Genomic DNA, 70135 nt, shown 5'->3' with positions numbered 1-70135 from the left:
CTTCCTCCCTCTCTCCTCACCTCACCCTTCCTCCCTCTCTCCTCACCTCACCCTCCCTCCTTCTATCCTCACCTCTCCCTTCCTCCCTCTCTCCTCACCTCACCCTTCCTCCCTCTCTCCTCACCTCACCCTTCCTCCCTCTCTCCTCTCCTCACCTCACCCTTCCTCCCTCTCTCCTCACCTCTCCCTTCCTCCCTCTCTCCTCACCTCACCCTTCCTCCCTCTCTCCTCACCTCACCCTTCCTCCCTCTCTCCTCACCTCTCCCTTCCTCCCTCTCTCCTCACCTCACCCTTCCTCCCTCTCTCCTCACCTCACCCTTCCTCCCTCTCTCCTCACCTCACCCTTCCTCCCTCTCTCCTCTCCTCACCTCACCCTTCCTCCCTCTCTCCTCACCTCTCCCTTCCTCCCTCTCTCCTCACCTCACCCTTCCTCCCTCTCTCCTCACCTCACCCTTCCTCCCTCTCTCCTCACCTCACCTTTCCTCCCTCTATCCTCACCTCTCCCTTCCTCCCTCTCTCCTCACCTCACCCTTCCTCCCTCTCTCCTCACCTCACCCTTCCTCCCTCTCTCCTCACCTCACCCTTCCTCCCTCTCTCCTCGCCTCTCCCTTCCTCCCTCTCTCCTCACCTCACCCTTCCTCCCTCTCTCCTCACCTCACCCTTCCTCCCTCTCTCCTCACCTCACCCTTCCTCCCTCTATCCTCACCTCTCCCTTCCTCCCTCTCTCCTCACCTCACCCTTCCTCCCTCTCTCCTCACCTCACCCTTCCTCCCTCTCTCCTCACCTCACCCTTCCTCCCTCTCTCCTCGCCTCTCCCTTCCTCCCTCTCTCCTCACCTCACCCTTCCTCCCTCTCTCCTCACCTCACCCTTCCTCCCTCTCTCCTCACCTCACCCTTCCTCCCTCTATCCTCACCTCTCCCTTCCTCCCTCTCTCCTCACCTCACCCTTCCTCCCTCTCTCCTCACCTCACCCTTCCTCCCTCTCTCCTCACCTCACCCTTCCTCCCTCTCTCCTCACCTCACCCTTCCTCCTTCTATCCTCACCTCTCCATTCCTCCCTCTCTCCTCACCTCACCCTTCCTCCCTCTCTCCTCACCTCACCCTTCCTCCCTCTCTCCTCACCTCACCCTTCCTCCCTCTATCCTCACCTCTCCCTTCCTCCCTCTCTCCTCACCTCACCCTTCCTCCCTCTCTCCTCACCTCACCCTTCCTCCCTCTCTCCTCGCCTCTCCCTTCCTCCCTCTCTCCTCACCTCACCCTTCCTCCCTCTCTCCTCACCTCACCCTTCCTCCCTCTCTCCTCACCTCACCCTTCCTCCCTCTATCCTCACCTCTCCCTTCCTCCCTCTCTCCTCACCTCACCCTTCCTCCCTCTCTCCTCACCTCACCCTTCCTCCCTCTCTCCTCACCTCACCCTTCCTCCCTCTCTCCTCACCTCACCCTTCCTCCCTCTATCCTCACCTCTCCCTTCCTCCCTCTCTCCTCACCTCACCCTTCCTCCCTCTCTCCTCACCTCACCCTTCCTCCCTCTATCCTCACCTCTCCCTTCCTCCCTCTCTCCTCACCTCACCCTTCCTCACCTCACCCTTCCTCCCTCTATCCTCAACTCTCCCTTCCTCCCTCTCTCCTCACCTCACCCTTCCTCCCTCTCTCCTCACCTCACCCTTCCTCCCTCTATCCTCACCTCTCCCTTCCTCCCTCTCTCCTCACCTCACCCTTCCTCCCTCTCTCCTCACCTCACCCTTCCTCCCTCTCTCCTCACCTCCCCCTTCCTCCCTCTCTCCTCACCTCACCCTTCCTCCCTCTCTCCTCACCTCACCCTTCCTCCCTCTCTCCTCACCTCACCCTTCCTCCATCTATCCTCACCTCACCCTTCCTCCCTCTCTCCTCACCTCACCCTTCCTCCCTCTCTCCTCACCTCACCCTCCCTCCTTCTATCCTCACCTCTCCCTTCCTCCCTCTCTCCTCACCTCACCCTTCCTCCCTCTCTCCTCACCTCACCCTTCCTCCCTCTCTCCTCTCCTCACCTCACCCTTCCTCCCTCTCTCCTCACCTCTCCCTTCCTCCCTCTCTCCTCACCTCACCCTTCCTCCCTCTCTCCTCACCTCACCCTTCCTCCCTCTCTCCTCACCTCACCTTTCCTCCCTCTATCCTCACCTCTCCCTTCCTCCCTCTCTCCTCACCTCACCCTTCCTCCCTCTCTCCTCACCTCACCCTTCCTCCCTCTCTCCTCACCTCACCCTTCCTCCCTCTCTCCTCGCCTCTCCCTTCCTCCCTCTCTCCTCACCTCACCCTTCCTCCCTCTCTCCTCACCTCACCCTTCCTCCCTCTCTCCTCACCTCACCCTTCCTCCCTCTATCCTCACCTCTCCCTTCCTCCCTCTCTCCTCACCTCACCCTTCCTCCCTCTCTCCTCACCTCACCCTTCCTCCCTCTCTCCTCACCTCACCCTTCCTCCCTCTCTCCTCACCTCACCCTTCCTCCTTCTATCCTCACCTCTCCATTCCTCCCTCTCTCCTCACCTCACCCTTCCTCCCTCTCTCCTCACCTCACCCTTCCTCCCTCTCTCCTCACCTCACCCTTCCTCCCTCTATCCTCACCTCTCCCTTCCTCCCTCTCTCCTCACCTCACCCTTCCTCCCTCTCTCCTCACCTCACCCTTCCTCCCTCTATCCTCACCTCTCCCTTCCTCCCTCTCTCCTCACCTCACCCTTCCTCACCTCACCCTTCCTCCCTCTATCCTCAACTCTCCCTTCCTCCCTCTCTCCTCACCTCACCCTTCCTCCCTATCTCCTCACCTCACCCTTCCTCCCTCTCTCCTCACCTCACCCTTCCTCCCTCTCTCCTCACCTCACCCTTCCTCCCTCTCTCCTCACCTCACCCCTCCTCCCTCTCTCCTCACCTCACCCTTCCTCCCTCTCTCCTCACCTCACCCTTCCTCCCTCTCTCCTCACCTCACCCTTCCTCCCTCTCTCCTCACCTCTTTTTTTTGCATTCATATGAGTGCAAATACAGTTTTTTTGAACTTCATGTGATATTGTTTTCATGTTTTAGTCAAAATAAGATGATTGGTGGGCCTATCATTTAGAAACTATCTTTAGTTTTATAATGTTTTTTAGCCTTCCTCAATTCTGACTTGTGTGCCGAGTCCGACACCTATGTCACATAACCAGAAAGCAGGTTGTGACATGATGTTGTAGCAACATTGCCAGTAGGTTGCTGCAACATTGTGAATCAACGCGTAACTTACCTGGTTATGTTGCATAACCTGCTTTCTGGAATACCCCCTGGACCTATGTGTCGGTGCTGCAGTGGCTCATTGGCAAGCTCAGAAGAGCGCTGACATGGAATTCTGAATGCATATAGGTTTGGGGTTTTGGTTAAACACTTTTACAAGCGTTGATTGGAATACTGCATACATTTTCTAAATGAATGCACTGACCTCTCTCCTCACCTCTCTCATTAGCTCTCCCTTCTTTCTGTTTCACCTCAGCCTGGCCATGACCCCTTTCCCAACTCTTAGCTCTTCTTTTTGGGTTGATCACATTTTTTTTTTTCATTTGTCACTCATTACTATTTTATCATACTCAATCACTTAACAGAGCCAATGTTTAGGTGTAAATTGTCTTAACATATCACATATAATATCAAAATGTATTTATAGAAATGTATAGAAACTATTGAGACTTTCCTTCACTCCGGTAGCCTACTATTGGCCTTGAGAAGCAAGACATTTTGAGTTTGTTCAGAAATGCAATATACGCTGTGTAGCCCAGAGCACTGTCGTGTAATCTCTCAAAACAAATACAAACTTCGAGGAAGATAGTGTTGTCTGGCTAATAATCTATAGTAGCGGGGTCGTGCTTCACGTTCAAATGCGTCCTTTCAAATGAAACATTCACCTGGGTTGCGTAAACAAAGGCAATTAAAATACAAGACCCTCCCCTCCGCTGCGGAGGTGCTCATTAGAATACATATACAGAAGGCGCTTAAAACGCGGGTTATGGTTCTTGGACACAGCATAAGCTCTGCGACCGCCCTCTGAACAACTTTACATACGAAGATTTGTTGTACTTGCTGTTGCTGTTCCCTTGGTATCTAGAGACTGTGGACTGGACTGTGTTCAATTATTCCTGCAATCCAGCACATTTCCACACCGATGGAGAAGGAAGCGAGACAGTCGTGGGATAACCCCATGCAGTTTATTCTGGCATGTGTGTCCTATGCCGTTGGACTTGGAAATGTGTGGCGTTTTCCATACCTGTGTCAAATGCACGGAGGAGGTAAGGAAGGGCTTCGTTTATTTTTCTCACAAAGAGCAGGTGCGGTGCGTGCTTCACTTGCGGCAAGTTGAGTGGCAGATCTGCCACTTAAACATTGGCCTACTTTATTTGGTGGAAAGAAGCCTACTTTATTTACTGACATTAAGTCATTTGTCTACACTACAGTTTAACCGTGTTAATAAGGGGATACAACATCACACAGGTCTGTAGGTTACTCCGCACCAATTACACGGATGCGATCCATATTCCCGTTATCATACATTGACTATAACGGAACCACAGACAGCACGTAGTTAAACATTTCTGAAATGAGCTGTTGGGAATAGGTGTGTTGAGGTGTTTTCTAAGTCTCTTAAATCCGATTTCCCACTGGTGTGTGCGTCCTTACGCACGGTTTGGTTTGCTGCGGCAGTTTCTTGTCAGGTTGTTACATGTGTCTCACCTTGTGAGACAGATTTGTATGCAACTCTTCGAATAAAGTTGGATTGCTTGTTGGAAGTCAGTCAAACATGAGTCGAAACATGATGAAACAGCACTAAAACACTATTACTGTAAGTATCTTACATAATGTTGGCAAAGGTAGGCAGAGTAAACTTCCACTGGTACATTTCCACTGGCTAACTTCTAAATGTGCAGCTGTAATTGTTTTCTTGCCCCTTGTGCTGCCCCTTGTTTAACTACATTAGGAATATACAATTTGGAATTAACTAACAGCTATGTTCCGTCAATACTTACAACTATTCCGTCTAATCCTTAACTGATGGAAATCAATTTTTTTCTCAGAATAGTTTATGGAGCACTTGCCATATTTACCTACTTGTTTAAGCTTGGGGGGAGAGAGAGAGAGAGAGAGAGAGAGAGAGAGAGGGAGAGAGAGAGAGAGAGAGAGAGAGAGAGAGAGAGGAGAGAGAGAGAGAGAGAGAGAGAGGAGAGAGAGAGAGAGAGAGAGAGAGAGAGAGAGAGAGAGAGAGAGAAAGGGAGGGGTTGGGGTCTGGGAGAGAAAGAGGGGGAGAGAGAGAAGGAGAGAGAGGGAGAGAGAGAGAGGGGTTAGGGTCTGGGAGAGAGAGAAGGAGAGAGAGGGAGAAGGAGAGAGAGGGGTTGGGGTCTAGGAGAGAGAGAGAGAGAGAGAGAGAGAGAGAGAGAGAGAGAGAGAGAGAGAGAGGGTTCTGGGAGAGAGAGAGAGAGAGAGAGGGAGAGAGAGAAGGAGAGAGAGGGAGAGAGAGAGGGGTTGGGGTCTGGGAGAGAGGGAGAGGGGTTGGGGTCTGGGATAGAGAGAGAGGTCTGTCTGGGTCACCAAGCAATAAGCTTGTCCAATGCTCCCATCTTCACTGTCATTAATGTGTTTGTTACTTAACCTTCATTGATTCAATCGGAACTGAACATAAATGTCGATTCTGGCCTGAACTGAGACAAAATACACAGTATTACAGTTAGAAGGAGATGAGAAATAAAGCAGGAGGGAAAGAGACAATTAGGACAGCAGAGACAACTGTCATGGACTGCACCTCCACAGGAGGGACACATCCTGTTCTACATTTACATTAGTCATTTAGCAGACGCTCTTATCCAGAGTGACTTACAGTAAGTACAGGGACATTCCCCGAGGCAAGTAGGGTGAAGTGCCTTGCCCAAGTTCACGACGTCATTCGGCACGGCGGGGAATCAATCCCGCAATCTTCTGATTACTAGCCCAACTCCCTCACCGCTCAGCCATCTGACTCCCTGTTCTGGATGAGCAAACATGAGGCAGCACTCGTGGAAACTCAGTGTGAGACAGAAACCACATCAAAGATGAGAAGTCAATGTTTTTTCTGACAAAACATGGTGACATCACCAAGAATTATTTCGGCTACAGTAACTTCCTTTAACAGTATCTTTATTTGGTGGTGCAAGAATGTACAGAATGTACAGGACAACCTGACACGCTGACAGGACAACCACATCTTCTGACATCCTGACTGTCCCTGCTTGATCCCTTTAGTTAGTGCTGAAGGAGCTTATTGAAGCGCACTCACACAGGAAACACAACACACACAGTCCTGTCTGTGTGAGCAAGCCTGCAGAAAGAGAGAGAGAGAGAGAGAGAGAGAGAGAGAGAGAGAGAGAGAGAGAGAGAGAGAGAGAGTTGTATTGTTGTAACAAATGTATCATCATTTTGATAGGTTCAATCTTCTATGGCTTTGCAGAGAGGCAAGCAGAGAGTCGTTATGATCAGTGACCTATGCACTTTGTGAAGCTCTCTTGGAAGTCGCTTTGGATAAAAGCGTCTGCTAAATGAATAAATGTAAATGTAAATGTAAAGAGAGGGAGGAGGAGATACAGTAATAAAGACTGTCAGAGAGGGAACGATGCAGGTAGAGAGAAAAGTAGTTAAAGAAAGACTCAGAGCAAGCTAGGAGAGATGCAGGCAGAGAAAGATAGAGACAGACACACCTGTTGAACTGCTGAACTCCACTGAACTTATGGTTGGCCAAGTCCACGTTAGGAATCAGCCAATGAGACAAAGCCTGCACTGACACACCAGCTCCCACAACCCCTGGCGTTTACATTTTTGTGTCTGATGATGACTTCCTGTGTGTGATGACAATTTCCTGTCTCACAGGTGGGTTCCTCATCCCGTACCTCATCATGCTGGTCCTGGAGGGGGTTCCTCTGTTCTACATGGAGCTGGCCATTGGCCAGAAGATGCGGTTGGGGAGCATCGGAGCATGGAGCGCAATCAACCCCTACCTGGGGGGAGTGGGTGAGTCCATTAGCTCCTAACTGAGGGGAGTGGGTGAGTCCATTAGCTCCTAACTGAGGGGAGTGGGTGAGTCCATTAGCTCCTAACTGAGGGGAGTGGGTGAGTCCATTAGCTCCTACCTGAGGGGAGTGGGTGAGTCCATTAGCTCCTACCTGAGGGGAGTGGGTGAGTCCATTAGCTCCTAACTGAGGGGAGTGGGTGAGTCCATTAGCTCCTACCTGAGGGGAGTGGGTGAGTCCATTAGCTCCTACCTGAGGGGAGTGGGTGAGTCCATTAGCTCCTACCTGAGGGGAGTGGGTGAGAATTGTCATTGCTGTCGTTTGATTGATTTCTTGCTGTCAGTTCAAGTTCAAGTCTTTTATTGTCAGATGCACAGAACAACACAGGGTCAAACTGGGTACTGAAATTCTTAGGACAAGACAACACAAAGCAACCTGGCATAACATAACATATAGTACACAAAACATAGAAACATCTACAATAATCTTAAATATAGTAAACCTCCTTATATACAAATAGTCATGCCGTCAACATCACTTATTTTTGTTAATGACCTGAGAATAGACAAACTGACAGTTATACAGTTGAAAGGAGACATTATATATAAAAGGATTACAATAGAAACAAGACAACAGTAGAGATGAGAAGAGCATGAATACACACATGGTGCTCATGAGCACCCACAGTCAAGGGTAGTGTCTCTCTAGCACGTCCACCTGACTGATCCACAGGCTGCAGGCTCCAAACCCCCTTCCTTTAAATAAGTTAGAAAAGGACAAAGGACATGTGCTATTAAGCTGTCAATAAACTTGTTTCTGCAGGTCTTGCCAGTGTCATGACGTCACTGTACCTCTGCCTTTACTACAATGTCATCAACGCCTGGAGCTTCTGGTACCTCTTCCATTCATTCCAGGTATGTGAGGTCAGAGCCTCCAGGCCTGTTCTAGTGATCAACAATGACTGTACTGGGGGTGACGTACATTTGAACATTGTCAGGCAGTCATCATCAAAATCACAATAACTGGAATGTTCTCAAATTCTTCCCCTCCCTCCGTCCCTCAGTCCACGCTCCCCTGGGCTGACTGCCCCCTGAACAGCAACCTAACCGGTCCCTTGGAGGAATGCGAGCGAGGCACGCCCACCGAGTACTTCTTCTTCAGGGAGACGCTTGACATCTCGTCCTCCATCGAGGAAAACGGGGGCGTGCACACAGGCCAGGCGCTCTGCCTTGTGCTGGCCTGGATGATTGTCTACCTGTTCATCGTCAGGGGCGTCAAGTCCACCGGCAAGGTGAGAGCGTCCGACCGGAGACACGCCGTTGCGGCTACGCTCCTCTGATCCTGTATGTCCCGCTGCACTTCCTGCATAAACACATTCGCTCAAGTCAAAGGTTTTCAACACTGGTCCTCAGGGTCCCCCGGCCCTGCATGTTCTAGATGTTTCCCTGCTCCAACACACCTGATTCAGGTCATTGATCGGGTCGTTATCAGGCTTCTGCTGAGCTTGATAACGACCCATTCATTTGAATCAGAAGTGTTGGAGCAGGGAAACATCTAGAACATGCAGGACAGGGGGGCACGGGGACCAGGGTTGAGAAGCACTGCGCTAAATAAACAAACTGTAAAATGTGTGTGTGTTGGAGGGAGGGAGTTTCAGCAGCAGTAGAAGCAGCAGTAGAAGCAGCAGTAGAAGCAGCAGTAGAAGCAGCAGTAGAAGCAGCAGTAGAATTTGCGCTTCACCTGTCAGTAAACCCAGCAGTGGCTAACGGGAGTGCAGGCCCATGCAGTGCTGTGTTTACTAACAGGCTCCTCCACTCGTACGCACAACCCTGCACAGCGTGTCAGGCAGCACTGACTGTGTCAGCTCTCGATAAAGGATCCTAACATTAACTTGACCTTTGCCCCCTGTGGTGTGGAGGTGGTGTATTTCACAGCTACCTTCCCCTACCTGGTCCTTTTCATCTACCTGGTGCGGGGAGTCACCCTGCACGGAGCCGTGAACGGGGTCAAGTACATGTTCACCCCCAAGGTACGCTGGGATGGGGGAGGGCAACAGGAACACAGAGGTTGTTGTTGTAGTTGATCCTGTTGTATCTAGTCTTCAGGGTACTGCAGAGAACCCAAGGGTTCAGGTTGGTTTCGGTGCAGTTCCAGGGGTGTATGTGAAGCCCTCTGTGACATTGCTTGTAAAAAGGGCTGTACACGTAACAATGTGATCTGAGAGATAAACAATAAGATATGTTGTTGCTGCTGTGTGCAGTCTTCAGGGTACTTTGAGGAACATTGTGTCAGAACTGAACCTGGCTCCTACTCTGTAGGCATTGATGCCAACACTGTTGTCATGCAAACCATCGCCTGCAGCTAGTTAGCTGTCTCTGTGTCTCCCTGGTGCCTGGTGATGTTAATGAACCGCACTATTGTGTCATGCACGTGCAGACGTTTGTGAACCAAGCTGCAGAGGTTAGCCACAGCTGTGCAGCTGCAGTCAGCATTGTTGTTGAGTACAGCGCATGTGTGGGATGGGGTTAGTTCTGTGTGGCTTACTAAAAGTCCTTCTTTGTGTGTGTGCACGTGTGTGTGTGTTTGTGGGCCTCTGTGTTTCTGCATGTGTGTGTGTATATGCGTGTGTGTGTATGTGTGTGCACCTGTGTGTGTGTGTCCTGGCTAACAGCTGGAGCAGCTTGCTAACCCGACCACCTGGATCAACGCCGCCACTCAGATCTTCTTCTCTCTGGGCCTGGGCTTCGGCTCGCTCATCGCCTTCGCCAGCTACAACCAGTACAACAACAACTTCCAGCAGCAGGCCATCGTGGTGTCCATGATCAACAGCGGCACCTCTGTGTTCGCCAGCATCGTCACCTTCTCCATCTACGGCTTCAAGGCCACCTTCAACTACGAGAGCTGTCTGGAGAGGTAGGCAGAGCCTTCAACTACGAGAGCTGTCTGGAGAGGTAGGCAGAGCCTTCAACTACGAGAGCTGTCTGGAGAGGTAGGCAGAGCCTTCAACTACGAGAGCTGTCTGGAGAGGTAGGCAGAGCCTGCAACTAGGAGAGCTGTCTGGAGAGGTAGGCAGAGCCTGCAACTACGAGAGCTGTCTGGAGAGGTAGGCAGAGCCTGCAACTAGGAGAGCTGTCTGGAGAGGTAGGCAGAGCCTTCAACTAGGAGAGCTGTCTGGAGAGGTAGGCAGAGCCTTCAACTAGGAGAGCTGGAGAGGTAGGCAGAGCCTTCAACTAGGAGAGCTGGAGAGGTAGGCAGAGCCTTCAACTAGGAGAGCTGGAGAGGTAGGCAGAGCCTTCAACTAGGAGAGCTGGAGAGGTAGGCAGAGCCTTCAACTAGGAGAGCTGTCTGGAGACGTAGGCAGAGCCTGCAACTAGGAGAGCTGTCTGGAGAGGTAGGCAGAGCCTGCAACTAGGAGAGCTGTCTGGAGAGGTAGGCAGAGCCTGCAACTAGGAGAGCTGTCTGGAGAGGTAGGCAGAGCCTGCAACTAGGAGAGCTGTCTGGAGAGGTAGGCAGAGCCTGCAACTAGGAGAGCTGTCTGGAGAGGTAGGCAGAGCCTGCAACTAGGAGAGCTGTCTGGAGAGGTAGGCAGAGCCTTTAACTAGGAGAGCTGGAGAGGTAGGCAGGTAGGCAAAGGGCCGCAGGGTGTGTGTGTGGGTGAGTGTTATACCAGGTGCTTAGTCATGTTGTTTATTTAGACACAGCTACTTCATGACACACCTGATGTTGTAATAGTTTCCTGGACCAAAGTCCACGTATCTAACACGTCTCATGAGTTTAGTGTCGGTGTTCCAAGGTTGCTCTTCCTGGTCGTAATCATAAATTGATCTAATAATAGTCTTACAATAAGACAAACCCAGAGTGTTAGAATGTGACAAGCCCTGATAAGACTCAGCTGGGCGATCTTTAAACAGAGATGACAGACCTGTCTTTGATCTTTAAACAGAGATGACAGACCTGTCTCTGATCTTTAAACAGAGATGACAGACCAGTCTCTGATCTTTAAACAGAGATGACAGACCAGTCTCTGATCTTTAAACAGAGATGACAGACCAGTCTCTGATCTTTAAACAGAGATGACAGACCAGTCTCTGATCTTTAAACAGAGATGACAGACCAGTCTCTGATCTTTAAACAGAGATGACAGACCAGTCTCTGATCTTTAAACAGAGATGACAGACCAGTCTCTGATCTTTAAACAGAGATGACAGACCAGTCTCTGATCTTTAAACAGAGATGACAGACCAGTCTCTGATCTTTAAACAGAGATGACAGACCAGTCTCTGATCTTTAAACAGAGATGACAGACCAGTCTATGATCTTTAAACAGAGATGACAGACCAGTCTTTGATCTTTAAACAGAGATGACAGACCAGTCTCTGATCTTTAAACAGAGATGACAGACCAGTCTTTGATCTTTAAACAGAGATGACAGACCAGTCTCTGATCTTTAAACAGAGATGACAGACCAGTCTCTGATCTTTAAACAGAGATGACAGACCAGTCTCTGATCTTTAAACAGAGATGACAGACCAGTCTCTGATCTTTAAACAGAGATGACAGACCAGTCTCTGATCTTTAAACAGAGATGACAGACCAGTCTCTGATCTTTAAACAGAGATGACAGACCAGTCTCTGATCTTTAAACAGAGATGACAGACCAGTCTCTGATCTTTAAACAGAGATGACAGACCAGTCTATGATCTTTAAACAGAGATGACAGACCAGTCTCTGATCTTTAAACAGAGATGACAGACCAGTCTCTGATCTTTAAACAGAGATGACAGACCAGTCTTTGATCTTTAAACAGAGATGACAGACCAGTCTCTGATCTTTAAACAGAGATGACAGACCAGTCTCTGATCTTTAAACAGAGATGACAGACCAGTCTCTGATCTTTAAACAGAGATGACAGACCAGTCTCTGATCTTTAAACAGAGATGACAGACCAGTCTCTGATCTTTAAACAGAGATGACAGACCAGTCTCTGATCTTTAAACAGAGATGACAGACCAGTCTCTGATCTTTAAACAGAGATGACAGACCAGTCTATGATCTTTAAACAGAGATGACAGACCAGTCTATGATCTTTAAACAGAGATGACAGACCAGTCTCTGATCTTTAAACAGAGATGACAGACCAGTCTCTGATCTTTAAACAGAGATGACAGACCAGTCTCTGATCTTTAAACAGAGATGACAGACCAGTCTCTGATCTTTAAACAGAGATGACAGACCAGTCTATGATCTTTAAACAGAGATGACAGACCAGTCTCTGATCTTTAAACAGAGATGACAGACCAGTCTATGATCTTTAAACAGAGATGACAGACCAGTCTTTGATCTTTAAACAGAGATGACAGACCAGTCTCTGATCTTTAAACAGAGATGACAGACCAGTCTTTGATCTTTAAACAGAGATGACAGACCAGTCTCTGATCTTTAAACAGAGATGACAGACCAGTCTCTGATCTTTAAACAGAGATGACAGACCAGTCTCTGATCTTTAAACAGAGATGACAGACCAGTCTCTGATCTTTAAACAGAGATGACAGACCAGTCTTTGATCTTTAAACAGAGATGACAGACCAGTCTCTGATCTTTAAACAGAGATGACAGACCAGTCTTTGATCTTTAAACAGAGATGACAGACCAGTCTCTGATCTTTAAACAGAGATGACAGACCAGTCTCTGATCTTTAAACAGAGATGACAGACCAGTCTCTGATCTTTAAACAGAGATGACAGACCAGTCTCTGATCTTTAAACAGAGATGACAGACCAGTCTCTGATCTTTAAACAGAGATGACAGACCAGTCTCTGATCTTTAAACAGAGATGACAGACCAGTCTTTGATCTTTAAACAGAGATGACAGACCAGTCTCTGATCTTTAAACAGAGATGACAGACCAGTCTTTGATCTTTAAACAGAGATGACAGACCAGTCTCTGATCTTTAAACAGAGATGACAGACCAGTCTATGATCTTTAAACAGAGATGACAGACCGGTCTTTCATCTTTAAACAGAGATGACAGACCAGTCTCTGATCTTTAAACAGAGATGACAGACCAGTCTATGATCTTTAAACAGAGATGACAGACCAGTCTCTGATCTTTAAACAGAGATGACAGACCAGTCTCTGATCTTTAAACAGAGATGACAGACCAGTCTCTGATCTTTAAACAGAGATGACAGACCAGTCTCTGATCTTTAAACAGAGATGACAGACCAGTCTTTGATCTTTAAACAGAGATGACAGACCAGTCTCTGATCTTTAAACAGAGATGACAGACCAGTCTTTGATCTTTAAACAGAGATGACAGACCAGTCTCTGATCTTTAAACAGAGATGACAGACCAGTCTATGATCTTTAAACAGAGATGACAGACCGGTCTTTCATCTTTAAACAGAGATGACAGACCAGTCTCTGATCTTTAAACAGAGATGACAGACCAGTCTATGATCTTTAAACAGAGATGACAGACCAGTCTCTGATCTTTAAACAGAGATGACAGACCAGTCTCTGATCTTTAAACAGAGATGACAGACCAGTCTCTGATCTTTAAACAGAGATGACAGACCAGTCTCTGATCTTTAAACAGAGATGACAGACCAGTCTCTGATCTTTAAACAGAGATGACAGACCAGTCTCTGATCTTTAAACAGAGATGACAGACCAGTCTTTGATCTTTAAACAGAGATGACAGACCAGTCTCTGATCTTTAAACAGAGATGACAGACCAGTCTCTGATCTTTAAACAGAGATGACAGACCAGTCTCTGATCTTTAAACAGAGATGACAGACCAGTCTCTGATCTTTAAACAGAGATGACAGACCAGTCTCTGATCTTTAAACAGAGATGACAGACCAGTCTCTGATCTTTAAACAGAGATGACAGACCAGTCTTTGATCTTTAAACAGAGATGACAGACCAGTCTCTGATCTTTAAACAGAGATGACAGACCAGTCTTTGATCTTTAAACAGAGATGACAGACCAGTCTCTGATCTTTAAACAGAGATGACAGACCAGTCTATGATCTTTAAACAGAGATGACAGACCAGTCTCTGATCTTTAAACAGAGATGACAGACCAGTCTATGATCTTTAAACAGAGATGACAGACCAGTCTCTGATCTTTAAACAGAGATGACAGACCAGTCTCTGATCTTTAAACAGAGATGACAGACCAGTCTCTGATCTTTAAACAGAGATGACAGACCAGTCTCTGATCTTTAAACAGAGATGACAGACCAGTCTCTGATCTTTAAACAGAGATGACAGACCAGTCTCTGATCTTTAAACAGAGATGACAGACCAGTCTCTGATCTTTAAACAGAGATGACAGACCAGTCTTTGATCTTTAAACAGAGATGACAGACCAGTCTATGATCTTTAAACAGAGATGACAGACCAGTCTTTGATCTTTAAACAGAGATGACAGACCAGTCTTTGATCTTTAAGCAGAGATGACAGACCAGTCTTTGATCTTTAAACAGAGATGACAGACCAGTCTATGATCTTTAAACAGAGATGACAGACCAGTCTTTGATTTTTAAACAGAGATGACAGACCGGTCTTTCATCTTTAAACAGAGATGACAGACCTGTCTTTGATCTTCTGTATCGTCAGTGATTGCCGGCACGTGTAAACACACAAACACACATGTTGTGTATAGCTGTCGTTGTGGGGACTCTGAGTCCTGTTTTACTACCATCCCCCTAAGCCCTACTAGAACCTGTCTCCACAAGGTCAGTCAACACAGTAGACTGACACACACACTGGTGTAGGTGTACACGGCTGGCAGAGAGCCACAGGTCAGAGGTCAGCTTGGTGGTCACGTGACATGCGCCTCCCTCCCTCCAGGACGCGTGTGCTGTTTCTGAACACCTTTGATCTGGCAGAGGACTCCATCACCATGGAGACCGTCGACCACTGGGCCTTGCAGCTGAACCAGACTCAGCCAGACCTGTTTGCCAGCATTGCAAGCAAGCTGGAGAGCTGCAACTTGGAGGCCGAACTGGACACGGTAAGCTGACGGTCTGGGTGGGGGGGGAGAGGGGGTGATGGTCTGGGTGAGGGGGGGGTAGAGGGGGTGACGGTCTGGGTGGGGGGGGAGAGGGGGTGATGGTCTGGGTGGGGGGGGGGGGGTGATGGTCTGGGTGGGGGGGGTAGATTGCGGATAAGGACATTGAGAACATTTAGGTAGCTAGGATAGCTCGATAGGATAGTTATGATAGCTATGACAGCTGTCCTCACACAACCTGGTAATTTTGTGATGATTCAGCACTCATCTGCATGTCTGATGGAGGGCAGGTGAACTTGACCAGAGCTGTTGTGTTTGTGGTAATCAGTAATGACTGTTTCAGGCTGGGCCAAGCTGTTGATGTGTACAAAGGTTCCCAGTGGTGAACCTATTGCTGTAAACGAGCCACACAACCCAACTCTGTCATAGCATTCAAGTAGAACATTTTAAACGAATGAAGATGTGTCATTAGTCAAAAAACCTGAATGAACAGCAGTCTACTTTGAGTCAGTCAGGTTATTTCTGGAAAGGCTTGCTAATTAATGTAGATTTTAAAAATCCACCCCCTCCCTCCCTCCCTCCCTCCCTCCCTCCCTCCCTCCCTCCCTCCCTCCCTCACTCACTCACTCACTCACTCACTCACTCCCTCTCCAGGCGGTGGAGGGCACAGGCCTGGCCTTCATCGTGTACAGCGAGGCCATAAAGAACATGCCGTTACCTCAGCTGTGGTCGGTGCTGTACTTCCTGATGTTGCTGCTGCTGGGAATGGGCAGCATGCTGGGCAACGTGACGGCCATCATCACCCCCCTGAGGGACTTCAAGGTGATCTCCCGCAACATCAGCAACGAGACCTTTAATGGTGAGAGGGGGGTGGGAGGAGGGAGAGGGAGGGAGGGAGGGAGGGAGGGGGAGGGGGAGGGAGGGAGGGAGGGAGGGAGGGAGGGAGGGAGGGAGGGAGGGAGGGAGGGAGGGAGGGGGAGGGAGGGAGGGAGAGGGAGGGAGGGAGGGAGGGAGGGAGGGAGGGAGGGAGGGAGGGAGGGAGGGAGGGAGGGAGGGAGGGAGGGAGGGAGGGAGGGAGGGAGGGAGGGAGGGAGGGAGGGAGGGAGGGAGGGAGGGAGGGGGAGAGGGAGGGAGGGAGGGAGGGGATGGGGAGTGGGGTTCCTGTCAGGAACGTGTTTGAGTGTGTGCACTCTTTGACCCCTTCAAGCTTGACCACATGATTCACCCAACACAGTTAAGGCCAGACATCTTTTATGGCCTCTCCAGTAAGAGAGAGTGGTCAGCCCAGGTCACCTTGTTTACGTATGCCTCGTGTTACCCAAAGTTCAGATTTGGGGATAGGGCTCTCTCTAGTCACAAGGAATGCTGAACACAATCATTCTTATACAGGTTAAATGTGTTACATCTTCAATTTTTCCAACAGTTCCCATGTCTAATTTATAAACAACTTGCCAGTAAATAGGTTTCGAATGAGCCCCTATCCTTGTGCCAGCCTGTCTAGAGATGTTTCCCCTGTGGTGTGTGTGTGGTGTGTGTGGTGTGTGTGTTTGTGTGGTGTGTGTGTTTGTGTGGTGCAGGCTTGGTGTGTGTGGTGTGTCTGCTGCTGGGTCTAGGGTTCACCACGCGGTCGGGGAACTACTGGTTCACCATGTTCAACGACTACGGAGCCACCTTCTCCCTGCTCTTCATTGTCCTGGTGGAGGTCATCACTGTCAGCTACATCTACGGCATTAAGAGGTCTGTGTGTGTGTGTGTGTGTGTGTGTGTGTGTGTATTTACATCTCTGGCATTAAGAGGTGTGTGTGTGTGTGTGTGTATTTACATCTACAGCATTAAGAAGTCTGTGTGTGTGTGTGTGTGTATTTACATCTACGGCATTAAGAAGTCTGTGTGTGTGTGTGTGTGTGTGTATTTACATCTCTGGCATTAAGAGGTGTGTGTGTGTTTTACAGTGTGTGTCTACCACAGAGTAAATTGCCTTTTAAATTGTCTGCCATTGTAACAGTGTTTAGATTCTTGTAATTTATTACAATGCATCTTTTCAAGATTGATACACTGTACTTGTAGTTTAACACAGGCACAGGTTGTGCCACAGATTCAAGCAGAGCATGTGGCCTGAAGTGTTGTCTGCCTGAACAGGTTACCATGCATAACTGCCGAGCATAAAAGCTGTCTAAAAAGTTCAAGATTTATTGGGAAGTTTGAAAGTTAAGTGTAGTTGGAAAGGCAGAGAGAGAGAGAGAAAGAGAGAGAAAGAGAGAGAGGGAGAGAGGAGGAAAGAACGAGGGGGGGGGGGGGAGAGAGAGAGAGAGAAGACATGCAACAGGGACCAGGCCGGATTCAAACCCTGGCTTCTGCAGTACGACTTCAGACTACATGGTTGTCTAATGTGATGAGCTGTAAAACACCAGACCCTTCCTGTCTTGTCCTCGTCAGGTTTGAGAAGGACATTGAGGACATGCTGGGCCACCGTCCTAACTGGTACTGGAAGATCATGTGGGTGTTTGTGAGCCCCCTGCTCCTTGTGGCTCTCTTCATCTTCTACATCATCAACTACATCCAGGGAGGTACCCCTACCTACCAGGCCTGGAACAAAGACCTGGTACGGCCCCCCTTCTCCCCTCTCCTCACCTCCCCTCTCACCTCTCTCCTCTCCTCACCTCTCCTCACCTCTCCTCACCTCCCCTCTCTCTCTCCTCACCTCCCCCCTCTCTCTCCTCACCTCCCCTCACCTCTCTCGTCTCCTCACCTCCCCTCTCTCTCTCCTCACCTCCCCCCTCTCTCTCCTCACCTCCCCTCTCACCTCTCTCCTCACCTCTCCTCACCTCCCCTCTCTCTCTCCTCACCTCCCCCCTCTCTCTCCTCACCTCCCCTCACCTCTCTCGTCTCCTCACCTCCCCTCTCTCTATCCTCACCTCCCCTCTCTCTCTCTCTCTCTCTCTCTCTCTCTCTCTCTCTCTCTCTCTCTCTCTCTCTCTCTCTCTCTCCTCACCTCTCTCTCCTCACCTCTCCTCTCTGTTCCCTCACCTCCCCTCTCTCTCCTCACCTCTCTGTCTCCTCTCCTCACCTCCCCTCTCTCTCTCCTTACCTCCCACCTCTCTCTCCTCACCTCCCCTCTCTCTCTCCTCACCTCCCCCCTCTCTCTCCTCACCTCCCGTCTCTCCTCACCTCCCCCCTCTCTCTCCTCACCTCCCCTCTCTCTTTCCTCACCTCCTCTCTCTCTCTCCTTACCTCCTCTCTCTCTCTCTCTCTCTCTCTCTCTCTCTCTCCTCACCTCCCCCCTCTCTCACCTCTCCTCTCTCTCTCCTCACCTCCCCCCTCTCTCTCTCTCTCCTCACCTCCCCTCTCTCTCTCTCCTCACCTCCCCCCTCTCTCTCCTCACCTCCCCCCTCTCTCTACTCACCTCCCCTCTCTTTCACCTCACCTCCTCTCTCTCCTCACCTCCCCTCTCTCTCTCCTCACCTCACCTCCCCTCTCTCTCTCTCCTCACCTCCTCTCTCTCTCTCCTCACCTCCTCTCTCTCTCGTCACCTCCCCTCTCTCTCTCTCTCTCTCTCCTCACCTCCCCCCTCTCTCCTCACCTCTCCTCTCTCTCTCCTCACCTCCCCCCTCTCTCTCCTCACCTCCCCTCTCTCTCTCTCTCTCCTCACCTCCCCTCTCTCTCTCTCCTCACCTCCCCCCTCTCTCTCCTCACCTCCCCCCTCTCTCTACTCACCTCCCCTCTCTTTCACCTCACCTCCTCTCTCTCCTCACCTCCCCTCTCTCTCTCCTCACCTCACCTCCTCTCTCTCTCTCCTCACCTCCTCTCTCTCTCTCCTCACCTCCTCTCTCTCTCGTCACTTCCCCTCTCTCTCTCTCTCTCTCTCCTCACCTCCTCTCTCTCTCTCCTCACCTCCCCTCTCTCTCTCTCTCTCTCTCTCCTCACCTCCCCCCTCTCTCTCCTCACCTCTCCTCTCTGTTCCCTCACCTCCCCTCTCTCTCACCTCACCTCCCCCCTCTCTCTCCTCACCTCTCCTCTCTCTCTCTCCTCACCTCCTCTCTCTCTCTCCTTACCTCCCCCCTCTCTCTCCTCACCTCTCCTCTCTGTCCCCTCTCCTCCAGGGCAAGTCGGTGGTGCTGGAGTACCCCCCCTACGCCCAGGCCTTCATCGGCCTGCTGCTGGTGTCCTCTGTCAGCTGCATCCCCCTCTCGCACTCTACACCTACTGCCGGAGGAGACAGAGGGGCCCCCGGGCCCCGGAGCACCCCATGAGCCTGGTGCCCCTCCCGACCGCTTAGGAGGCGGAGGGGTGGCAGAGGGGAGGGGGGTGGAAGAGAGGGGGGAGGAGAAGAGGAGGAGGTGCAGAGGGGGAAGAGGGTGCGGGGAAGAGGAGGAGGTGGAGAGGGGGAAGAGGAGGAGGTGGAGAGGGAGGTTTGTGAGGGGGGAGGTGCAGCAGTGTACCCCCCCGCCCCCTCCGGCTGTTTCCAGCTGGTTGTTCCAAAGCACTGTGCCTGGTCTGCATGGTGGGCCTACCCACAATCCCCTGAGTGGTATAATTTACTACTATTGTTTACTAAGACAGTACACTAAGGATTACAGTTGTAAAACACCTTAATATCTGATGTCTTTCTGACCAAACGATTTAGTGATTTTTGTTTTTTGGTACTGTCTCTAATTGTATCCACAGAAGCACAATAATATGGAGACATTATGTCCAAACATTTGGAGGTTTGTGAACTTCCTGCTTGTGTGTGAAGTGACATGTCTTTGTCACTATCGAGCTTTCGATGCGTTACTCTTCTGTGTGGAAGAAAGGACACTTTAGTCCCAAAGGACTTTTTAAAAATCCTTGTAAAGCAGTCTTAAACTTCCTCTCAGCCATTTCCTGTAACTCCCCCCCACATGTGACGCTACGTACCCTGGAACCAAGGTTCTGTATATATCTGTTACTAGTGTTGCTTGTGTTTGGCCACTCCTTTTAACATGATGCACACCTGGACAGCTATCGTTGCCTGGTGACAAACTTGTTTCCATACTTTTATTACAGTAATGTTGAGGCTATCGTAACCATTCATTAACAATTAACAATAATTCTGGAAATCTGTAAATATGTTGTGTTTTATGTTGGTTTGTACTCTGAACAGGATCCTGTAAAATATCTTATTTTACACTCCAGGAGTTACAAGCGCTATATGGTGTTAACGCTGGTTTCGATTCACACTGGTACTTGTTGGAAAGAAGTCATTTAGAAAGAGTTTATAACATCTAAAATTACCTGGTGCCAAATGTTGCGTAGACATGCTTAGTTTAGTATATTATCACAACAGAAGGAATACAAACAGCATGTAAAAACCTCCTCAAGCTCCTGCCAATGAACTCCAGAGCAAGCCAAAGGATTGCTTTGAGATTGTACAGTAATAATCCTTTATAAAGTAAATAATTCTTCTGCCATTCCACAGGAAAACTCTGAGGTTAATACCTGGTACATAATGGAATGTAAAGTGAAATCACCAAATCATGTATTTGAACTATTTTTAAGCGCGCCAATGTCTTTGTGTGTTCTCTGGTGCTGTGAACAAACAGAAGGGTGTATCTTCACTGGACCCTGGGACAGAAACCCAGCTACAGGTTTCCCAGCTCCGCATTTGCAAAACAAATATTTCTATTTTCAGACAGTGTGACTTCTTGAGCTATTTTGAAGTTGTTTGAGTCCCAGGCACCTCTGGGTGGCACGGCGGGCCTGTATTCCAGCCAGGTGACATCTGACTGGGAGAGGTTGCTGGACGAGCTTCATACAGTCACATTTAAACCACGTCACTGACTTTGCGAGGGCTGGCTGATGACTGATACTGTATTTAATACTGCTAGGTCTGTGAAGCTGTGAGCACTTAGTGTTGTTCTTTTAGAATTGCTTTGTCAGCGACATCAGAATGTAGTCTTTGTTTTTTCCGTCCAGTCATCCTGGACCAGAGAGAGCAGGAAGGGTTAGGATCCAAACTGTTTCTTGGAAAATAATATGGTGTTCAGTTTCCAATAGAATAAACAAACAAATAATATTCTTACTTTAGTTGGATCTTTAGCTCTCTTTCTCCATGCAGATGTGTGATTAATCATGTCGAGATTAGAGGAAGTAGCCATGTATATTTTTGATATGTCTGTTTTCTGATCTGTAAAGAAATAAAATGGTTTAGTATTATCTGTACATGACTGGTCCCTTCTCTGTTCCACCTCAGCCTCACTATACAGGCCCCCCAAAACAAACCAGAAAAGCTCTTTTTGCACTTGGCGGCCAATCATACGATCCCATTTTGAAAAGTGTTCATGTTCAAGCCCAGCAGAAGGCTGGCAGTGTCCCGTTGTCCCGTTCATCTGCATCAGGTGTGTTGGAGCAGGGAAACATCTAGAACATGAAGGGCAGGGGGGGCTGGTTTGAAGACCACCGGCTTAGATTGTAGTGTGACATTGAGCTGAATGAATTGTCCTTCTCACAGACATTGACAACAACTTAGAAGAATGTATTTATTATAGGCTACACAGTATAGATTTACTAGATACCTACACAACACCTAACTGTATCAGTGTGAAGCACAATCCTGCCCAGCCAACATGTCTCAGTGCATGTTAGGGGAAGATCAGCTTATTCTGCTGTTACCCCAACATGAAGGCTAAAGTTAGTTACCCCAGACTCACTGCTACCCCAACATGAAGGCTGAAGTTAGTTACCCCAGACTCACTGTTACCCCACCATGAAGGCTGAAGTTAGTTACCCCAGACTCACTGCTACCCCACCATGAAGGCTGAAGTTAGTTACCCCAGACTCACTGCTACCCCAACATGAAGGCTAAAGTTAGTTACCCCAGACTCACTGCTACCCCAACATGAAGGCTAAAGTTAGTTACCCCAGACTCACTGCTACCCCAACATGAAGGCTAAAGTTAGTTACCCCAGACTCACTGCTACCCCAACATGAAGGCTAAAGTGAGTTACCCCAGACTCACTGCTACCCCAACATGAAGGCTAAAGTTAGTTACCCCAGACTCACTGCTACCCCACCATGAAGGCTAAAGTTAGTTACCCCAGACTCACTGCTACCCCACCATGAAGGCTAAAGTTAGTTACCCCAGACTCACTGTTACCCCAACATGAAGGCTAAAGTTAGTTACCCCAGACTCACTGCTACCCCAACATGAAGGCTAAAGTTAGTTACCCCAGACTCACTGCTACCCCACCATGAAGGCTAAAGTTAGTTACCCCAGACTCACTGCTACCCCACCATGAAGGCTAAAGTTAGTTACCCCAGACTCACTGCTACCCCAACATGAAGGCTAAAGTTAGTTACCCCAGACTCACTGTTACCCCAACATGAAGGCTAAAGTTAGTTACCCCAGACTCACTGCTACCCCAACATGAAGGCTAAAGTTAGTTACCCCAGACTCACTGCTACCCCAACATGAAGGCTGAAGTTAGTTACCCCAGACTCACTGCTACCCCACCATGAAGGCTAAAGTTAGTTACCCCAGACTCACTGTTACCCCAACATGAAGGCTAAAGTTAGTTACCCCAGACTCACTGTTACCCCAACATGAAGGCTAAAGTTAGTTACCCCAGACTCACTGCTACCCCAACATGAAGGCTAAAGTTAGTTACCCCAGACTCACTGCTACCCCAACATGAAGGCTAAAGTTAGTTACCCCAGACTCACTGCTACCCCAACATGAAGGCTAAAGTTAGTTACCCCAGACTCACTGCTACCCCAACATGAAGGCTAAAGTTAGTTACCCCAGACTCACTGCTACCCCAACATGAAGGCTAAAGTTAGTTACCCCAGACTCACTGCTACCCCAACATGAAGGCTAAAGTTAGTTACCCCAGACTCACTGCTACCCCAACATGAAGGCTAAAGTTAGTTACCCCAGACTCACTGCTACCCCACCATGAAGGCTAAAGTTAGTTACCCCAGACTCACTGCTACCCCACCATGAAGGCTAAAGTTAGTTACCCCAGACTCACTGCTACCCCAACATGAAGGCTGAAGTTAGTTACCCCAGACTCACTGCTACCCCACCATGAAGGCTAAAGTTAGTTACCCCAGACTCACTGCTACCCCACCATGAAGGCTAAAGTTAGTTACCCCAGACTCACTGCTACCCCACCATGAAGGCTAAAGTTAGTTACCCCAGACTCACTGCTACCCCAACATGAAGGCTAAAGTTAGTTACCCCAGACTCACTGCTACCCCAACATGAAGGCTAAAGTTAGTTACCCCAGACTCACTGCTACCCCAACATGAAGGCTAAAGTTAGTTACCCCAGACTCACTGCTACCCCAACATGAAGGCTGAAGTTAGTTACCCCAGACTCACTGCTACCCCAACATGAAGGCTAAAGTTAGTTACCCCAGACTCACTGCTACCCCACCATGAAGGCTAAAGTTAGTTACCCCAGACTCACTGCTACCCCAACATGAAGGCTAAAGTTAGTTACCCCAGACTCACTGCTACCCCAACATGAAGGCTAAAGTTAGTTACCCCAGACTCACTGCTACCCCAACATGAAGGCTAAAGTTAGTTACCCCAGACTCACTGCTACCCCACCATGAAGGCTAAAGTTAGTTACCCCAGACTCACTGCTACCCCAACATGAAGGCTGAAGTTAGTTACCCCAGACTCACTGCTACCCCAACATGAAGGCTAAAGTTAGTTACCCCAGACTCACTGCTACCCCAACATGAAGGCTAAAGTTAGTTACCCCAGACTCACTGCTACCCCACCATGAAGGCTAAAGTTAGTTACCCCAGACTCACTGCTACCCCACCATGAAGGCTGAAGTTAGTTACCCCAGACTCACTGCTACCCCACCATGAAGGCTGAAGTTAGTTGCCCCAGACTCACTGTTACCCCACCCAGAGGGCTGAAGTTAGTTACCCCAGACTCACTGTTACCCCACCCAGAGGGCTGAAGTTAGTTACCCCAGACTCACTGTGTAGGGAAAACCTTCCCGAGGGCAGTGAACGATGACGTGAGGTTCTCCGTTCTGTCTGGTCGTCTCAGAAGGGCCAGGTTCAATATTGATTCTTCACACCGTTGTAGCAAACAAACCAAGATGGGACATTCTTCAGCAACTGTCGACGGCGCATTCTGCTGGGAGCTCTCCAGTCAGGACAGAACACACACACCTCTGTCTCCTTTGGTCACGTGCAGCAGACGGGCAGTACTCAGAGCATCTTCATGCAGTGAACTGGACCGCTTACAGTAATAGCATCTTGGATTCCTGCATCGACTATACCAGTGGTACTATAGTATTCTCTGTTATTTATAGCATGTTGACCTCATGCAGAACACTGTATGTATGCAGGGTATGTTGTATGTAAGCAGTAAACACTGTACTTAGTCTGTCTGTCTATCCTCTACGATATCTTTCTTTACACTTTCCAATCTAGAACCAGAGGAATACCTGGTGCATGGGGATAATCTTGAAACTAGAGAGCAACATGAATAATTAGAAACATGTTTTTATTTCAGAACAATATAGCATGTAACCCCCACAATGCCCTTTGTTAAACCCTGGACAGAGTACACTTCCTAATCGGCCCACATTCCGTTTGTGTTAATCCTCATAGTATTTACACAGAACGCAACCTTTTACTAATTGGCTGAAGTCTCTCCCCTGTCTCTCGCTCCCCCCTTTTGTCTCTCTGTTCCCCCTCATTATCTACCCCCTCTCCCCTCTCACTTTCCATCTCTCCCTCCCTCTCTCTCCACCTTTCTCCCTCCATCTATCCCTCTCCTTCCCCACCTTTCTCCCTCCCTCCCTCCCTCTCCCTCCCCACCTTTCTCCCTCCATCTCTCCCTCCCTCTCTCCATGTTTCCCTCTGACTCTCTCCCTTCATCTCTTCCTCCATCTCTCTCCATACTCCCACCCGAGTCTAATCGTAGGTGGCATGTTAAGCCTGCTTCCTCCCCTGGCTTGACCCTCCAAGTTACAGCCAAAGCCAGCTCAAGTTATGTAAATCCGTGTCAGGAACTGCAAATGAGATACTCAACTTCAACAGACAAGTTTCACAAATGGAGGTGGCTAATGTAACTCTTCAACACCAATGCTCAGCAGTCAACTAGCTCCTCATTACCCTGTTCCCCAGATCCGACCTGCTCAGCACATGCCCTGGTCGGCACCACTAAACTGGGTTTGGTGATATGTACATGTGCAGTAATAGCCCAGATAAAGCTAAAAGGCTGCGTCTAAATGTAGTTGTTTATTGGCCCCCGTGTGCCAACTCTGACCAGTTGTCAACTCTTATTGTTCTAATAAAGGATATGGCCTCTAGAATGATATGGGTACAAATGAACATGAAACCCAGCGTCCCTTATCTCAGAGGACAGAATGATAACCCTCCTGATACCTCTGTGGAAAATATCTGAATGAGGGCCCTTTACCTAACACAATGATAAGACTACAGTCAAATATACAGCACCAGTCAAAAGGTTGGACACATTTTCCCACTCAACTGGTACTGTATATCAGTATATAAGAATACCTGTTATCAGAATCTTATTAATGACCGCATGTGTCCATAAAGATAACAACACGCTTCCTTTAGTGCTCCATTCCTGTTCTGGATTCTTCAAATGAGTGTGATGTTGACTGTTAAACATGATTAGACTGTGAACGTGTGGTTCCCCAGGGCAGTCTGTCTGAGGACTTCAAGACAGTGTTTCTAGAGAGTTCCTCCTTGCTTTCTTTGAAAGTTAAAGTTGGCCCTGTCTGAAAACCTAAGGTGCCTTGAGGACCAAACCCAGGAGCCTGGTTCTAGGTGCTGATCTGAGGTTATGTGTGGCGTCGCAGGAGGGAATGCAGGGGGGCTGGATGAGGTCATGTGGCTCATGGGGTCAAACTCCAGGTGATTCGAATGTGTCAGGTCGGTCTCTGATTCATCTCTGATAAAAGCACAGGAGCGGTTTCAGTATATAAGCAGAACAGAACCAGCAGAGTCGTTCATGATCATCAGTCATCGTCTGCCAGTTTAATGTTGGACCATCGAACTGTAAGTCTGCCCATTGCAGCTGAGGAGCCAAGACACGTGAGGCAGAGATCATCCATCTGATTACAACTAGATCACATATTCTTTCTACTTTCTTTAAATGCCATTCAGATGAGCAGGAGTGATCTGGGCAGGTAGTACGTACAGGAGATGAATCATCCCCCCCCTCTGGTTTGAGTAGTTATTTACATGGAGGCTGGGTTCAGTTTGGCTGCCGTTCTCCAGTCCAGATGCAGGCTAGGCTAGGCGGGTAGCTGCGCTAGCTACGCAACAGAAATCAGCCGCAGTGACTGCCGGTAACCAGAACTGTGTGAAAACCTAACCCTCTTCTCTCTCATTGGACAGTTAATTCAGGGAGGCCAAAGCCTTGGCAAATCCCAGGGCTACCTTTAACCTAAGACACTGCAGGTCGGTCAATACGGACCAATCAAGTGCAAGGGCACAAATACCTAGCATGGCAACAGTACAGGGAGGTGACATGATGTTGGCAACATTTAACAAACAACCAAAAGAAAAGGCAAAAATGATCAAAACGGAAAAAACACAGAACACAGTTCCCTTGGTGCCCTGCTGTGCACGAAGCAGCAGGAAGATTTGTTCCCATGTCTGTAGCTATGGGTTCCACAGTTCAATGTGGAACGGGGTGTTCCGGTGGGTTCTCTGGACAGGGTAGAGGCCGTCCTGCCAGGGCCGTGTCTGTGCGGAGAGCAGCAGGCCAGTGATGGGTCTCTGGGTCGCCCAGCATCGTTCAACACGTGACCTTGATCTCGCCCCGCCCTCTCCTCCTCATCCAGCACCTCCTCCTCCTCCTCCTCCTCCTCCTCCTGCAGGGTCAGTACAGGCTCCAGGCCCGCTGATGATGGGGGTAGAGTGATGACGAGGAGGAGGATGATGATGAAGAGATGTGGGCGGGGCCCAGCTGCTTTCCACACACACACATTCAGTCCATCTTCTCCTTCTGCACCAGCTTGGGCGCGTCCACAAAGTCGCGTCCGTTGAAGAGGATGACCCCCCCGGTCACTACGCTGGCTGAGCCCCAGAATAGCACGTAGGCCAGTGTCTCTGTCCAGGTGTCACCTGGGGGAGGAGGGGGCACCGTCACTCTACTGGGTCTGGAACACTTCTACTTTACAATTCTAGTTCAATATTGTCTTCATATACGTGTGTGGTGTGGTGATTGTGTGTGTGTGTGTGTGTGTGGGGGTGACAGTGTGTGTGTGTGTGTGTGTGTGTGTGTGGGGGGTGACAGTGTGTGTGTGTGTGTGTGGGGGGTGACAGTGTGTGTGTGTGTGTGTGTGTGTGTGTGTGTGTGTGTGTGGGGGTGACAGTGTGTGTGTGTGTGTGTGTGTGTGTGGGGGGTGACAGTGTGTGTGTGTGTGTGTGTGTGTGGGGGGTGACAGTGTGTGTGTGTGTGGGGGTGACAGTGTGTGTGTGTGTGTGTGTGTGTGTGGGGGGGGTGACAGTGTGTGTGTGTGTGTGTGTGTGTGGGGGGTGACAGTGTGTGTGTGTGTGTGTGGGGGGTGACAGTGTGGGGGGGTGTGTGTGTGTGTGTGGGGGGGTGACAGTGTGGCCCTGCATTTGTATGAAGTCAGGTGATCTTACCAGCCATCAGCAGGCAGATGATACACATGGAAAACGCTACCACCATGATGATGGGCAACTGGAGGAGAGGAGGAGGAAGAGAAGGTGGAGGAGGAGAGAAGGTGGAGGAGGAAGAGAAGGTGGAGGAGGAGAGAAGGTGGAGGAGGAAGAGAAGGTGGAGGAGGAGAGAAGGTGGAGGAGGAAGAGAAGGTGGAGGAGGAGAGAAGGTGGAGGAGGAAGAGAAGGTGGAGGAGGGAGAGAAGGTGGAGGAGGAGAGAAGGTGGAGGAGGAAGAGAAGGTGGAGAGAAGGTGGAGGAGGAAGAGAAGGTGGAGGAGGAAGAGAAGGTGGAGGAGGAAGAGAAGGTGGAGGAGGAGAGAAGGTGGAGGAGGAAGAGAAGGTGGAGGAGGAAGAGAAGGTGGAGGAGGAGAGAAGGTGGAGGAGGAAGAGAAGGTGGAGGAGGAGAGAAGGTGGAGGAGGAAGAGAAGGTGGAGGAGGGAGAGAAGGTGGAGGAGGAGAGAAGGTGGAGGAAGAGAAGGTGGAGGAGGAAGAGAAGGTGGAGGAGGAAGAGAAGGTGGAGGAGGAAGAGAAGGTGGAGGAGGAAGAGAAGGTGGAGAGAAGGTGGAGGAGGAAGAGAAGGTGGAGGAGGAAGAGAAGGTGGAGGAGGAAGAGAAGGTGGAGGAGGAGAGAAGGTGGAGGAGGAAGAGAAGGTGGAGGAGGGAGAGAAGGTGGAGAGAAGGTGGAGGAGGAGAGAAGGTGGAGGAGGAAGAGAAGGTGGAGGAGGAAGAGAAGATGGAGGAGGAAGAGAAGGTGGAGGAGGAGAGAAGGTGGAGGAGGAAGAGAAGGTGGAGGAGGAAGAGAAGGTGGAGGAAGAAGAGACTGGTTAGCCACAGTTGTTAACCTGACACTGCTTCAGATCAACCTGACACTGCTCCCTTAAGCAACATGACAACCAATCAGATCTCACCGTCAGGAACTTCCAGTCTTTGGGTTCGTGGAGGGGCGTGGTCATGTCTGCCTCGTCTACAGCGTAGTTGCCTAGGAACAGGTCGATAGAGTCCTGCCAGGGAGAGGAGGGGCTTGATGAAGCTCATAGGACACACTGACAACACACACACACACAAGGACACGGAAGGACACACAAGTTCACGCACAAAGGGACACACACACACACACACACACACACACGCAGGTACACGCACCTGTCTGAAACCATCTGAGAAGTTGTTTTTGTAGTATCTGATCATTGAGTTCCAGCCGTCCATCACCAGCCCCCATTGAGTTCTCTTCCCTGTCCTGGAGCGCGTGCGCGCGCACACACACACACACACACACACGTTATCTTCCCTGTCCTGGAGACGAGCACAGGACTAGCAGTCAACCCACACACACTCACTAATAATCTCACACTAATACACACACACTCAGACCTGTAACTAACACACACGCTCACCTGGTGAAGTCTGTTTTCAAAGCGCCCGTTCCTGCGTACTGTTTGGCACACGCGTTAGCATTATCTGCCCAAGCTGCAGAGAGAGAGAGAGAGGGGATGAGAGGGAGAGAGGGAGAGAGAGAATGAGAGGGAGGGGAGGAGAGGGAGGGAGAGGGGGAGAGGATGAGGGAGAATGAGAGGGAGGGGAGGAGAGGGAGGGGATGAGGGAGGGAGGGAGAGGGGGAGAGGATGAGGGAGGGAGGGAGAGGGGGAGAGGATGAGGGAGAGGGGAGGAGAGGGAGGGAGAGGGGAGGAGAGGGAGGGAGAGGGGGAGAGGATGAGGGAGGGAGGGAGAGAGGATGAGGGAGGGAGAGGATGAGGGAGGGAGGGAGAGGGGGAGAGGATGAGGGAGAGGGGAGGAGAGGGAGGGAGAGGATGAGGGAGGGAGGGTGAGGGGGAGAGGATGAGGGAGAGGGGAGGAGAGGGAGGGAGAGGGGGAGAGGATGAGGGAGGGAGGGAGAGGGGGAGAGGATGAGGGAGAGGGGAGGAGAGGGAGGGAGAGGATGAGAGGATGAGGGAGAGGGAGGGAGAGGGGGAGAGGATGAGGGAGAGGGGGAGAGGATGAGGGAGAGGGGGAGAGGATGAGGGAGAGGGGTAGAGGATGAGGGGGAGAGGATGAGGGAGAGGGGTAGAGGATGAGGGAGAGGATGAGGGAGAGGGGTAGAGGATGAGGGAGAGGATGAGGGGAGAGGATGAGGGAGAGGATGAGGGAGAGGATGAGGGAGATGTATAAAATCAGGAGGAGGTGAGAAGAACAGGAGAGGATAGAGCCAATGATCAGCCAGCTCTCTACTGAAGCTCACCGTTCTTGTAAATCTTCTCAAAGTCTGCCTGCTCCTCGACCCTCTGACCACCGTACAGTACCCCCAGCCTCTGGAGACAGGAAACACACAGGTCACAGGTCACAGGGGCACAGGGTCACAGGTCACAGGGTCACAGGGTCACAGGTCAAGCCATGGAGGTCTTTCAGGTAGCACATGGAGTTAGGCCTACTACACACGGTTGCGGTTGAACAATTTATCGGCCACTTTTACCCAAAGCAACTTTTGAAGGTATGTTTGTCTGGAATAGAAGAAGACACAGTGCAACCCTTTCATCTGTACTGGAGCAGTCTGACAGGATGTGACATCAGTGTAGGGCTGGGCAATTTGGGTAAAAAATTATCACAATATATATATATCTCCATTTGATAATGATAATTAAGACGATACACCACAGATCCGTAGTAGTAGCAAAATCCTCCTCCTCAACTTTTTCCCTAAACTCGGCATAAAGTTTAGGCAGAGCAGTGTGAGAGAAATGTTTGCGGCCAGGGAGCACGTACCTGGGGTCAAGTAACTTAAGCTTTTTAAAACCTTGCTTTTTATTAATACCTTGGCCCAAACGCACACTTTCTGCATGTTCCAACGAGATTTTGCTTCAGGTGGTAGAACAGGTTTGTCGTTACCAGACTTGGTAGCCACCTGTTTACGACACAATTTCCACCAAACATTGCTCTGCTCTTCCACTTCCACAGAACTGGAAACGACAAACCCTTTTTATCATGAATTTCTTCATTGGAAGTTGCTCCTTCGCCATGGCTATCGCTGACACTGTTTTCGTCAATAGGACTCTGTATGACTCGCCGGTGATACATCACACATCAATCAAATCTAAACGGTCCTGGTTGTACTGTCTGGTAAACACTGACCGTTTATAGCTTCTTTCCAGAGAAATCCTGTTCAAACTGTGCACTTCTGATCTTTGATTTCCTGCTTTACCTTCCACATGCACTATCTGCATGTGGCGTCGGATAACAGCGTCAGCTAAATAAGCTGTAAATGTTTATTTCTCTCTTCAACTTTCCTTCCTCGTTAACCCAAGATGGGTGTTGACAAACAAGTGGATCCCGTGTTGACCTTTGACCTCTGTTATCACTGTGGGTCAAACAGCCAGGCCCCCCACCTCGGGAGCGGGATGACTGGAGTGTTTACAGTCTCTGCAGACAGGCAGTAAAACCCTGCTTGCTGCAGGTACCAGTAACACACTTTTTTTTCACGCAATTCCCCTGCCCAGATACAGACTGCACATATTCAAAGTCCACTATTGTAGACACACACTGAGAATCATTCACTCCTGGTGAGGGGGAGGAGGGGCTGGTGGAGGAGGAGGGGGTGGGGGAGGAGGAGGGGCTGGGAGAGGAGGGGCTGGGGGAGGAGGAGGGGCTGGGGGAGGAGGGGCTGGGGGAGGAGGAGGGGCTGGAGGAGGAGGGGCTGGAGGAGGAGGAGGGGCTGGGAGAGGAGGGGCTGGGGGAGGAGGAGGGGCTGGGGGAGGAGGAGGGGCTGGAGGAGGAGGAGGGGCTGGGGGAGGAGGAGGGGCTGGGGGAGGAGGAGGGGCTGGGGGAGGAGGAGGGGCTGGAGGAGGAGGGGCTGGGGGAGGAGGGGCTGGAGGAGGAGGAGGGGCTGGAGGAGGAGGAGGGGCTGGAGGAGGAGGAGGGGCTGGAGGAGGAGGAGGGGCTGGGAGAGGAGGAGGGGCTGGGAGAGGAGGGGCTGGGGGAGGAGGAGGGGTTGGAGGAGGAGGGGCTGGGGGAGGAGGAGGGGCTGGAGGAGGAGGGGCTGGGGGAGGAGGGGCTGGAGGAGGAGGTGGGGGTGGGAGAGGAGGGGCTGGGGGAGGAGGAGGGGCTGGAGGAGGAGGAGGGGCTGGGAGAGGAGGGGCTGGGGGAGGAGGAGGGGCTGGAGGAGGAGGGGCTGGGGGAGGAGGAGGGGCTGGAGGAGGAGGAGGGGCTGGGGGAGGAGGAGGGGCTGGAGGAGGAGGAGGGGCTGGGAGAGGAGGGGCTGGGGGAGGAGGAGGGGCTGGAGGAGGAGGGGCTGGGGGAGGAGGGGCTGGAGGAGGAGGTGGGGCTGGAGGAGGAGGAGGGGCTGGAGGAGGAGGAGGGGCTGGTGGAGGAGGAGGGGGTGGGGGAGGAGGAGGGGCTGGGGGAGGAGGTGGGGCTGGAGGAGGAGGAGGGGCTGGAGGAGGAGGTGGGGCTGGAGGAGGAGGGGCTGGAGGAGGGGGGGCTGGAGGAGGGGGGGCTGGAGGAGGAGGGGCAGATGACACACAACTATATATATCCACTGAACCCAACGATGCAACAGCCATGAATTCCATTACCAACTGCTTGTCAGCAATAAACACATGGATAACTTTCTTGTATTAAATGAAGACAAAACTGAAGTCCTACTATGTGGCCCTAAATCCAAAAGTGAGATGCTCTTAAACCAGAGGTGACAAGTCTCGGTGTAATCCTGGACTCAGATTTGAATTTCAACGATCACATTAATCAAGAGACCAAAACAGCTTTCTTTTACCTGAAGAATATAGCGAAGGTACAACCATTCAAAAACCAAAATGATGCAGAGAAGTTCATTCATGCTTTTATATCCAGCCGGCTGGAGTGACATCACTGTAACGCACTTTTCACTGGTCTTCCCAAGAAAACCATTGACAGACTACAGCTCATTCAAAATCCTGCAGCTAGATTATTAACCAGAACTTAAAGGAAATAACACATTAGTCCTGTCCTAGCTAGTTTACACTGGCTCCCTGTCACTTTCAGAATTGACTTTAAGGTCCTATTCCTCACATACAAAGCTCTAAACGGACAACGACCTAGCTCCATTGCTCATTCCCTTATAAACTACACACCAGCTAGAACACTGCGATCATCAAATGCAGGCCTATTAGAGGTCACCAGAAGCAGTCATAAGAAGATTGGTGATGCGGCCTTTGTCAATTACGCGCCAAAACTATGGAACAAATTACCCATAAATATTAGGGAAGCAAACACGCTAGACATTTTCAAAAGACAGCTTAAAACCTATATTTTTACCAAAGCATTTAACTAATTTTATCTCAGAAGGGTTTTACAACTTTTTTTTTTTTTTTTTATTGTTTGATGACAGTTTTTTGTATTTGAGAGACCGCAGATAGATTGTGGCTAGTCTGGGTTGTTATGTTTTGGGCAAAGGCAAAGACTGTGGCTTATTTGTGCTTTTGATTCCTGCGAAGACTGCGGCTTGTATTTTGTTGTGTTATATATTTTTTCTTATTACTACTATTACTTGTATTATTGTTTTTATAATTATTGTTTAATGTTTTTATTGATTCTATGTAAAGCACATTGAGCAGCAATTATTGTATGAAATGTGCTATATAAATAAAGTCTTATTATTATCTTAATATTAAACATGAGGGGACTGGTCTAGCTTCAGTCCCTGGTAGGATCACCCCCTGGCTAGGGGTTGTCAGGGTAACAGGGGTGTTGGTTACGGGTTGTCAGGGTAACTGGGGTACGGGTGGTATCCATGGCGATACCCACCTCCAGCTGAGATTGCAGAGAGCGCCGAGCCAGCAGGCTCTGAATCACGTTGGTCCGGTCCAGACAGTCCATACAGTTACTCCGGAACATTCCGTCCTGCTGCACCAAAACCTTCCCCTCAGAGTCCACTAGGAAGTACCTGTCACACAGGAAGTAGGAGTCACACACAAGAAAGTACATGTCACACAGGAAGTAGGGGTCACACATGGGAAGTACCCGTCACACAGGAAGTATGTCACATACAGGAAGCATTGTTAGTTCTCCTTACCCAAACTCTTCCTGCATCTCTGCCACCATGTCCACCAGTATCTGCAGGCGATGCCAGCGCATGCGACTGCACTCCTTATGGAAGTCAAACGCTATGTATCTACATGGAGAGAGGGGGAAACACAACGGAAGGAAGATTTGTTTTCATCTGATCTGTTCTCAAGTTATCCACTTGTGAGGAGGCCAGATGCTGATGCTGGAACGCACATTCTTAACTGAACTTACTTGACCATGCCGTTGCCCAGGCTAGACACCATCTTGTCGAAGGCCAGTTCTAGAGGCTTCTCTGAGCCCTTCTGGTTTATCTAGGGAGCAGACCAGACAAGGAGCCATCACAACTCTGAGATGTGTGTGTGGCTGTGTGATGAAAGAGGCTTACAGCTCTAGAGATGTGTGTGTGTGTGTGTGTGATGAGGTCTCCAGTTGTAGGTGTGTGTGGTTTGGGAATCGGGCTATTAATCAGGAGGTTGTAGGTGCAAAATTACGTTGTGTCCCTGGGTAAGGCACTTCACCCTACTTGCCTCGGGGGAATGTCCCTGTATTTACTGTAAGTCGCTCTGGATAAAAGCGTCTGCTAAATTACTACATGTAAATGTGTGTAGCAGCAGGTGTGTGTGTGTGTAGCAGCAGGTGTATGTGTGTGTGTGTGTGTAGCAGCAGGTGTATGTGTGTGTGTGTGTAGCAGCAGGTGTATGTGTGTGTGTGTGTAGCAGCAGGTGTATGTGTGTGTGTGTGTAGCAGCAGGTGTATGTGTGTGTGTGTGTAGCAGCAGGTAGGTGTGTGTAGCAGCAGGTGTGTGTGTGTAGAGACTCACCAGGTTCAGGATGGCCTGCTTCCCATACAGGATGATCTGAGAGTCAAAGTGTCTCTGAAAGCCGTCCAGCTGCAAGACAAACACAAGAGGCCCAGTCACACACACACACACACACACACACCTCCACCTGCCCTGTCACACACACACACACACACCTCCACGCCTGACTACCACCTCCACCTGCCCTGTCAGTGGCAGCTAGCAGACAGTCTGACAGCTCCTCTTAGCATAGCGACAGGGAACTTACGTGGTTGATGGTTTTGCTGATCTGTGGTTTGGGTTTGTACTTCAGGTTGGGCCTCTGAGACCAGTAGAGGGGGATGGATCCACGAGTCTGGGAAGGACCACAGGCAGACCACAGGCAGACCACAGGCAGACCACAGGCAGACCACACGCTAATCAGTCACACGCTTTGATCCAAAGAGACCCCCCCGTAAGGGGGTGGGATTCGAACCAGGGACATCTGCTGTAAAATGCTTTGCCAGTGACTCAGTTATTTCACAACTAAATGAATTCAGCCATCACACACGTACTGTACATGAGTCATTCCTTTTACTTTGGAATTAAATGTTGTGAGTTAATACCGTCATATCCTCCTGGTTACCAGTACATTCCATGACAGGTTCAGCTAAGGGAATGTTGTGGAAGCTTGTCCTGGTACAACCCCCCCAGAAAGAGACCTGACGCCTCATGTATAAACGTTACGTACGCACAAACAGCTTGCGTCCCCCGGTTTTCAGGCACATGGTGTGATGTATCAAGATTAACTTGACGTGAGAGTGTCCGGGCCATCCTGATTCTTGTCTGGCTCTGTCACATGGCAAATTCTAAGTAGGCCAACTTATGGTTCAGGTGGTAGGCTAGTAGGGCTGTCCCCGACTAAGATTTTCTTTGGTCGACCAAGACTCAACTAAAACGTCTGAAAATCGACTAATCAAAATTTGAAACTCTTTTTTTTTTTTTTTTTACCGTTGTTGGCAGAGTTTGCATTCAACGTTTTTCGAGTCACCCAGTACTTTGTAAATGTACTTTAATGAAATGCTGCCATACCACAGATGTATTTGCTATTTTGACTAATAACACCGACAAAGTAGGCTGCCAATTGTGCTTGTGCCGCGTGCAAAATACCAAACCAAAACAAAGTGCAGATTAACGAAAGGAAAAACAGGGACACCTTTTCTTTTAAATATATATATTTTAAAGTTGCTTTATTTGTCTTAAATAATATAATCTACAATTTCTGTTGAACATTTCTTTAATTCAGTAATGATGACACAAGCGGGAATCAGATCTCACACTGCCATACGGCAGCTCGACTAAAAAAATCTTAGTCGACCAAGAGCATGTCGACCAGAAAATCGACTAGTCGACTGAGTGGGGACAGCCCTAATCATTAATGTGGATGATCACATCAAAATGTCAAAACCCAAATGGTAAATGCTATATAGGCTAATGTTTAATACGCCACCACAAGTTCTGTTAAACTTGAGGTTGTCAAATGAACGACAAAATCACTCAGGAAATGCATGTCACGCTAACCCTATAGCTGCCATGCTGTTAGGATGCGCCACCACTCGTTTCTTCATTTTGAGTTTTACAATTTCACATGACCTCACAGTCTGTGAAATTGTTCTTTTTTGTGTGTTTCGACATTTTAATTCAGACCTTCAGAAATGACCTCAGGAGCTCATTTATAGTCCATCTGCATATTCATTTGTGGAAGGAGGCAAGGTGGGGTCAGTGGCTCGTTCACGTGCGGTCAATCTTAAATTGATTGTGATTTATAAAGGAAAGGTGTGCAGGACCTGGCGTACGACCGGTTTTATACGTGTGAATATTTCTGTGCGTAGATACTTTGAGTTTTGGCCGTACGCCATCTTCTGGTATGAAAGCTGCGCAATCCTTTACACATGAGGCCCCTGGACTCTCTCACCTGAGTGAAGAACATGAACAACCTCCATCTCTGAACAGTGGGCTGTCAGGCATGCTGCTACAGGTCGTAACTCCTCCCCTTGTATGGTGACTCCTCCCCTTGTATGGTAACTCCTCCCCCTGCGTGGTGACCCCTCCCCCTGTGTGGTGACTCATCCCCCTGCGTGGTGACTCCTCCCCCTGCGTGGTGACTCCTCCCCCTGCGTGGTGACTCCTCCCCCTTGCGTGGTGACTCCTCCCCCTGCGTGGTGACTCCTCCCCCTGCGTGGTGACTCCTCCCCCTGCGTGGTGACTCCTCCCCCTGTGTGGTGACTTCGCCCCCTGCGTGGTGACTCCTCCCCCTGCGTGGTGACTCCTCCCCCTGCGTGGTGACTCCTCCCCCTGCGTGGTGACTTTGCCCCCTGCGTGGTGACTCCTCCCCCTGTGTGGTGACTCCTCCCCCTGCGTGGTGACTCCTCCCCCTGCGTGGTGACTCCTCCCCCTGCGTGGTGACTCCTCCCCCTGTGTGGTGACTCCTCCCCCTGCGTGGTGACTCCTCCCCTCCAGCTGTTGGTCCCAGGGGAGCTGGGCTGCTGTGTGGCACTCACCTGCAGGAAGGAGGCCTTGCCCCCGTTGTACTGAACGATCTGCTCTGTCTCCACAAAGTTAGCAGCGTGGCCCTCCGAGTCAATGCCTAAGGACAAAAACATACACACGCATGAACACACACAAACATCATTCAGTTACCAGACACAGCAGAAGATCTAGGATGGGAAGTGTGTTGGTTCTGACAGTGTTTCAGAGAGTAAGAGAGCAGGCTGTTTCTACCTCTGACGTAGTAGCGAACCCCAGCCCTGAAACAGCTCCTCCTGGAGATGATGTTCCACTCAAACACCTTCCCGTTGATGCAGCAACACTTCATGGTCATGACTGGAAAACATGGAGGTCAAGGACGCACACACACACACCAAGACTAGCTCCTCGCTATCAGTCAATGGTGTGTTTCAGGAGAAACACACACAAGAAAAAACAGATGACAGTTATCAGATGACATCTAGCCTTTTCCTCAAACAAGCTACAACAAAGCACCTTTTCTGACTTTCTTTAATACACAGCGCCCCCCGGTGCTGAAAAAGCTAATAGCATATATGATTGTCTGGGAGTTTGGTAGCTCAGTAACACATTGCTATGAAAATATTAGCTAAGACTGGAAAGGGAAAAGTCCCCTGGGTTGAATAACAATCTGAAGCAGGTTTAGTGGATGATTAAAATACGCTGCATATCTGAGAGACTTAAATTGAAGCTGCTTAGCCACTCAAAGTAAACAACCAGAGGTGTACAAGTCAGATTAACCGTCTTTAGGTTCATATACGAACACAAGACAAGAAAAAACAGTTTCAGAGAACTGTATAAGGTCAAGTTATGAGGTACAAAATATCAAGTTATGACGCGGTTATCTGAATGAGAGCACTTAATTGGCTGATGTGTTTATGGGCATTTGGGCCATACAGGAAATGGTGACGAGTGTGACACTGTATTGATAAGGTTCAGGCGCCTGCTACAAAGGATACAGCCGTGCACCATGGGAAACACGAACCTGTGCAACTGTGGAGAGAGGAAGACAGCTTAGTCTGGTGGCTCTACTGGACACTCATTCACTTAGCAGACGCTTTGATTCAAAACGATGTACAAATATCGCATGTAGGAAGTATGGCACAGTGTGTTAGTGTTCAGAGTCAAGGGGCTGGCCTGCTACCAGCTCTACAGAAGAATAACAGACAGTAGATGTGTGTAAATATGTTCATAATAATAATATAATCATATTCAGTGGTGGACAGCAAGTCTGAGGTAGGGTGTTGCTGGGTAGCTTAGATGTGTGAGGTAACTGAGGTAGCATGTTGCTAGGTAGCATAGACGTGTGAGGTAACTCGGGTAGCGTGTTGCTAGGTAGCATAGACGTGTGTGGTAAGTGAGGTAGCGTGTTGCTAGGTAGCATAGACGTGTGAGATAACTGAGGTAGCGTGTTGCTAGGAAGGATAGACGTGTGAGGTAACTGAGGTAGCGTGTTGCTAGGAAGGATAGACGTGTGAGGTAACTGAGGTAGCGTCTTGCTAAGTAGCATAGACGTGTGAGGTAACTGAGGTAGCGTCTTGCTCGGTTGGATATGGTTAGGGTCAGATAGTTCCACTACCTCAGGTTGGGTCATGAAGTCTCTCAGAAGGTGACCGTTCCACACAAAGCGCTGATCAGCCTGAGGGAGAGAACACACTGTCACAACACCTACAGTCTCAGTCTCTCTCTCTCTCTCTCTCCATGGTGCCTCCCTTTCCCTCCTGTAACCCTCTCCTTCCCTCCCCTCTCCATCTCCTCACCCCTCCACTCTTGGCCTCCTCCCCTCTCTCACCCTCTCCCCCCCTCTCTTCTCTCACCCTCTGCTTCCCTCTCTTCTCTCCTACATTCCCCCTCTCCCCCCCTCTCTTCTCTCACCCTCTGCTCCCCTCCCTTCTCTCCTACATTCCCCCTCTCCCCTCTCACCCTCTCCCCCCTCTCTTCTCTCTTACATTCCCCCTCTCCCTCCCTCTCTTCTCTCACCCTCTGCTCCCCTCCCTTCTCTCCTACATTCCCCCTCTCCCCCCCTCTCTTCTCTAACCCTCTCCCCCTCTCTTCTCTCTTACATTCCCCCTCTCCCCCCTCTCTTCTCTCACCCTCTCCAGTAGACTCATCTCCTGGAACTCAGGGCTGGTGTTGGCAAGGCGCTGTAGCGAGTGAGTCAGGTCGTAGTCTGTGGCAAAGTAGAATCCGTCTGTGTTCAGCACGCTGTTTATCATTGACAGGAAGGCCTTGTTGTCTTGCATCTGCCAGGGAGGGTCAAGGGTCAAACGTTTATTCATGAATGTTTACAAACAGAACTGAAACGGTAAAATTGACTTAGGTCAGACTTGCTGACACTCACAACAATCTGTGCATTTAGCAATTGCTAAATTGTTCTGTTTCTACCCAATGCCCCACAACCTGGGGCCAGTCTGAGTGGTGTCTGCAGTTTGTACTTCACCTGGTTGTCTGTTAAATGCAGAACTGTCTTCTTGTATGAGATGACTTCACAGTCCAGGGTCTTCCACACCGCATGTCCCAGCAGATCCCCCACCTTCTTCTTCTTGGTAATGACGATGAGATACATGCCTAGCATGGATGGAAACAAACTGTCAATACGGATACCAACACGAATACCACACGATTAAATAAAGTGTATTCTTTAAAATATATACATATAAACCTCACAATCTCTCCCTCTCCTGATTTTTTTCCCATAAATAGTTTGTTACATGAGGAGGAGAAATGACCTACCGGCCACAAGTCGAATGGTTCCCATGATGCCACATATGGGCCGTGTTACAGCTGAGGGGGGAACGTCTTTTCTCACTAGTGGAGACGGATGACAGAAAACCGCCAATCAGCAATGCAAAACAAGCGGTGGCATTTGCATCAACTCAAGCAATATCAGTGTCATGATGATTCAGCGCACAAGCTTTCGCATATAAGCTACATGAAAATGTATGTCAACAGCACTATGATATTGAAACCAGGGGAGTTTTTTGTTGTGGCAACCATAAATCATTATAAACCCCCCCAGTTAAAATGGTCTAGAACCTCCCCGGATCGAAACGTTATCGAACTACAACAGCATCGCCTACCTGTAAGGTACATTTCAGTGGACACCCTGTCAATGGCAAGAACATCATTGGACCCGTCATCACAAGCTTCAATGTAAAACTTCTCAGGGGTTGTGTGCCTACAAAGGGACAGAGTGCGAAAGTCACGGAGGAAGTAACGTAGTCGACGCTACATAATTATCATGATGACAGATGTTAAAAGTAATTTGTAACTCGACTGCTAACTAACTACCCCGTTTAACTGAACAGTGATGTTAGCTGAAGTAGTCACAGGCACAGGCACAACGCAGTGATCTGTAGCATGTAGCTAGCATTAGCCTGTCCAAAAAGGTTTTACTTACCCTATTAAGGATCGAGTCATAAGAATAAGAGGCAGGCGAATTAGCTATGTATATCAGATTTGGCACAATTTAGTTTAACCGGGCATTTAGGACATACGCACACTAGCCATTTAGCTTAGCTTCCTAACTGGCCAGCGCAGGAACTGCGAGCCCGTTCGTTAGCACTGTAGGCTAGTTAGCTTCGCTAGCTAGCTAGCGTTCCATGTACAGTACACTATGCTGCTAGCAGCAAACCGTGCTGTTCGTCGCATGTCATCTGAGCATATGTTTCAAAGTCGTATACCAATACTGAAAGAAGATTGTTCTGATTTAGAAAGCGAAGTTGCTGTGAATAAAAGTATTCAAGACTTACAGGTTGAAGCTCTTAAAGGCGGTCGCCATCTTTGCTTCGGACGGTGTGTGTCTGACCTGTGTGACGTGTCACAAAGCTTGCTTGCATCTTGGAGAGCAGAGGATGAAAAGTTTGGTTATTGCTACACAACTACTTGCTTGATAACAAGGTCAAAGAAGTCTCTTTCAGTATGATCCACAAGTATAACCCGGAAAATCATTACATAAAAAAACTGAAAAGAGACATAAACATTGCTTGAACATTTTGTGTTGAGCATCCAGAAACAGTTTAAATTTTTTCTATAGGGAATTTGAGCAGTACATTAAGATCACTTTACACTCTTCTAATAAGAAAGCTGTTATAACTGTCAATTTATGTGCATCCTTTAATGTATTTGTATAATCTATCACCTTAGCATGTCATCACTATTTGTTTGTATACTGCTTGTTTGTAGAAGGATCTTTCTACAAAAAAAAAGGAAAAAAGAGAGAGCAGAGGATGCCCCGTACTTGTCAGTACCAAAGCCAAGAGAATGCAAGACTGTGGGGCTTAATTAGGCTGTGTGGCAGCAGGCTGCTAAAACAACAACAGCATTACGCCATGTGATGTAACAGCAACAACATAGGAACAATGTAACAGACATGCAATGCAAGATTAACACTAATCAGATGTATTATATATATCTTACCTGAACCGCATGGGATCCACAGTTGCAGACCATGGACTCTCCAAACAGCAGTCTGTCCACAGGCCTGCATGGAGCATTTCTCAATCTGAAACTTTGGGAATAGACATAACCTGGAGTCACTCAGTGTACAGTCCATTGCCTGATTAATATGATCTGCACTATCATATTGCCCATTTTTCATCAAGTGAGTTCTAATGACCGTAATAAGAAACAGGTACATATTTTGCTGTACTTTACCTCCTGATGGAAGTCCGGGCATTTCCGCTTCCTTGGGGCAGGTCTGATGCCTCCTCCCGCAGGCCAAACTCCAGAGCTGGCCTCGCCATCCATCCTCTCTGAGGACCTCCAGCCCTGGCCTCGCCATCCATCCTCACTGAAGACCTCCAGCCCTGCTCCTCCTCCATCCTCTCTGAGGACCTCCAGCCCTGGCCTCGCCATCCATCCTCACTGAGGACCTCCAGCCCTGCTCCTCCTCCATCCTCTCTAAGGACCTCCAGCCCTGCTCCTCCTCCATCCTCTCTGAGGACCCCCAGCCCTGCTCCTCCTCCATCCTCTCTGAGGACCCCCAGCCCTGCTCCTCCTCCATCCTCTCTGAGGACCCCCAGCCCTGCTCCTCCTCCATCCTCTCTGAGGACCTCCAGCCCTGCTCCTCCTCCATCCTCTCTGAGGACCCCAGCCCTGCTCCTCCATCCTTACTGAGGACCCCCAGCCCTGCTCCTCCATCCTCACTGAGGACCCCCAGCCCTGCTCCTGCTCCATCCTCACTGAGGACCCTGTTTACTGCCTCTTTGAGGACCCCCAGCCCTGCTGTTAGCACTAGCCTGGAAGTAGCCACTGTAAGTACATTTTGTCTGGTTATGTTTCAAGTCATCTTTAGAGTATCCTTTTTGAATGCAAAAAAAACCCAGTATTCTTATTTGCTGTTGTCTCCCAAACAGGATGGGGCAGGATACATCCATCCAGCTCCTACTGGCGCTACAGTTTCTGTCTGGTTGCCGAGTGAGCTGAGCAAGACAATCCATGTCCAGGTCAGGATCAGAGGTGGATTTCCAACACCCTCTTTCACTCTGCGGCCAGATCTGAGGCTGTGGTACGAGCCCCCTGTTCCAGCACTGATTTACCACCAAACGCCAACACACTCTTCTTCACCCATCGGCTGATGGTGTGGATGCCCTACCGCCTGTGGAGGGTGAGGGTGTTCTGCCCAGCTTGTGGGAAGCAGTTGACAGGTGCTGGCATTCACAGGAGGCCTGGAAGGTCCTTGACATCGACAGGTACTACATAATGGTGACAGAGACACTCAGGGGCTCTGTGTGTTTCCTGACCACTCTGTCGACCAGTCAGACTGTCAGGGTCTAGCTGGACCTGCCACACCAGAATCTGTTCCGGCTGATCCTGACCTGCATGTGAGTAATGCATTTTTTTGATTGTGATGGTGATTGTGAAGCCTATAACTACTGACATTACCCTCCAATAAACATATCACTAATCACTCCAACAATGGGCGCGTCAGGTATGCTTGTGACATTCGTGTTGTTCCGCTGCTTCGGGAAAGGACCCTTGGCAAACGTCCAACACGACTGGTGAAGCAGCTCAAGGAGAACCAAGGGGAGGAATGGCTGACCCGGTTGGCACACTATCTCATGGAGTGTGCTGACTCTGTGGATCGACCCAGTCTGTTCCCAGTGGTCTGCCAGGTGACCCCGGAGCCCATTGACACCAGGCGTTGGCTGCCAGTCATTGGCCGCATGGACCACATTAAGGCCAGCCTCACCTCCACCTTTGGCTCCATTTAAAAGCGGATTCAACCAAAAAGGTAATACGAAATTTGACTGTGTAATTGTACATTACTGTGTACATTACCATGTATTTAATATATACTTTTCATATAGACCAATTATTTGTTTGTAAACATCCGGGATGCACGCGAAATGTGGTTGCAGAAAACCGGGAAAGGATAGCATTTTAAATGGCAAAAGGACCACACGGATTATACAAATGGTTAGATTTAAAAAGACCAAAAAGGTCGAAGAGGACAGCTTTTAAGAGAGAAAGCGATTGCCCATTGATCTGTCGCATTATAATTTTGATTTGGGTCACGAAAGTCTTGAAATTTGAGTGAGAATGTCGCCCAGTACAGACCGTATAGTCGAGCGGCAACCATGTCTTCACGTCATGTCACAAAGTTAAAAACTTAACAGTTTTACAGTCAATTCTACATCTAAATAGTTGAGCAGGGCAGCTTTCAAGAGATATGGGAATTCTGCTTTTAGCCAGCTGGTCAGATTGTTTTTATTTTAAACTGGCAATCTGAGTGAGACTGAGTCCCCGTTACACATAATATATGCGTTAATTCAATTCCATCCAATGACAAAAAGGCTGTGATATATGGTGTACGCCATAACTTTTTTCATTACATAATTGTTTTATAAGTAAAATCAAACCATTTGGGATTGTACAAGTTAAATAATTAAATTCTCTGAAAGGAATTGGAAAACTGTAAAACATTCATAAACTGTTCATATTAAAGCATATCACCAGATTCATCGAAAAGATTAAGAATGTAATTTAAATCTCTTTGAAACCACTCAGGAAAAAATATGGATTTGTTCCTAATAAGTATGTACAGAATTTAAAAGTAGATATGGTGGACAACAAACTTAAATTGGAGGCGAGAATTTACAGATCTCAATGCAAGAAGGAGAACCTTCATCTCACGGTCATTCACGGTTCATAATCGTGGCAAATCGTATCCTGAATTGTGGATATCCAATGCTTGGCAAGACCAACATTGTTGATGCATCACAGGGTGAGATTAGCTACATTAATTTACCTTCAGTTAATTTAACTCATCTGGATAGGCACTGAGATGTAAACCTACATTTATTAGTTTACTTACTAGCAAACCGCTCTGGACCATACCTCAGTTTTTTCTCGTCTGTGTTGAGCACTTGGGTCCACCACCACCCCGTAACATAAAATGATAACTTTAGTAAGTATCAAAGACCTTGAATTACCATTCTTAGTATGAACTGGGATTTACAACTGTCTATGATACCTGTGAACAGTCAATCTTTTTCCGTTTATAAAGACAAAATGGCTGCAAAACAATGCCTTCTTCCCTTCTTCTCTTGCTTTCTTCATTAAAGACCATAGTTTCTCTCTGGCTGCTTTCTCTTCAGGGGACAGGGCTTCTGTGAGCTTTAGTTTGTTTTCTAGAAGAAACTTTCTAGGAGCCTTTCGCCTCCTTCCAGACAGCCTCACCAAAGCGTCGCATTTCAAAAAGGATGATGGTTGATCTACTTGAGCCGTCTTGTTGTCGCTGCCCGATGCGATGGACAATGTCGATCCCCTCCTTCAGGTCGTCAAGAATATTAGGAGCCACTTAACTCAGGATCTCGACGATTCTACTCCTGATATTTTCTTCATCTACCTCCTCTATTGACAGTCCTAAAAGTCGCTAAATGACATCATCGCCTAATTTGCATAATCGTCACGGTCACGTGGGAGAGAGGAATAGCATTGTTGGAGAGAGAAAAAGTAAAAACACCCTAAATATGTTTTGAACTACAAATGAATTTTCTTCTGTTGATTGTTGAGTTTTTTGGGGGGGGTGTTTTGACATTGACAAAGGCCATCAAATCTTTAAATAACTTAATGACGAATGCTTTGTCTATACCCACATTAGGGTACATCAATTATTTAATTGTGTGACAGTGAAGAAATGTTTACATTTAAATGTACATTTATATGTATTTAAGTACGGTATTTTTGTTGCTCTGTAAACTAGGGCTGAAACAACGGTGGCTTAGTATATGCATGATCAGGGGCGTTTCTACACTGGGGCCTACAGGGGCCAGTGCCCCTGTAAAAAATGTCCCTGGCCCCCCTGTGGACCCCCTGAGTTGACAAAAAAAGTATTTTTTGTTTTTTACTCGTTTTTCTTCTAGTAGTCATCATGAACCGAGAAAGGGACATCGCAGCTTTTTTTTGGCCCATTAATTAAAAAAGTTAGAGAAACATATCAAGGTATTGAGAGAGTTGAGGAGCTGGAAGAAGGAGACCCAGAGCATTTTGTATGATTTTAATGTAAAGCAAAATTAAAGTATTCAGTGTTTAAATGTAATTTTTTTCCGTTTTTAATGTGCCCCTCTGATTAAACACTGGCCCCCCCAGTAAAATGTGTCTAGAACCGCCACTGTGCGTGATTCATTTGCAGTCTGGATGCAGAGTGTGTGGGTCTGCGCTGCCTGCAGCTGGGACTGTTGCACGAGGCTATAGTGAGACCGACCACCTGTGAGTGCTTTGGGACGGCGGAGGAGCTCACGGCAGCACCGGTTGCTTGTTGAGGACAGTACTGCAAAACTATCCTGCTTTCACGTCAGTCTTTAAAACACCAGTAAGTCTCCAACAACATTGGAAAAAGTCGCTAGATTTGTCGCTCGTCATTTATGACAATAAAAGTTGCTAGGAGGGGTTGGAAAGTCGCTAGATCTAGCGAGAAAGTTGGTAAATTGGCAACACTGACTGTACCTGTCTTGGATGTTTGCTATCGAACATCACGCAGTATAACATCGCTGAAACTAAGAGAGGGCATACATTTTCTTAAACACAATATTATAATTTAAAGTGTTCTTGGTTGGAATGATTTCAAATTAACCGGCTTTCAACAAGTTTTTTTTTTTGTGGGAACCCAACTAATTTCACTTTACACTGCCCCTAGAGGTCTGGAGCACTTCCGTTGTGAGCAAGTTAATGTTTACATGAGAGTGGGGCTGCAACAACAAATCGATTAAAATCGATTATTAAAAGCAATGGCAACAAATTTCATAATCGATTTATTGTGTCGCATGATTGTCGCAAGATGTTTGAGTATTAAACAAAAAGTTTAGTTGAGCGCAGAGCGGAGGTGGAGGAAAGACCATTGGAGAGACGTTGAGTAACATTCTGAAACACATGGAGGAGGCAGAGCAATCAGCATGACCTAAGTCATCCAAGGTGTGGGAGCATTTCACACTTAATACATCGAAGAAGTGTGTTAACTGACCGAGGTGAAGTTATTTTCATATTCGACATTTGTCTCACATTTGGAAGACGCTACTTTGCAGCGTTGCGTTAGGACCGGGTGAAAACTACCCATACCATTTTGAAAAATAATATTTTTACAGCCTTTACTTTTTCAATGAAGTTTCAAATAAAATGATACAAAATCATTCATCTTTAAAAATAGCTTAATCCTCGCAAATCTTAACTTTTTTCAAAATTGTGTTAAAAAATCTTAAATATACACCAGATTATTCAAATAAAGTCTGGCCTACTTCCACAACCTTTAAATTTTCAATTAAGTTTTACACAAAACTCAATTGCTCAAAATAAATTGCTCATCTCTGAAAATAGCATTAAATCCACGCTAATATTAATAACTTTTTCAAAATTGTGCGCCTGTTGGTGCACATTCTGAAGATTTTTTGCACAGTGAATTTGCAATGTCAGTTCTGTTTTTGCATAAAGTGGTTGGAAATTTGTCATTTAACTGATATGTGCACACAAAGGAGTCTGACGTGGATGAAGTTCCCCGCAAGAAACAGTACCGCCAGCCTGGTGGTGGGAGGCAGCAGGCCGTGCCTGAAGTGTGACAAGCTGCATTTCAGTGGTACATTTTTTAATTCTTATTCATCAAACTGATTAGCTTTTGAATATTTGTTTATATAGGCCTACTCAGCAAAATGTATAGTACTTTCGTTTTGTTAGGTTCGTTGATGTGCGAGGATCTTTGAAAGCCCGCCTGCCATCGTGGTGAAATGCAAGCAGCTGTACGAAGAATATTTACAGCAAAGCGGCTTCAATCCAACAGACGAGGAGCGTGTCAAGTTCAGCGACAACTGGGTGCAAGCATGAATGGAGCAGTATCGCTTCCCCTCAAACACCCAAACAAGCGTTTTGTTGTGTCGGAAACTTCGAAAGAAAAGAATCATTGATTTCCTGAAGAACATTATTTGGGTGAGGGTTTTCTTCAAGACAGATCGAAGGTAAAGGATGCTGACCTTATCAACAGAGATCAAATGCCTCTACATCACAATGAGACGGACAGAAGACTTTGACCATAAAGGATTGCCCCACCCATGTCAAAGAGAACTATATGTTGTCAAGGGAGAGAGTGACTGTCTTCCCTCAAGCCTCCAGTAAGAATGGCCTGGGGATGCGACCACAACTTGTGTTCAAGGGAAAAGGGCACAATTCTACAGGACAAGTTACATCGTCCAGAGGGAGTGACCTCTCACTGGGGCCCCAAGGCAGGGCTCCAGACTCACTTTTTTTACTTGGAGCACAGTAGCCCCTGACTGAAATGTTTTGGAGCGCAAGCAGAAAATTAAGGGGCACACCTTATATTGACCTGCAATGCATTTATTAATGTAACTGGAGAGGGTACAATTCAGTGGCAATTTTAGCGTTTCTGCAAATGTTGTTGTGTTTTGAGCTAATGCTGCGGTGTTCTCAGCTAATGCTGCCGTGTTCTCGCTGATGCTGCCGTGTTCTCGGCTGATGTTGGTGGTGTGAACCAATGCTATTGTGTTTTCACTTAATGTTGTGGTGTTGCAAGTTGTTGATTGTTTTTAGAAATACAGTGGTTTTATAAATGTTTCGTATTTGTTAATGTTGTTGTGTTGTGTGTTAATGTTGTTAGTCTATGTTTTCAACTTCTGTTTGCTTCGCTAATGTTGTCGTGTTGTGCACCCGTGGGCCACCGTAGTCTCCCATCATAGTCGAAAATATTCGAAACAAGCGTTAGCGATGGCTAACATTAGCTTCACTGACTGAATTTGCCATAAGTTATGGCATAACACGTAACATGACACTGGACAACAACATGACTGCGTGACAGATGTAGTACAATCTATGCAAACATTTTAACCAATGTTCACTTACTTAAATGCTGTTTGTAAAGCTCCAGTACTGACAGGATAACACAGGAAACCGACTTCAACGTCTTACCGACTCTATCGCACAATGGATTGAAACGCCGCGATTGTATCATTCTGATCCCACATTGGACAGTTAGTGTCATGATTGGATGATGAGATTGGAGTATCCACCCAATAGTTATCGTCAGAGCCATAGACTCTCTATGGGTCTGGTTATCGTATTCAAAATTTCAGACACTCAACATTAGTTACCCAGTGTTATCATTCTCAACCACATAGTAGGACATGTCTAAAATGTAAAGATGGATTTGATTTATATTCTGTACATAACCTACCTACGGCCGTTGATAAATGAAAGTAATATTTCGTCAAAAGGTACTCGATTGGGCAACTTTATAATCCTATCATGATTTCAGGTCGACAGACGGGCCAGTGGCGCAATGGATAACGCGTCTGACTACGGATCAGAAGATTCTAGGTTCGACTCCTGGCTGGCTCGAATTTTTCGTTATCAAGAATCTTTATGTAAATGTGTGGAGATTTTTTTTTAACGCTACGTAACGATAAGTAGCACGAAAAAAAAATATATATATATAGGCTATTATAATATATTTATTTTTTGAAAAATTCATTGACGCATTTTGCAAGACAGAAATGTCCAATAGTAAGGTTACATGGGCGACTAATACATTTTCTCATACAAGGAACAAGCCATAAATATATTTTGAGGATGGAGGTCCAATATTTACGTTTTTAGAGTTATGTGGTTTACACAAACTAACAAGTAATATGTCCAGGACCAGGTTTTGGCCAATTTTCCTATCAACGTCGTGGTCCATGAGGCCCTGAACCAGCCACCGCTTCAAGAAATCGCACAAGAAAAAATACAGATTTACAAACCTGCTGTATTTTGAAATGGTTGACTGAAGAAACACTATAATACGCTATAATACTATGCTGACACATTAAATGCAAAGCGAAACATAGTGAATATAGAGGGTTCGACTCAGACTCATGGCAGTATCGACTTTTTCTAATTAATTTAAATGATAATCTCCTTTAAATGCAATGCGATACATCGCGTAAAAAGCGGGGGTACTTGCAGTATGTCTATATGCTAACACAACTGTTAAAGCCTTTTAGGATATTTATACACACAATTGGAAATTATATCAATATATTTACACAGCCTGCAACACAATTTATATTTACACAGAAATAAAACGGAGGCAGCTTCTCAGTGTAAAAGTTCAACTGACAATCCACATACTTTGGCGATTCATCGATTCACTATTAAAATCAAAGTTTCGGCATAAATCACTCAATACATATGAGCTATATGACTTTCTTGCCATAAACACGTCCTAACTGAAGGCTGTACAGGCAAATCCCATCAAAACACAAGAGATAACTCCTATATTGAAACGTTAGCTCAGTAACTTCAGTCATAATCTCTCCAGTTAATTTCTTGGGAGATTTAAAAATGCAGTTTGGCAATTGTGGTTGTTCAGTAAATCACCACATGGGGGCGCGGTAGCCTAGGCGCGGTGCTGGTAGGAGGCGGCGGTGGGCGAGGAGCAGCCGGGCTCGATGTGTTTCAGATGGCAGGAGTGACAGAGGAGGATACCATCCAGAGGGTAGCAGCGGTGACCCTCCTCATCGTTCAGCTCCTTCTGACAATCCTGGAGAAACAAGAAGGATTCTATAAATAAGATGCTGATGTATTCATTTAACGAAAGCTTTTCATCCGAAGTTACGAACAGCGAGAGATCTGATCTCTTCACCCGCCGTCAAACATGTGACCACTGAGCTCTTTAACCATCTCCCAATTACGTATTATTATTTATTTATTTTATTATCAAATGTACTCTAGTAAGTGGAGAGATATAGATAGGTTTAGAAGTAAACAGGGATGGAGACACAGGGGGGAGGGTATTTGTAGTTGAATTAGTGCTTGCATAGTTGCATGCATTTAAGTTTCAAAACATATTTTTAGGAACTGTAAAAAAGAGACAAAAAAATACCCATAAAAAAATGTATTTCTTAAATTACAGGGAAACAAACATGAGGAGATTCCTTCACTGTCACTTTGAACCGATCTGCAAGTGTGACAGGAACACACACGCACGCACACACAGGCTCAGAGACGGTATTGTTAAACTGAGCAGAGCTAGAAAGCGCTCTGAAAGCCCCTCTCCTCCTCACGACTCGCTGCTCTTTGTGCCTGAAGAACTCCAGCTGTCAATCAATCTGTGAAGTGTGTGTGGCAGGTGTCTGTGTGTGTGGCATGTGTGTGTGTGTGTGTGTGGGGGGGGGGGACGTTGATAAGTAAAATAATCAGACAGTAAAGAGGTGGTATGGGTCTTGCTAAGCTCCGCACCAAGTAATTATACCATCTAGACTGTCATTAGGCACCATAGGGACACAACACTGGAGATGTGTGTGCGTGTGTGTGTGTGTGTGTGTGTGTGAGTGTGTGTGAGTGTGTGTGTGTGTGTGTGTGTGTGCGTGCGTGTGCGCGTGCGTGCGTGTGTGTGTGTCTATAAATACCTCCTCAGCATGCAATGCCATATTGCTCATACATATACTAACTTTGTGTTGCCACAAAGCGGAGGTCTTTAGTGTGTCTCACCTTGCAGTGGTAGCAGTCCACATGGTAGTCTCTGTCCATGGAGACCACCCTAATGGTCTCGTCTGAACCCTGAAGACACACAGGCACAGACACCGTAAACTCCCCCTGAGGAACCACACAGGTCACCTTGACCATGACCACAGGTCACCTTGACCATGACCACAGGTCAAACTAGCCAGCAGCCAATCTCGTGGAGACAACAGGAAGGGAAGAAGAACCTGTTTGGTCCATTTTAGAAATCGTGTTTTTTTAATAATCTTTTTTTATGTATTTTGATCAGACCCTTTTCTCAGAGAACATACAAGGGGATTTGAACCTGCAACCTCCTGATCTGCAGTCAGATGCTCAGCCTCTGAGCTGTATCCATTCATTTCAAACTGCTCTAGGTTTGCGAGTGTTTGAATGTCCCAGGTGCACATTCCTGGTGCTGTGACGTGAGACTGCCCTGGCTGCTCTGGGAGTCTCTCCAAGGCTCTGCCCTAACGATCCCACGCAGGTGGACTAACTAACCCTAACCCTCTCTGAAGTCTCTCCCTGCAGGGAGGGTGGTGGGGCATTCCAGTAGGGTCAACTCTAATTTGGGACTTTGTTTTGTGGGAGGGAGAGAGAGAGGGAGGGAGGGAGGGACAGAAGGAGTGAGAGGGAGGGAGGAAAGAAACAGGGAAGTGGAGGGAGGGAGGGAAAGAGGGAACCAAGGATGCTGTCACCTACCCCCCTTTCCCACCCCACTCCCCTACTTTAAAGATGTAGAGAGGGAGAGGGGAGAGATGGAGACAGAGTGAGAGGGAGGGAGAGAGGGGGAAAGAGATGGAGGGAGAGACAGAGTTAGAGAGAAACAGAGAGAGATGGAGAGGGGGAGAAAGAGAGGGAGACAGAGAGAGTCAAAGTGACAGATGGAGACAGAGAGAGAGTGACAGAGTGAGAGAGAAGGAGGGAGAGAGAGAGAGGGTGGTACCTCAGAGGGGAGGATGGGCTGGTTACAGGCAGCACATTTAGGAGCCAGGACCCTAAGGCAGACAGGAAGAGGAACATGATGAATGAACACACAAGATGGATGTCTATTCCACATATAACCCAGAGAGGAAGCAGCGCTGGTGCTGCTGGCTGGTCTACAGGGGACCACACAGCAGACTGTTGATCTGCATGAGTCATCTCTGCTCTCTTCGTTCACCTCTTCACTCATTAAACCTGCTACTTCTACAGCTCTTTCCAAAGCAGGCGGAATGTGTGTGTATGCGTATGTGTGTGTGTGTGTGTGTAGCTTCAGGAGAGGAAAAAACACACCAAGTCCACAGTCACATGTTTCCCTCCATCCCGAAAAAGTAGTGAAAGTAGTCTACTGAGTTTCAGAGTCCCCCTCCACACACACACACACAGGAACACACACACAGGAACACACACACACACACAGGAACACACGCACACACACAGGAACACACACAGGAACACACACACAAAGAGGAGACAGTTAGACACATTTATAGAGAGAGACAGGTACATAGAGAGAGAGACAGAGACAGTCAAGCCCCCAGGGCAGGCTGGTGGGCAGGCTGTGGTCCAGGCAGACCGACCGATGGTAGTCCTTCACACAGTAGATGTTGTTCTCTGTGTCCACAGTGAAGGGAACTCCATCCAGGCTGTCGTTGCAGACCACACAGCGGAAACAGCCTGGGTGGTAGGACTTCCCCAGAGCCTGGAGGATCTGCAACACACACACACACAGGCACACACACACACACAGGCACACACACACACAGATGAACCCCAAGGACATCACTATGTGAAAACAGCCAGGCAAACACACACTGGCACACACACACACACACACACTCACCATATCCATGATCAGGTGTCCACAGGCATTGCACTTGTCAGCTGACTGCTGGAAGCCTGAGTACTAAGAGAGAGAGAGAGAGAGACAGAGACACACACACAAACACAGAGAGAGAGAGAGACACACACAAACACAGAGAGAGAGAGACAGAGAGAGAGAGACAGAGTGAGACAGAGAGGGAGAGAGAGACAGAGAGGGAGAGAGAGAGACAGAGAGAGAGAGACAGAGAGAGAGAGACAGAGAGAGAGACAGAGAGAGAGACAGAGACAGAGAGAGAGACAGAGAGAGAGAGAGAGAGAGAGAGAGAGAGAGAGAGATTGTTTACACTCAGCTGGGACAGAGACAGATCACAGACTGTCACACCTATAATGCGCTCATTTGGTTTATTGGGGTGTGCTTGCCTTTGGCGAGCCTTGGACAACATAGACAACGTCGATGTCAAAAGGTTCGTCTTGGTCGAGATTGCGTTGGTTCTATTGGGATTTATGTACCTGTAGCTGGTGTGTGTTGAAACTCACTCCTCAAGTATGTAAAAGGCCACCCGCGTCAGCAAATTGCTAGCTTTTCGTTGGTGTAGTTGGTAGTGGTGGCGCTTGGGAAAGTCAGAGGTGGTGAGTTCGACTCCCGGTGGGAGTGGACGGTTACCTGTATACCTCTGACGGAACTTGCAAGACCACGCCTGTTACATACCGTTGCACGGTTTAGGTTTTAATTGCTTTTTGTGGCAAAAGTGAAGCTAACGGTGGCTAACTTGCTAGCCACAGTCACTGACGCTACTGACGTCACTAACGTCACGAAATATCGCGTAACTACCTCTAGCAGAACATTAGTTTAGCAGCTTGTTAACTTCTGGGAGATAGCTAGGCTAACTGCTTTACTGCAAGGGAGCTGCAGAAACGCCACGAGCAAATAGGACAGGGTGATAACTATTTACTAATTTTACTTTGTGATATGAAAAACAATATAAGCTGATATAAGGAAGTAGTTATATCTACTTTCGGAAACAGTAGTCTACTATTTCACTGAAGCATTAGCATCATTACATTAGCCTCTGTTGTCCGGGCAACACATCTTACTGCGGTCTATGATGCATCTGTTTTCAATCGTTAAAATAAACATTCCTCACAATTACATTTTCGTTGTAGGATTTATTATGACATTAGATTACAAGTTAACGATTTGTTGGTGAAATGATCATTACCTGTGGTTTCAAACCAGTGTAGCTCACTGCAACGCTGTACTGTAGCCTAGTCTAGTACAGTAGCTAAAAAAAAACATCGCCACAGTTGTTACAGTACAGTAGCCTACGTAGGAAGTCAAACGGCACATGTTCGGCACTACCATTACTTAAATCAAAAGTCTTTCAATAGGTGAAACTATCTGACTAGTGACTACTAACCTGAACTTCATTGCCACAGCCTAAACTTCAATCTGTTCATGAAAATAATTCATTTCAGCCTAGAACGTTCAACGGAAGTAACGTTAAATCGAATTCAACCAACGCAATTGCTACCAAGACAGTCTATTGTAGTAGTAGGCCTAGTTGTAGCCTACAATTTACCAGGGCAGCTTCTCCACACAGCAGGGCTATATTGCATTTTGCCTTTTTACTGACAATGATCGCTACCACTGACATTTTTATGAATGAGTGATTTTCCCCAAAATAAATGCCAAGCTTATTTACGTTTTTGGGGGCATATTTTCAGTTAGCAAATGGTACTATTTGAATCACGATTCCTTCTGAGATAGCTGCTGGTAACCTCGTTGTTAAAATAAGCTTCAAAGGGGGTTCTTTATTATTGAATGAATGCAATATGAGTAGGCTAAATGCCTGAAAATATTACGAGAAGGGAAAAACTTACAATGACGTTTAAGTCATAGAGATTAGGCCAATTTTTACACCGGTCTGCCAAATGTATTAGTTTTGATTCAACTATAAGGTTGCTGATCACCATTCCCTCTTGCAGGGGAAATGAGTAGACAACTATTTAATTCTGCTCTTCACTCTTAGTATTTTGAGTTGTAAATGAGCAGAAAAAAATATGCTTTTAAATCTATGTAATCTTTATAAATAATAAGTAGGCTATGCATTTTAATATAAAATATACAGAAATGTTATTTAAATACGGACCCCTGCAACCAACGCAAGTAAGCAAGCACACCCTACAATTTCCCCAGAAATTGTAACCGCTCTAGTTGGTGTTGTCAAACCACAGATCAACAGAACAGAGGAAGGGATGGAAACACCAGCATCAACAATAACAAGAGACCAAGCAACTCCTTCACATGCACTATAGAGGTGACCCCTTCACATGCACTATAGGGGAGACTCCTTCACATGCACTATAGGGGTGACCCCTTCACATGCACTATAGGGGAGACTCCTTCACATGCACTATAGGGGAGACTCCTTCACATGCACTATAGGGGAGACTCCTTCACATGCACTATAGGGGAGACTCCTTCACATGCACTATAGGGGAGACTCCTTCACATGCACTATAGGGGAGACTCCTTCACATGCACTATAGGGGAGACTCCTTCACATACACTATAGAGGTGACCCCTTCACATGCACTATAGAGGTGACCCCTTCACATGCACTATAGGGGAGACTCCTTCACATGCACTATAGGGGAGACTCCTTCACATGCACTATAGGGGAGACCCCTTCACATGCACTATAGAGGTGACCCCTTCACATGCACTATAGAGGTGACCCCTTCACATGCACTATAGGGGAGACTCCTTCACATGCACTATAGAGGTGACCCCTTCACATGCACTATAGGGGAGACTCCTTCACATGCACTATAGGGGAGACTCCTTCACATGCACTATAGGGGAGACTCCTTCACATACACTATAGAGGTGACCCCTTCACATACACTATAGAGGTGACCCCTTCACATGCACTATAGAGCTAGCCCCTTCACATGCACTATAGAGGTGACCCCTTCACATGCACTATAGGGGAGACTCCTTCACATGCACTATAGAGGTGACCCCTTCACATGCACTATAGGGGAGACTCCTTCACATGCACTATAGAGGAGACTCCTTCACATGCACTATAGAGGAGACTCCTTCACATGCACTATAGGGGAGACTCCTTCACATGCACTATAGAGGTGACCCCTTCACATGCACTATAGAGGTGACCCCTTCACATACACTATAGGGGAGACTCCTTCACATGCACTATAGAGGTGACCCCTTCACATGCACTATAGGGGTGACCCCTTCACATGCACTATAGGGGAGACCCCTTCACATGCACTATAGGGGAGACTCCTTCACATGCACTATAGGGGAGACTCCTTCACATGCACTATAGGGGAGACTCCTTCACATGCACTATAGGGGAGACCCCTTCACATACACTATAGAGGTGACCCCTTCACATGCACTATAGGGGAGACTCCTTCACATGCACTATAGGGGAGACTCCTTCACATGCACTATAGGGGAGACTCCTTCACATACACTATAGGGGAGACTCCTTCACATGCACTATAGGGGAGACTCCTTCACATGCACTATAGGGGAGACTCCTTCACATGCACTATAGGGGAGACCCCTTCACATGCACTATAGGGGAGACTCCTTCACATGCACTATAGGGGTGACCCCTTCACATACACTATAGGGGAGACTCCTTCACATGCACTATAGGGGAGACTCCTTCACATGCACTATAGGGGAGACTCCTTCACATGCACTATAGGGGAGACCCCTTCACATGCACTATAGAGGAGACTCCTTCACATACACTATAGGGGAGACCCCTTCACATGCACTATAGAGGTGACCCCTTCACATACACTATAGGGGAGACTCCTTCACATACACTATAGGGGAGACCCCTTCACATGCACTATAGAGGTGACCCCTTCACATGCACTATAGGGGAGACTCCTTCACATACACTATAGGGGCCGGCCCAAGCCTTTATGGGGCCTTTAGCTAAATTGATTTGGGGGCCCCTCGGCGTCGCTTATTGTTGCAGATAAAAGAATATATATATTTTTACATAAAACATTAAACTGTAATTTTATTTGTTCTTGAGGGCCCTCTGGTAGCCACAGGGGCCCTAAGCAGCCGCTTAGTTCACTTATGCCTTGGGCCGGCCCTGTGCACTATAGAGGAGACTCCTTCACGTGCACTATAGAGGAGACTCCTTGGGGTGAGGTGAGGTGAGTGGGCCTCCTCTCAAGATGGCTCAAGTCTCCCCAGGTCCAGTTACCCCCCAGGTCCCCCCAACCACCCCACAGTCCAGTTACCCCCCAGGTCCAGTTACCCCCCAGGTCCAGTTACCCCCCAGGTCCCCCCAACCACCCCACAGTCCAGTTACCCCCCAGGTCCAGTTACCCCCCAGGTCCCCCCAACCACCCCACAGTCCAGTTACCCCCCAGGTCCAGTTACCCCCCAGGTCCCCCCAACCACCCCACAGTCCAGTTACCCCCCAGGTCCCCCCAACCACCCCACAGTCCAGTTACCCCCCAGGTCCAGTTACCCCCCAGGTCCCCCCAACCACCCCACAGTCCAGTTACCCCCCAGGTCCCCCCAACCACCCCACAGTCCAGTTACCCCCCAGGTCCAGTTACCCCCCAGGTCCAGTTACCCCCCAGGTCCCCCCAACCACCCCACAGTCCAGTTACCCCCCAGGTCCAGTTACCCCCCAGGTCCCCCCAACCACCCCACAGTCCAGTTACCCCCCAGGTCCAGTTACCCCCCAGGTCCCCCCAACCACCCCACAGTCCAGTTACCCCCACCCCCAAATACCCCCCACATCCATGTCAGGAGGTGCCTCAAACACAGAGAACAAGCGTTTGGTGGGTTGAATAGAAAACCATGTTGACTACACTTGTGTGTGTACTGGTGAGTGTGTGTGAGTGTGTGTGTGTGTGTGTACTGGTGAGTGTGTGTGAGTGTGTGTGTGTGTGTGTACTCACCAGGAAGTCCTCCTCACAGAACACGTTTCCTCCCACGTAGTAGAAGGCCTTCCCTCTGAGCCGGCGACCTGGGGACAGAGACCAGGCGTTAGCCACGCCACCATGGCAACCACGGGACGCCGGCGCCGTCACCACGGCAACCATAGCGAGAGGATCTCTGAGGAGTCTGGTACCAATGTAAGTCTTGGTTCTGCAAGGTCTAGGGTCCAGTTCAGTCCTAGGGTTACGGGCTAGATCAGGGGTGGGGAACCTTTCAGCTGCCGAGGGCCATTTGGATATTTATAAAATCATTCGGGGGCCGGACAGAATTATCAACTTAAACATGTGCCTGCTATATTTGGTCAAACATCTAATGAACTCACCCCTAATGTAATGGCCAGAATGGCTTCTCTTTGAGATGTTAGCTGGCACGGATGCAGCCTGCTTTGACGGGGGGTACAAAATTTCATGATTACGGAAAGGGATCATATTATTTTTTATATTGCTACCATTTTTGAGACTGCTTATCGATCTGAGTGTTAATCAGGCGAGTTGTTGTATGTTGTAAACATTCGGGGCTTAGCCCAAACCAACAACCAACTTTTGGTACATTGGTACGCAACGCTACGCGCCTCCACGGTCCTCTTCCACATAGTAAAATAGTGCTGCTGCCAACGAATAATGCACCTAATAATATGGTTCCTGCAGTGCCATGGCGGGCCGGACGTTCCCCACCCCTGGTCTAGGCTGAGTGCTAGTCCAGTCCAGTACTGGTTCTGCATCTAGGTCTAACCCTAGACCTAGTGCTACATCTGCCTAGTGTGTACAAAGCCCTCCTACAGGTCCACAGGAAGAGGGAACATTCCACACAGAGGGGGGAGAGGACAAAAGGGGGTGTATTATTCTGTTCAGTATGTGTGTGTGTGTGTGTGTGTGTAAGGGAGGTTCTGTGTGTGCGTGTGTGTGTGTAGAGTCCTACCGACCCTACATGTGTGACCTGAGCCCACAAGGGGGGGGAGGGGGGAAGGGGGGGGTTTGAATAACTCCCCCTCCCCTCCTCCCCCCACTAGGCCCCCTCAGAGAGCACGATCATTGTCAACATACCAGAGACTTACCATCTCCCCTGGCAACAATGTTTAGAAGCTCTATGAAGCATGCTACCCCCCCCCCCCCCCCACCTGAGGCAGACCATGACAGGCAGACACAGCTGTTGCTCCCCAGCTCTGCACAGCAGACTCACCCATCACATGGAATAATCATAATAACAATAATAACTTGGATCCAAAGTACCGTACAATGTGGAAACCCACGACTATGAATTTCTTCAAGGCCAAACCTTGTCACATTAGGGACTGGTGAAGCTCAGTGGTTAGAGCAATTGACTGCAGATCAAGAAGTTCAAAGACAGAGGGAGAGAGACAGAGAGAGAGAGGGGGGGGAGATGAGAGAGAGACCGAGAAAGAGAGGGGAGGACATGAGAGAGAGAGGGTGGGAGAGAGATAGAGAGAGGAGATGAGAGAGGACTAGTGAGCCTTGTGGAAAGAGTTTAATTAAAGTCATAACTCTGAGGTGAAGGTAAGGAATGAGCTAGAAGGAATGGTGCGTATTCCCCCCTCAGGAAGAGACTAAATACCTGGAGGAGAGAAGCACAGGGGCCATCTTTAATCCAAACATTCTTTGGATTCCCTGGTGATATATGTTTGCACACATTAACATGTGTTCTTTATGAAGTGGGAGACTTCATGAATCAGTCTATTAGCAAAATATACTCCAAGTCCAAAGACTGGCACACACAAACCTTTTTCCCCAATAAGAACATTTGTGAAATTCCATTTAGTTTGTCGTGGTCATTTTCCAAACCCTTCTGGTAGAAAACGGCTTGAGCTAACTGGTATATCTGCCAACAGAACAGTCTCTTCACTCCCTTTCAGCCACAGAGATCTCATTCTGTTAGTGATTTTGGGTGGTGAGCTGATCAATCTGAAACAAACAAACTATTATCTACAAGTGCCAGGATTCAAACTTTACAGCCAGTTCGCACAGCGCTCGCATCTTAGCCAATCAGCTGCCTGCTGATTGTCCCCAGAGGCAGCTGGTTGGCTGGCTGCAGGGGCTGGTGGAATGTGGGCAGGCCCGAGCACAGCCACAGTTTTGTCTCCGGACTGGTCCACAACAATCAGCTGTCTGTTCCCACGGCAACCCCCAGTCACACAACCCCCCCCCCCCCCCCCCCCTCACCTTCTACACTTTCAACCTGATTACATTCAGCCAAATCGAGTTTCATGGCATTTGGCAAGGCACTAGGAAAGCTAGACAACTGTGACTCTGTGTGTGTGTGTGAGTGTGTGTGACAGTGTTTCCACTGTTGCACATTTTTAAAGACTATTCATTGCAATCCCTATGTAACATAAGACAGCATTTGACAGGTATACCCCCCCCCCCCCCCTGCTAATCTCCTTGCTAATATGCTAGGCTAAATATGCTAAGATAGCTCTTAGCTACCCCTCCACCCCACCCTGTTGGACTGCTATGCCCACGCTCTCTCTAACATGGTCAACTGAGCCCCTGAACCACCTCCGCCCTCACACCAGGGAGGAGCTTGCTCAGCCTCCACGTCTTCAATGACCTCACACACACACACACACACACACACACACACAGAAACAGGGTAAGAGCCACACACATTTTCCTTGGGTCATAAAGATTCTGTTATGCAACCCAAGAAGCATGACAGAGGAGGGGGCTGCTGCCTAACCAGCTAGCAGACAGGGTGTGTGTGTGTGTGTGTGTGTGTGTGTGTGTGTGTGACTTGACAGTGGGTGGTAGGTTAGCCAGTGTCCAGCCTGCCCCACACCCTGCTGCCCTGTGCTGCCCTCTCTCCGCTGGGCCCAGCTATCATAACAGCAGCCTGTCTCTTTCTGGAGCTCAACCTCCAGCGGACCCCCACACGCCTGCATTCCTGCCCAGCCAGGACACTCTCCCCTTGGGCTGGCTGGGGCGATGTGTTCCCCTCTCATGGAAGTATGCAGTATGCCTGAGACTCTCTCGTCTGTGCGTTCCTTTTGGTTCCCTCTCCCTTCCTGTTCTCTCTTCCTCCTTCCTGTTCTCTCTGTCTTCCTCCTTCCTGTTCTCTCTGTCTTCCTCCTTCCTGTTCTCTCTGTCTTCCTCCTTTCTGTTCTCTCTGTCTTCCTCCTTCCTGTTCTCTCTGTCTTCCTCCTTCCTGTTCTCTCTGTCTTCCTCCTTCCTGTTCTCTCTGTCTTCCTCCTTCCTGTTCTCTCTGTCTTCCTCCTTCCTGTTCTCTCTTCCTCCTTTCTGTTCTCTCTGTCTTCCTCCTTCCTGTTCTCTCTGTCTTCCTCCTTCCTGTTCTCTCTGTCTTCCTCCTTCCTGTTCTCTCTGTCTTCCTCCTTTCTGTTCTCTCTGTCTTCCTCCTTCCTGTTCTCTCTGTCTTCCTCCTTCCTGTTCTCTCTGTCTTCCTCCTTCCTGTTCTCTCTGTCTTCCTCCTTCCTGTTCTCTCTGTCTTCCTCCTTCCTGTTCTCTCTGTCTTCCTCCTTCCTGTTCTCTCTGTCTTCCTCCTTTCTGTTCCCTATGTCTTCCTCATTTCTTTCTTCCTTTCCTCCCTTCTCTCTCCTCCTCTCTCCCCTCTCCTCTTTTGTGTGTGTGTGTGTATGGGTTGTGTGTTTGTGTTGTTTGTATGTGTGTGTTTTGTGTGTGTATGTATGGGCTGTGTGTATGTGTGTATATGTGTGTGTGTATGGGCTGTGTGTGTATGGGTGTATGTGTATGTGTGTATGTGTTTTGTGTGTGTGTGTGTGTGTGTGGGCTGTGTGTGTATGTGTGTGTGTATGGGCTTTGTGTGTATGAGTGTGTGTGTGTGTATGGGCTGTGTGTGTGTGTGTGTGTGGCTTACTGCAGGCGCTGCAGGTGAAGCAGTAGTCATGGTAGAGGCTTCCCATGGCTTGGCAGGCCTGGCTCGCTCCATACACAGGCTGCTCACACTTCACACAGCTCCCTGCAACACACACACACCCATGGTTACACACACACGGTTACACATGCACAGCAGTGTCATACAGCAACAATAGAGACATCAAGTGGAGCAGACATGAGAGAGTTGAATGAGGAGGAAGTTGTGTCAGTGAAAGAGGAAACCAGTTCAGGTTTGCTTGTTAGGCTTGGCACAGGCACTGACGACTCTGTCAGTTGAACACTGTCATTAGCTCCTACTAAACATTCATACACACACACACACACACACACACACACACACACACACAGCCTTCCTCTCTCAAGTCTCCTGTCCAGAGAAAGCATGTGTTCAGAGTCGGGGAGACACCCCAACAGCAGGCCAATGTGAAGCTAAGGGAGGAAAGAGCTAGAGAGATACTGTTCTTCTTGACCTCTATCTCCATCACCATCTGAAGGAGTGTACATATGACTTGTTTGTGTGCTAAAAGACCAGACCAGGTGAGACCAGACCAGGTGAGACCAGACCAGGTGAGACCAGAACAGACCAGGTAAGACCTGAGTAGACCAGGTGAGACCTGTCTGCCTCCTGCAAATCTGCCTTCTGCTCTCTCTCCCTCTCTCACACATGCAAACGCTAACCCTAACGCCTGCTAGCGTTCTCCAGAAGACAGTGTGACTACCCACACACGCACACACATACACACAGTGTGACTGCCACCCTGGAATAAATGTATGTAATATCTATAGAATGTCACATCCCACAGGAGTTACACACTCATGGCTCACACACACACACACACCTACGCACACACACACACAGCAGAGAAAAGTGTTTGTAGACTGTTTTGATGATGGATTCATTCATCCTTTCCGCCTACTGACAGATGACATCATCTCAGCTCCTATTGTCTCCCACTGTGACGGCCCATCCACAGCCCTGACAGAGCACATGCAGTGTGTGTGTGTGTGTGAAAGGCTTTCTCTGGACTAGTGAACCCTCCACCATCCCCCCCCACCACACACACACACACACACTCACACGTTCATGAACCACTGAAAAGGAGTAAAAACTCAGCAACTCATACAGTATAGACACACACACGCACACACACTTCCAGCCAGATTCTAGTGCTTCCATAAACTCTCCTCTAAATCCGTAAATCTCTCTGCTAGTCTAATCATTCATCCAGCTACAGGAAGGGTGTCCCTTAACCAGACACACTCACTCACTCACACACACTCCTTAGGCTGCAACTCCAGACATTCCTCTCCATTCCCCTGGTGAACACATTTGGCACCAGACTCATTTTCCCAGAAGCTCCAGCTGTAGCTCAGCCAATCAGGACGCAGCATGCATCAGTTGATCCTCCCATCCTCTCTCTCCATCTCCCCCTCTCTTTCTCCCCCATTCTCCATCTCCCCCTCTCTGTCTCTCTCCCTTTCTCCCCTTTCTCTCTCTCCCTCTACCCCCTCTCTCTCCCCTCTCTGCCATGAGATGCAGTAGCTCAGTGGTTAGAGTATTTGACTCTGAACTAAAAGGTCACATGTTCAAAGCTCCCTCCTGGACTAGGACTTCTGTGAGAAGCCCCCGTGTCATTAACGCTGAAGGCTGATGATCCAGAAGTGCCTTAAGGACCAGTATTCTGACAGAGCATGTGAAGCACTGTCCACAACTCTTATTAGATCCTATTGGTTCTGGTTCTCTGTCTCTCTCTATCCCTTTTATTCTCACTCTCCTACTCTCTGTCACACACACACACACCTCACTAACTCTCTCGCTCTCTTTCTTTCGTCTCTCAGTTCCAACTGTCATAATACGATATTTGGGTATTATGTGTATACCTCTCTCTCTTATGTTGTTCTCTCTCTCTCTTTTCTATCCTGTCTTGTCCTCATCCTACTCTTCCTCCTTCATCATATATGGTGTACCCATCTCTACCCTCAGGTCTCCTCCAGAGGTCTCTACTCTCAGGGCTCCTTCAGAGGTCTCTACCCTCAGGGCTCCTCCAGAGGTCTCTACCCTCAGGTCTCCTACAGAGGTCTCAACTCTCAGGTCTCCTAGAGAGGTCTCTACCCTCAGGGCTCCTTCAGAGGTCTCTACCCTCAGGGCTCCTCCAGAGGTCTCTACCCTCAGGGCTCCTTCAGAGGTCTCTACCCTCAGGTCTCCTACAGAGGTCTCTACCCTCAGGTCTCCTCCAGAGGTCTCTACCCTCAGGTCTCCTACAGAGGTCTCAACTCTCAGGTCTCCTAGAGAGGTCTCTACTCTCAGGGCTACTTCAGAGGTCTCTACTCTCAGGTCTCCTCCAGAGGTCTCTGCCCTCAGGGCTCCTTCAGAGGTCTCTACCCTCAGGGCTCCTCCAGAGGTCTCTACTCTCAGGTCTCCTCCAGAGGTCTCTACCCTCAGGGCTCCTTCAGAGGTCTCTACCCTCAGGTCTCCTCCAGAGGTCTCTACCCTCAGGGCTCCTTCAGAAGTGCACAGTTGAGACAGATGCCCACAACCACTTCCTGTGTGTTACACATTTCCTGTGAGCCTTCCCACGAAGCAGGACCTGAGGTCCTTCATGAAAATGCTGCTGATGGAAAAAAAAGCCCCCTCCCTCCTTCTCCTTCTTTCCCTCCTTCCCTCTCTATCAATCCATCCCTTCCTCCATCTATCTCCCTCACCTACCTCTTTCTCCTCTCTCTCCAGCTTTGTTGGTTAGTCACACGTATCCATTTCATCTTATGTCTTTTTTGCTTCCTGAAGCAGACCTTTATGTTGCACAGTATCTTCCTGACTTGACCCACTTGAATGTTTAAAAATAGTAAAATATTTCCTCACTTGTATATATATCAACTCACTTGACCACTAATGTCCCTGAACAAGAATAGTATGTGTGAATGACAAGGTGTGCACACACACACACACACACACACACACACACACTCACACACACACACACACACACTGAGGTGTATGCATCCTGAAGTGTGAGGAGAGGTGGGGAGGAGACAATGTTGTAGAAAGAAGAAAGAAGAAGCGGGGAGTGAGAGATTAGAGAGAGAGAGTGTTGCAGCCAGACAGGATGATAGAGCCTAGATCCTGTTACTAATGACTGTGGTTATTGATGTGGACTCCACTGTGATCCTCCCAGCCCTGACAGCTGAAGGGGGATAAGGACACAACCTTCCCAACCTGGCAACCCGCCCAACAGGCTTTAATAGAATTATTATTACCACTGGGTACACTTGACAGACAGACAGATACATACATACAGACAGAGAGACAGGCAGCAGGCAGACAGACAGACAGACAGACAGACAGGCAGGCAGGCAGGCAGGCAGGCAGGCAGGCAGGCAGGCAGGCAGGCAGGCAGGCAGACAGACAGACAGACAGGTAGGCAGGCAGGCAGGCAGGCAGGCAGGCAGGCAGGCAGGCAGGCAGGCAGGCAGGCAGGCAGGCAGGCAGGCAGGCAGGCAGGCAGGCACACAGGTAGGCAGACAGGTAGGCAGGCAGGCACACAGGTAGGCAGACAGGTAGGTAGGCAGGCACACAGGTAGGCAGACAGGTAGGCAGGCAGGCACACAGGTAGGCAGACAGGCAGAGTATGTAGTAGCAGTATAACGAGTAGATAGTTCTGCTGGACAGAATAAGGGACTTCTCACCAAAGTGCTCTGCCGTGGGCTGGGCGTCCATCTCCTTCTCAAGCCGCTGGGTGAGAGCCTCCAGCTGGAGCTCTGCTGCTGACGAGCCCTGCTCCGGCTGCACGTGGAGAGTCTGGCAGGGCAGCCTGACAGCCCTGGGGGCCTGGGCCTGGGCATGTGGCTGGACCTGGACCTGGACCTGGACCTGGGCCTGAGCCTGGGGCTGGGCCTGTGGTGGGACTTGGACCTGGGCCTGGGCACTGCAGACCACCTGTCCAGGGGAGGGCTGTGGGTACTCTGGACCAGGGGCGGTTGGCCCCCCAGGGCTAGTCTGACTGGCCTGGCTAGGACCCCGACCCTGGCTGAAGTTGGTGGAGACTGCACCTGGAGCTAGAGCCCGGGCTCTGGGTTGGGCCGACTGGGAGGGAGGAGGAGGTGAGGCCGGGGAAGAGGCTGCGACTTGGGCCGGGGCTGTTGAGAGAGGACCAGGGTTCTGGGGGTGACCATTGTAACGGAGGTCTGTCTGGGTGGAGGGTCTGGGGGCAGTGGAGGGAGGGGAGTAGGAGGCAAGAGGCGGGGGTGTGATGGGGGCAGGCTGGGGCTGAGGCTGGGGCAGGTACAGCTCAGCTCCCCCAGTGAAGGAACTCAGAGGCAGCGAGGGAATCAGGTCTGGTCTCCCTGTCATGGAGGACTCCCCAGCCCAGCCTCTCACAGCCCCGGCCCCAGCTCCAGCAGGGGGCTTCTGGAGGGGCCCAGGGGAGCAGGGAGCTGGGAGGGTACTGGAGAAGGAGGAGGAAGGAGAGTGACGCTGGGGCGGTGGAGGCTGGCTGCCCCCAGAAGAGGCTCCCTGAGGGGGCTGGTTAACCTGGGAGGAACCCCAGGCACCCGAGGGGCTGGCGGGGCCATGACCCCCGTGTGTGGGGACGGCGTGGGTTATGTTTCCAGAGCCGAGGACAGTCGTGGCGTGTTGTTGGTAAGAATGCGGCTCCAAACGCTCCTTGTTATCGTAGTTGTATGCTCTGCCGGTTGCAACTTCGTGCTGGAGTCCTGAGTGATGTTTCTGACCGTCGTAAGGTCCGTACTGGCTACCGGCACCCGGCATGGGGCCAGAGAGAATCGGAGGTTTGGCCGCTGCTTCACCCGCCAGTCGGTAGCTATTGATAGGCGGCCTGTCTTTGGTGTAAAACGTGTGGTCGGTAACTCTGTGGTGACCCCCATTCATTCTCACGGCCAAGCTGTTTTTCGCCATTTCCTCTTGCTGCTTCTGCATGTGGATTTTAGTCATTTTGGTGGCGAAGACTTTTCTGGTTTCTTCAAAGTCCGGGTTGTTCCCCGCGTCTCTCCTCATTCTGAACAGCCCGTCTCGAGACGCCTCGTACATGTTCAGGTCTTCAATGAATTTACTCGCCTCAAGACCCAAATCGTCGTATTTATCCATTTTGAAGTGTCGTAGTCGAGTAGCCTAACTAACCAAAAAAAATCTTATTTTACACAAAATATTAAAACAGAGGCTGAAGTTTTTAAATACTTAAAAACTAACGAAAAACTCAAGGAGCGGCAAATTCCGTTAGCTGATTAAAAAGAAAAGTTATTCATAGCACCCAAACTCGAAAGATTAAACTCCAAAGGTCCATCTGTCAGTCCTAAAGTAAAAGTTTACGGTCTACAGCCTAGAGCACCGTCACGGGTGCTTCCAACGTGGATCCTGAACAAGTTGAAGAACAGTTTGTCCCGGTGTTTCAACGGTCCCGGAGACTCCTTTGAATAGACGCTATTGGAAAAGTCACGAGAAGCGTATTCCTCGGTGAGCTTGTCCCGCTCTGCTCACAACAGGATGCAGTCTGGTTAGAAAGTCGGATCAGATAGCTCACGGTTCAAAACTGCTCCCTTTCAGCCCTCACTTAAGGCAAGCAGAAACTTCATTCAACATCTTGATGTTAGTTTACTGTGTGGCAGCCGAAACGTCCCCGCTGAATGGTGAAAACGCACCGTGGCCTAAATCCCTACGCAGTCTAACTTGGATTCATAAAATAGAGAACTTTGACGTAGGCAACTGTTGACGGTGATACGTAACCGGAGATCTTGAGCGGAGTGGATAGGGACACCGTGGGACAGGCAGCGGTTAGTTTTTAAAGGAACAGTGATCCAGAGACGACAAGGGGTCAAGACGTGACGGTCTAGTCCGAATGCGCAACTGCACCAGACCCACATACAGCATCTAAATCAGAGGGTAAAAATCATGAGTAGCGAAAGATAAAAAGTAAACGGAATTAATTGCAAAACCACGAGTTTGTGTTGACACACCCTCGAAAAACACATCCAAACCTGAATCAAAAGAAACGCTTCCACAGGCCCTAATCTAGAATTAATAAAACTGTGATAGAACACTATGATATTATTATTATGATAAAACGTCACTGAGGACAGCTTCCAGTGATAAGAGTGGGAAATATATACCTACTATACATAACACATACTGTATATATGATATCATATATAGGCTACTTCTTCCAGTCCCGTGGCGTAAATAAGCTTGAACCCCTTCAAGGATCCAGGAGCTACATCAATGTACCTGCCGACCCCCCCCCCCCCCCCTCGTGTCCTCTCCCCATTATGGAAAAACGGACATCATGGTGGAGCTCTGGAAGTGTCTGTGTGTGTGTGTGTGATGGGTGAGTGGTAAGGATGGGGGTTTTAAGTGTTATGAGTCTTAACAAGTACTCAATAACAGCCCCCTTATTCCATGTCATACGACCAAACACATCCCATAGTCTGGGCCTGGTAGCCGTGGAGACGGCTGAGGAAATGTGGAGCTAGCATCTGTCTCCGCAGGGCAGTAATTACACCAGACTGTTTATACGTACCCCAGCCATCTGCAGTGTAGGAAGCCAGGGCCACAACACAGGCCGTGCGCAGATCTAGACCTGGCCCTGGAGCGTTCTCACGCACACACAATCTCACCACCAGCCAATCACAGGAGGACAAGATGCACGGCCAACTCAAGTTTGTTAGACGGGCCCTGCCACCTCTGGGGAGACAAGGAGCGGGAGGGAGAGAAAGAAGGAGAGGGAGGGAAATAGAAAGGAAGAGACAGAGCGAGAGAGAAAGGGAGGGAGAGAGAAATGTGAGAAAGAGAGAGAGAGATAGAAATGGGAAGAGAAACCACAAGGTTTTGGCTGCTATTAAGCTCTTAACCACAGAGACAACTCGTTAACCCTGTTAGCTTCCTGGTCTTGGTGGGAATAGTTACTCTTCAGACAGAAGCTGTCTACAACCACAAGCCGTTCAAACTCCACTATTACTACTGGAGAAGTGGAGGAGAGGGGGGAGAAGGAGGTCTGGGGAGGGGTGGGTGGGTGAGGTAGAGGGGTAAGAAGGAGGGAGGATAGAGGGCTGGGAAGGAGGTATGGGGGGGTAAGGGAGAGGGGATAGGTGAGGAGGAGGGAGAGGGGTGGGAAGGACGCAGAGGTAGGGGTGAGGTGGAGAGAAGTATCCAGACTCATGAAAGCTAGTCCAAGTGCTTGTCAGGCTGGTGACTGAGACTGTGATACCAGGAAGTGAGTCACCACAGACTGCTGCCTCTTCAGTTACTCTGGTAGCCATGGAAACTGCAGTTCTGACGGAAGTGTCAAATGACCGGAGGGCAGTCACTGACACAAATACTGACTGAGCTTTTGAGTTTGTTTGAATGGCTGTCCAAGGGGGCTGGGGGGGGGGGGTACTGTGCATGGATCCTGCCTGGGAAATGAGCTTCAATTTCACAAAGCCATGGAATGTACTCTTATCTCCAACTTTTGATCCACAAGACCAAAGAGACTAGGAGACACCAGAGGCATGGAAGCAAATCAGTGACATAATGTGTTGAATTTTAAAAGGCTTTGAATACTTAATATTGAAATGTAAAGCCCACCGAATTAGATGGTTTTGAATTCAAATTTTTAAAATGGAAATATGAATGTATTTAAAATCTGATAAAAAAATTATAGGTTTGGAAATTCAGGTTGCTGTTCAAAAAAAAAATGCTGGAAATTCAATAAAAATAGAAACAAAATTCAGAGCCACACAAATTCATGTTGCAACATCAGGGATACCAAGGATGGTTATGGCAATTGAGCTTGAATGCAGTCGAACCATCTCACTTCTCTGAGAAGGGTCCAACTGCAGACCTCTCTCCTCCAGAAGGTCCCACTGCAGACCTCTCTCCTCAAGCCCCTCTCATCCAGGTGTAGCTGCAGGCAGTCATACATGCAGATCAGTCATCCAATCACAGCCTGGGGTCTGAGGAGAAAGGTCCAGTCTGAGGTAAGCAATACCTTGGTATCCCGGATGTTGAAATCTGAATATTCTTTTGGCTCCATTTTTTGGAATATACATTTCACCATTCGAGTTTGAGCAGCCTGAATTTTGTTCTTTTTTAATTGAATTTTGGGAATCTGAATTTTAATGTCACTGATTTGCTTCCATACAGAGACACCAGGGGAGAAACTAGAGAGAGACCAGAGGAGGAAGGATCAAATCACCCTGTACAGTACAGGATCAAATCACCCTGTACAGTACAGGATCAAATCACCCTGTACAGTACAGGACCAAATCACCCTGTACAGTACAGGACCAAATCACCCTGTACAGTACAGGATCAAATCACCCTGTACAGTACAGGACCAAATCACACTGTACAGTACAGGACCAAATCACCCTGTACAGTACAGGATCAAATCACCCTGTACAGTACA

At 48.6% G+C, this 70135-nt stretch overlaps 3 protein-coding genes and 1 non-coding gene across 7 annotated transcripts; 2 read left to right on the top strand and 2 right to left on the bottom strand.

Annotated features, from left to right (window-relative positions):
* Positions 1-4061: 4061 nt before the first annotated feature.
* slc6a20 (solute carrier family 6 member 20) lies at positions 4062-19320 on the top strand. The gene is given in 12 exon segments (XM_084706503.1): positions 4062-4280; positions 6883-7023; positions 7845-7936; positions 8086-8313; positions 8941-9051; positions 9694-9935; positions 14885-15047; positions 15699-15903; positions 16622-16781; positions 17481-17646; positions 19145-19229; positions 19232-19320. Coding segments are annotated over 12 exon segments (1806 nt in total). The 5' UTR covers positions 4062-4156.
* A 6696-nt stretch (positions 19321-26016) lies between these two features.
* On the bottom strand, positions 26017-41976 carry LOC146300355 (phosphatidylinositol-3-phosphatase SAC1-B). Of its 3 annotated transcripts, XM_084702239.1 has the most exons (23): positions 41727-41969; positions 41490-41580; positions 41212-41265; positions 40823-40909; positions 40151-40248; positions 39804-39878; positions 39511-39638; positions 39164-39313; positions 38650-38709; positions 38030-38063; positions 37287-37388; positions 37067-37152; positions 34795-34881; positions 34548-34616; positions 33959-34038; positions 33735-33833; positions 33467-33605; positions 29934-30003; positions 29092-29164; positions 28841-28934; positions 28606-28698; positions 27662-27719; positions 26017-27136 (listed from the first exon to the last, which is right to left on the bottom strand). In XM_084702239.1, the coding sequence occupies exons 4-23, from the start codon at positions 40849-40851 to the stop codon at positions 27000-27002; spliced, it is 1761 nt and encodes a 586-aa protein (XP_084558365.1). In that variant the 5' UTR covers positions 40852-40909; positions 41212-41265; positions 41490-41580; positions 41727-41969; the 3' UTR covers positions 26017-26999. The 3 variants fall into 3 exon arrangements, 2 of the variants coding, with proteins under 2 accessions (XP_084558365.1, XP_084558364.1); XM_084702238.1 differs by lacking the exon at positions 41212-41265; XR_014765469.1 differs by lacking the exons at positions 26017-27136; positions 27662-27719; positions 41212-41265 and having other exon boundaries at positions 28841-28990; positions 41727-41976.
* A 6862-nt stretch (positions 41977-48838) lies between these two features.
* Positions 48839-48911, top strand: trnar-acg (transfer RNA arginine (anticodon ACG)). Its single transcript has one exon. It is a non-coding gene; the product is annotated as a tRNA-Arg (tRNA).
* A 93-nt stretch (positions 48912-49004) lies between these two features.
* Positions 49005-67591, bottom strand: limd1a (LIM domains containing 1a). 2 transcript variants are annotated; one of them, XM_084702237.1, is made up of 9 exons: positions 65424-67591; positions 61720-61821; positions 57834-57901; positions 52879-52941; positions 52616-52746; positions 52000-52051; positions 51045-51113; positions 49932-50094; positions 49005-49272 (listed from the first exon to the last, which is right to left on the bottom strand). In XM_084702237.1, the coding sequence occupies exons 1-8, from the start codon at positions 66838-66840 to the stop codon at positions 49951-49953; spliced, it is 2046 nt and encodes a 681-aa protein (XP_084558363.1). In that variant the 5' UTR covers positions 66841-67591; the 3' UTR covers positions 49005-49272; positions 49932-49950. The 2 variants fall into 2 exon arrangements, with proteins under 2 accessions (XP_084558363.1, XP_084558362.1); XM_084702236.1 differs by having other exon boundaries at positions 49005-50094; positions 65424-67589.
* Positions 67592-70135: the final 2544 nt, after the last annotated feature.

The sequence above is a fragment of the Hypomesus nipponensis genome, chromosome 2 (genome assembly GCF_054491055.1).
Source record: "Hypomesus nipponensis isolate SF chromosome 2, ASM5449105v1, whole genome shotgun sequence".
NCBI lineage: Eukaryota > Metazoa > Chordata > Actinopteri > Osmeriformes > Osmeridae > Hypomesus > Hypomesus nipponensis.
The sequence above is the reverse complement of the archived record's forward strand: the minus strand, read 5'-3'. Positions and strand labels throughout refer to the sequence as shown.

Bases quoted from the DNA above. Each gene is read 5' to 3' on its own strand.
- LOC146300355 (XM_084702239.1), bottom strand. From the start codon at position 40,851: ATGGCGACCGCCTTTAAGAGCTTCAACCT. The intron at 39,879-40,150 runs GTAGGCGATGCT...CGTCTCCACTAG, and splicing joins CACTGAAATGTACCTTACAG to TGAGAAAAGACGTTCCCCCC. The intron at 27,720-28,605 runs GTGAGATCTGAT...CCTCTCCTCCAG, and splicing joins AAGACTGGAAGTTCCTGACG to TTGCCCATCATCATGGTGGT.
- limd1a (XM_084702237.1), bottom strand. From the start codon at position 66,840: ATGGATAAATACGACGATTTGGGTCTTGAGGCGAGTAAATTCATTGAA. The intron at 61,822-65,423 runs GTGAGAAGTCCC...TGTGTGTTGCAG, and splicing joins GCCCACGGCAGAGCACTTTG to GGAGCTGTGTGAAGTGTGAG. The intron at 52,052-52,615 runs GTCGGTCTGCCT...TGTCTGCCTTAG, and splicing joins TGTGTGAAGGACTACCATCG to GGTCCTGGCTCCTAAATGTG.